Source organism: Sciurus carolinensis, chromosome X (assembly GCF_902686445.1).
Source record: "Sciurus carolinensis chromosome X, mSciCar1.2, whole genome shotgun sequence".
NCBI classification, from domain to species: domain Eukaryota; kingdom Metazoa; phylum Chordata; class Mammalia; order Rodentia; family Sciuridae; genus Sciurus; species Sciurus carolinensis.
The window spans coordinates 58,377,491-58,449,579 of record NC_062232.1 but is presented as its reverse complement, the minus strand read 5'-3'; the positions used below and the strand labels follow the sequence as shown (position 1 = coordinate 58,449,579).

Sequence of the window (72,089 nt, the reverse complement as noted above, 5' to 3'; positions counted from 1 at the left end):
CAGATGGCTGGCTTGATCTCCAGGTGGAACAGCTTGCTGGCCATGATGAGGGCCAACAGCCTGTGCTGGACCTTGGTGACCACGCTGCCATTGCCGGCTCCCAGCTCTGAGAGCCTCTCGAAGTCATCGTCCTTGAGCTTGCCAGCTTTGGCCTTTTGGGTAAAGGCCTCCAGTCGCGTCTTCTGCTGCTTGTCCAGCTCCAGCTCCTCCAGTTTCTTCTGCAGGTTCACCAGGTTTGCCTTGGAGGCGCCCTCACTGGTGGGGGACAGGCCCTTGGCGATGGCGGGGTTGATGGGTGAGCTCTGGCAGCTCCAGCTTCCTCCCGGCCAGAGGCGGTGGCGCCTCAGCCAGGGGCCCATACGGGGCAGGCCGCGGGCGGGCGGCGCCAATGCGAGTGGGGGGCAGTGGCCACGGCCTAGGCCGGTGCCGGGCGGCGGGGCAGGCGGAGGGGACCCGGGCATGGGGCACCTAGAGTGACGGGGCTGAGGCGAGGGGGCCGCCGCCACCAAGCACTTTTCCATTTGAAACAAAGCTCTTCAGTGACTTTCATTTATCAATTCTGGAAGATATTTTATAAAACTAAGTCTGAACATTGAACACATAAATAATATAACCTGAACATTTCTAGTTAAATATCTGTTCAATTACATTTTTGCTTTCCCCATATTTGTTATTCAGTGGTCTGAAATACCTTTTAAAAACAGATGAAAATGTTTTCAATTTTCTGATGTCACTTTCAAAACAAGATTAATACTAGATGTCTGTACTTGGGCCTCCTTAGGATTCTCAATTCTTTTTTTTTTTTTTTTTTGTGGTGCTGGGGATTTGAACCCAAGGCCTTTTGCTTGCGAGGCAAGCACTCTACCAACTGAGCTACATCCCCAGCTCAAGGATTCTCAATTCTTCAGTGTCCTATGTTCCAGCCCTGCCACAGCAGTGCATAACACCCATAATTCTTACTTGACAGACAAATACTAGTAAGAATAGAAAAAAGCCAAGAACATGTATGAGGGCCCTGCAGGGCAGGAATTCATATCCTGGGACCACCTCATGGCCCTCCACCATGGTCTATGTTCAATTACTCCCATATCTATAAACAATGTGTGGCAAACTTCAGTGCAAGATAATTTATGACATCTCTCTCCCACCTTTTCACTTCCTTAAGCCCTTTTCTGCTCCTCAGTCCTAAACCCTCTCTATGTTCCAGCTGTTGCCAAGCAACCAAATATTCAGACTCTGCTGTTAAGGCATTCTTCTACTGTGTCATTAGGATGAGACAATTATTTTTATCTAGAAAAAACGCATTTTAGGCCAAATTAATTCTAATCTTCATTTGTTGAAAATTAGATTTAAGAAATTTCATGAGAATGGAGTCAACAGAATCATTTACAATCATCAATAATTTATACAGAGAAAGATTATGAATGTGAATTTGTAATACTCCAACACTTATGTATTCCAAAAGGTTCCATTCCTCTGCCACAAAAGCTAAGAAAATGAATTATCCACCCTACTGTAATCTCATAAGACAAACCAAGCCTGCTGTGAAAGTGGACATGACAATGGCAAGACTGGAAAGAAATGCAGTTCTATTTTTCTTTAAAGTTCCACTTTATTTCTCTTCATTTCTGGCACACAAATTATGGCCCGATTATACATTATTTGCTCTTTAAGATGATATGACATTAGGTGATTAATACACGTTTTGAGTGGGTCAACCATGGGTGATAATGAATTAAAGCCTAACACTGCAAGAACCATGACAAACGTGGGCTACAATGATGTTTAAAAAATTTAACATTGAGTTCCTATCAAATCCAGAAGATAAAAGAACTACAAGAAAAGCTTAAACAAGAGGTGGAAGCACTGGTTAGCATAAGACATTTCTCTCAAGCAAGGTCAAAGACTCTGTTTAAAGAAGTAAAACAGTGAAAAGCAAGACTACAATACTTCTTTAAATACTGACACTAAATAATTTTACATGTTTATGGGGTACATATAATTCAATATAGGTATACAATGTATGATGACCAAATCAGGGTAATTAACATTTCTAGCTCCTCAAATATTTATCATCTTTGTGTTGGCAACTTTTGAACTCCTCTCTTCTAATTATTTTGAAATATATAACAAACTATTGTAAACTACAGTCACCTGAATATTCTATAGAGCACTATAATTTACTGCTCTAAGTCTAATTTATCAACCTCTATCTTCCCTCCCCTCTATCCTTCCTACCCTCGAGTGAGAACTTTTCTACTCTACTTCTAGATCAACGTTTTGAGCTTTGATGAATGAGTGATAATATACAATATTTGTCTTTCAGTACCTGGCTTATTTCACTTAAACAATTTTGCCCCATTATCCCAGATGTGGAATGCATATAAAACTTAAATATAGAACTACATTATTATATAATATATAATTAAAATAGGAAGGATAAATTAATTATAATATTAATATAAGTTTGAGATTTTGATTTCCAACCTATTTTAATGCACCAGTGTAAATTTCACTGAAATATTCGCAGAATTGAAAACTTGTGTCTTAGGGACAAATTCCATTTTGATCATGGTAAATTATCCTTTTAATTTGCTGCTGCATTCAATTTACTAGTATTTGTTGAAGATTGTTGAATTCATGCTTATTAGAAATATTGGTCTATAATTTCTTTTTTCTTTTTCTTGTGTATCCTTGTCTGGATTTGGTATCAGGGTGCCACAGACTTTGTAAAATGAGTTTATAAGTTTTCCCTTGAATTTTTTTTGAAAGACTGAGAAGAATTATTATAAGTGCTTTTTATTTTGATTATTTTTGGTACTGGGGAATGAACCCAGAAGTACTCTACCATTGAGCTACATACCCTTTTATTTTTTATTTTGACACAGGGTCTCATTAAATTACCTGGATTGGCTTTGAACTTGTGATCCTCCTGCTTCAGCCTCCTGAGTCACTGGGATTATACAGGCATGTGCCACAACTTCAGTCTGGTATTAGTGCTTCTTTAAATGTCCGGTAAAATTCAGTTAGAAAGTCATCAAGTTTTATACTTTTCTTTGATAAGAGGTTTTTTAAAACTGCTTCAGTCTCCTCACTCATTATACATGTGTTCAGATTTTCTATTTCTTCATGATTGAGTCTTGGTAGGTTTTATGTTTTCCAGGAATTTATCCACTTTTTCTAGGTTATCCAATTAGTTGGCACATATTTGTTTATAGTAGTGACTTATGACCCTTTGTATTTCTGTGGTATCAGTTGTAATGTCTTCCCTTCATTTGATTGTATTTGAGTTATCTTTTCAGTTAATCTGTTTATCAATTTATTTTTTTTTCCAAATCAACTCTAACTTACATTGATCTTTTATATTGTTTTTTCTAGTCTATTTTGTTTATTTCTGCTTATTATTTCCTTCCTACTAACTTTGGGCTTAGTTTCTTCTTTGGTTTCTAATTTTTTCAGGTATAACATTAGGTTATTTATTTGAGTTTTTTTCTGATGTAGGTCTTTATTACTATAAACTTCTCTTTAAACTGCTCTTGCTGTATTCTATAAATTTTGGTATTTTGTGTTGCCATTTCATTTGTCCCTAAAGATATTTTTACTTTCCTCTTTTAACTTCTTCCCTGACACACTGGTTGTGTAGGAGCATGTTGTTTCATTTCCATATATTTCTAGTTTTATTACCACTGTGGTTGGAAAAGGTATTTGACATGATTTTAAATCTTCTTAAATTTATTAAGACCTGTTTTATGTCCTAACATATGATGTATCCTGGAGAATGTCCTATGTGCTTGAGAAGAATATGTATTCTACCATTACTGGGTGGAATATTCACATATATATGTATGTATATTGCAAATATATATATATATTCTATTATTGTATTGCACTCTATCTTTCCCTTCAGATCTATTAATACTTTATGTATGTAGAAACTGATGTGGATGCATATATATTAACAATTATTATAGCCTCAAAAGGATATAAATTGACCCCTTTATCACTACATAATGACCTTTTCTGTATCTTTTTACACTTTCTTTTTTCTTTATTATTACTTATTTATTTATTTTTGGTACTGGGGATTGAACTCAGGAGCATTTTACCACTGAGCTAAAACCCCAGCTTTTTTATTTATTTTATTTTAAAATGTTCTTGTTAGTGGGGTTGCAGTTGTAGCTCAGTGGTGAAGTACTTGCCTAGCATGTGTGAGGCACTAGGTTCAATCCTCAGCAACACATAAAAATAAATAAATGAAATAAAGGTACCGTGTCCATCTACAACTAAAAAATTTTTTAGGAAAAAAGTTTTTATTAGTGCATTATAGCTATATATAATATTGGGGTTAACTCTGACATAATTATACATGTTTGGAATATAATTTGCTCCACTTTAGTCCCCAGTACTTCCCCTTTCCCTGTTCTCCATCGTTCCCATTCTCCTTCCTCTACTCTACTGGTACATTTATTTGCAGTTTTCTTTAATTACCACTTTATAATCAGATTTACCTTATGTGAAATTCACTGGGGTATATTCATATATGTACATAGCATAACTTGGTCAATCTCATTCTGCCTTTTCTCCCTTTTTCTGTCACTCCTCTCTTCCCTCAATCCTCTTCTACTCCATTGATCTCCCCTCTATTTTCATGGGATTCCCCTTCCCTTTTTTTTTTTCTTATTTTGATCTAACTTCCACATGACAAACTCAACCCCTAACTTTCTAAGTCTGGCTTATATCACTTAGTATAGTGTTATCCAGTTCCATCCATTTACCAGCAAATGCCATAATTTTTTCTTATGTCTGAGGAAAACTCCAAAGAAGGTATACTTATACATTGATGGTAGGACTGCAAATTAGTACAACCACGCTACAAAGCAGTATTGGAGATTCCTCAAAAGACTAGGAATAGAATCACCATATGACCCAGCTATCCTACTCCCTGGTATTTATCCTAAAGAACTAATATCAGCATACTATTTTTTTTTTAAATTTTGAGATAGAGCCTAAATTTGCTAAGGCTGGCCTCAAACTTGCCATCCTCTGATGTCAGCCTCCCAAGTTGCTGGGATTACAGTTGCGTAACAATTATGCCTGGCTCTTTTTACACCTGATGTGAGTATAACTACCCTGATTGCAAATTGTTCCAATTTGCATGGAATCTTTTTCCATTCCTTCACTTTCAGTTCTTGTGTGTCCTTAAAGGTGAAATGAGTCTCCTGTAGGAAGTCTATGTTGAGACTCTCTTTTTTCTCAACCCATTCAGTCACTCTGTCTTTTAATTGGAGAACTTAATTCATTTACACTCAAGGTAATTGTCAATAAGGACTTACAACTATTATTGCACTGATTGTTTTCCTGTTTTATGCATCCTTTGCTACTTCATTCCTCTCCTTTTTGTTTTCCTTTGTGATTAGGTAATCTTCTGTACAATGCATTTTGAAAGTTTACTTTTTATCTATTGTGTACCTACTATAGATTTTGGTTTGTGGTTAATATGAGTTTTACAAAAAGTATCTTATTGTTATAACAGACTGTTAAAAGTCAAGAACAGGACTGGAGATATAGCTCAGTTGATAGAGTGCTTGCCTTGTATGCACAAGACCCTGGGTTCAATCCCCAGCACCAAAAAAAAAAAAGTCAAAAACAGTTTTGATCACATACAAATACTACACTTTTACTCTTTCTTCATCCATTTTTTATGTTTGAAGTCATAATTTACATATTTTCATATTATGTTTATCTTAACAAATTACTATACCTATCATTATTTTTAAGAGCTTTGTGTTTGAACCTTTATACTAAAGATCTAAATGATATACCCATCACCAATATTAGAGTTTTCTGAATTTGACTATGTACACACTTTGACCCATGAGTCCTATACTTCTATGTTTCATGTTTTCAATTAGTTGCCTTGTTTTAGTTTTGAGACCTTTTGTATTTCTAACTATACAGCATTTAACATTAATTAAAGGAAATTTCAGAAAAAAATTCATGATCTTGCATCAGGATAGTCTTTTATGATAGGATAGTCTTTAATAAAAAGAAACAATTGGAAATAGTTATAATATTAACTATTGGAAATAGTCTTACAAATAGTAATGAAGCCAGAATTGGGGACAGGCAGTTAGTAGAGAAATAGGGGATCAGGTCAAATCGAGGAAATGAAGGCCATGAAAGCCATCTGCCTCCGGACCAGAAGTTGGAGACTGCCCTGGAAGAATGGAATGTCAAGGATCTCCGGAGCTCATTGATTACCAAATTTACCTGCCCTTATCAAGGACTGCAAGCAAGGAGCTGCTAATTAATGTCCCTAATGTCCCGGGCCCTTGCCTGGCTGAATCACTTTGGCCCACCCCCTGTCCCATCTTACTTTTTACATCTCACCTGAAAAACCGGGCCTAGTCGCCTTTGGCAGGAAGGAGAGATAAGGGGGGAGAGAACTGGAGAACAAAAGAGACCTTAATGTATAAAAGATATAGGGTGCGCTCACTTCTTGGGACTTTAGAACATCAGCCATGGCCCCCTTCTCCCACCCCGGAGAAGCCTGTATTATTACCTTTAAATAAAACCTGCTTAATGTGCTTGCCCTGGCGTGCTTCTCTAGTGTTCAAACTTCAACATTAGAAGGAGCAGAACTCGTCACTGGTAAATGGCGATAATCAGGAAAAGTCACAAAATAATCTCATAAAATTATATAACAAAGAGTGAAAAGTATTCTGTTTCCTGCAATGTCAGAGTAGCTTGTATAGGTATGACTCTCTCACAGATAAAATTATAAACTCTGTATAAACTATATATTTAAAACAACTCCAAGAGAACTGGAGAGCTATCAAAGCAAGCAGAAACTAGAAGGGAGTCAATAACAAAGTGACCAGGAAGAAATTTAAATTTGAACAGATGTTTTGCTGTTTGCTTTGGGGTACTCTCCAGTCCTTGGAGCAGGTAAACTATGATTCAAGTAGAAAACTGCAATAATAGAACTTGAGGAAACCATAGTAGTTAAAAGTGGGAAATGGAGAAATTCCAGAAAATAAGCCACTGCAAAACCAAATGCTTAGATCTTAAAAAGTCTCACAAGGACCAGACAGCCAACTCTGAATTGTAACATTATGCCCTATCTCTTAGTCTTCTGGCAGAAGATGGGCCTGATGTTAGCTATAACCTGACTCTAAATTGTGGCCTCTACCTTCAGTCATAAATATAAGATAAACTTAGCAATTTTATTTTTAAAGCATGAACATAATGGGTTGTATTCACTTTGCTATAAAAAAGTAAGTTTTCTTTCTGTCTGCAATCTCTCAATTGAATTGCCAGGGACACGAGCACATTCTGGTTTAATGCTTATTTAAAAATAAATTATTCTTTCTGTTCTACCTTTTGTGGAGGATTCTAGGATGGGAGTAAGTTTTGTTTTAAATTATATTTTCCCAAGAATTTTGTGATGAGAATGGAATTACCTGGCAGTTACTTCACTGGGCATTCTAGCCGAAGCTTGTTGGCCACACACAGAGAAGAGAATCTGAATTATAAAAATTCTCCCTTCTAGTTCTCTGCTCTTTTGGAACGGCTAGCTTAATGAATCACCCTCTGCAAATTTAAAATTTTACTTTTGAAAAAATATAGTAATGTAAGCTCTAAAATACCATCAAGTCACCACTAGTTTTGAGAAAGAAAAAAAAATATGGGAAACCAGAAATGTTACTTGCAGATCTTTCTGTTAAAGAGTTAAAACACCTCTCTTGTGGTTGGGATGAGAAAATATGAGAATTCATTATTATAGCAGCCAAAGGACAGTTTTTGCTTTGGATAACTTAACATATCTTAAGAAGTTCTGGAAGGATCTTATTTCAAGCAAATGAATGACTGGTATTTAGGGATAACTTATTTCAAGAGAAGTTTAAGATCACTTGGATAGCCAGAAAGACAAGAAAATAGAAAGGAAAAAATGAAATTTTCCTTTCACAGAATCCTTCTCTTCCTTTTTCTTTTTTCCCTCCTGACCTGCCTGCCTCTCATTTTCCCCATTCTATCTCTTTCCAGCTGACAACTGGAAAGAGGAAGATGATATTTTAAAGGATGCTTTTCCTTCATTCATGGATTTCTTTAAAAGAGAGATGGGACACAACTTCTTTCACTACTAGGGAATTTAATGTTCTTTGATGACAGATTTGTATGCTTTATGCCTAGCCAGGACCACTTCATGTCTCCTCCAAGATTCTACCTCCAAGAGTCTTTTCTCATTCAATCACCATGTCACTAAAAATAGCAGACATAAAAAAGAGATGGCCACAAAATAATGAAGAACTTGGTCAAAGACTGTCTTGGGGAAAACTAGAAAAATACAAAAAAAAAAAAAAGAAAGAAATTTAAAACTGCTACTTTAGTTGCTCATTTAACTCTCACTAAAAGGGAATAATCTCTCCCCTTCTCATTTATGAAAGAAGTAAGAAGAGAAAATTATTGTAAAAACAAAACAAAAACAAACAGGGACATTGGAAGAAAGAATACAGGAAACATCTCAGAAGATGCAGAGGTGTTCAGTGGCAAGACAAAAAGCAGAGCATAGAAGGACAGAGGCTCTCAGCTAGGAAAAATTTTGCAAATGGCTCAAAACTGATAAGGAAAACTTATAGATGTGAACCGTATGTGTGAATAAGTTTTCCTAAGGCTACCTGTGCTTTTTTTTATATGACTCTATTGTTACTTTGGAATTTTCTTATAAATGTCTTGCTTTCTTTATAGAAAAGATTAGTAGAGACGGGGCGATCCAAGATGGCGGCCTAGAGGGAGACTGCACCCCAGTCGCTCCAGAACCCTGGAGTTAAGAAGGGGAGGCATTGAGAGACTCGGACTGAAATAGAGCCACGGGTGAGTCTGCCCACTGGGTAAAGCTCGGTCCGGGTGGCAGGCCCAGATAGAGGTGGCTTATCGGAGCCGGGCAGGGCAGCTAGAGTCATCCACAGGCAGCCCTGCGCACTCCGGCGGTGGGCCCCGCCCACACAGCCAGCTTCCCCAGGTTCTTGGAACGGAACTGGCCCGCTAGTGAGAGCCTTTCTGACCAGAACAAGCTCCGAGTCCCGGAGCCCCTGCAGCGCAGCGTACCTCCGGCAACGAACCAGCGGAGAGCCGCGGTCCGCAAACAGCCTCTGGGATCAGGGCAGGGCAGCCAGAGACCTCTTCAGGCGGCTCTGCCCACTCCGGCTGCAGGCTCTCTTCACGGGGCGATCCAAGATGGCGGCCTAGAGGGAGACTGCACCCCCAGTCGCGCCAGAACCCTGGAGTTAAGAAGGGGAGGCATTGAGAGACTCGGACTGAAATAGAGCCACAGGTGAGTCTGCCCACTGGGTAAAACTCGGCCCGGGTGGCAGGCCCAGATAGAGGTGGCTTATTGGAGCCGGGAAGGGCAGCTAGAGTCTTCCCAAGGTAGCCTTCCACACTCCGGCAGTGGGCTCCTCCCACACGGCCAGCTGCACGGCGCAGGCCCCAGTGAGAGCATTTCCGCACAGAGCCAGTTCCAAACCGTGGAACCAGTAGGGGGCTAGGGGCAGTTTTCTTCGGATACGCTGCCTTTATCAGATTCCTCCAAGACATCAGGCTACTGAAGGCTGGACGTGATACACTGGAAATCTACCGGAACACTATAAGCCAGTACGGAAAACTGCAATATCTCAGGGTCCCACTGACAACTGACCAATATGAGAAACAAGGGAAGAAATGTCCCAAACAAACCTGATACTACATCAATAAAACCCAATGACAGCACAGCAGAAGAAATGTCAGAAAGGGAGTTCAGAATGTACGTAATTAAAACGATCAGGAAGCTAATGAGGAGATGAAGAGCAAATGCAGGCATTGAAGGAGGAGATGAAAGAGCAAATGCAGGCATTAAATGATCGCACCAATCAACAGTTAAAAGACCAAATACGGGAAGCAAGAGATCATTTCAATAAAGAGTTAGAGATACTGAAAAAAAAAACAAACTGAAATACTTGAAATGAAGGAAACAATAAACCAAGTTAAAAACCCCATAGAAAGCATAACTAATAGGATAGAACACCTGGAAGACAGAACCTCAGACATTGAAGACAAATTATTTAATCTTGAAAGCAAAGTTGGCCAAACAGAAAAGATGGTAAGAAATCATGAACAGAATCTACAAGAATTATGGGATATCATGAAAAGGCCAAATTTAAGAATTATTGGGATTGAGGAAGGCTTAGAGAAACAAACCAAAGGAATGAACAATCTGTTCAATGAAATAATAACAGAAAATTTCCCAAATCTGAAGAATGAAATGGAAAACCAAGTACAAGAGGCTTATAGAACTCCAAACATACAAAATTACAACAGACCCACACCAAGGCACATTATTATGAAAATACCTAACATACAAATAAAGACAGAATTTTAAAGGCCGTGAGAGAAAAGAATCAAATTACATTCAGAGGGAAGCAATAAGAATATCAGCAGATTTTTCAATCCAGACCCTAAAAAGCTAGAAGGGCCTGGAACAACATATACCAAGCCCTGAAAGAAAACGGATGCCAACCAAGAATCTTACACCCAGCAAAACTTACCTTCAAAATTGACGATGAAATAAGATCCTTCCATGATAAACAAAAGCTAAAGGAATTTACAAAAAGAAGCCAGCATTACAGAACATTCTCAGCAAAATATTCCATGAGGAGAGATGAAAACAACGATGCAAATCAGCAACAGGAGGCGCTAGCCTAAAGGAATAGCCAAATAAAGGAGAAACAAAATCATGTCAAAAATAAATATGAGTCAAATGACTGGGAATACAAATCATATCACAATAATAACCTGAATGTTAATGGCCTGAATTCCATCAATCAAAAGACACAGACTGGCAGATTGGATTAAAAAGAAAAATCCAACAATATGCTGCCTGCAAGAGACTCACCTCATAGAAAGAGACACCCATAGACTAAAGGTGAAAGGATGGGGAAAAACATACCAGCACCCGGACACAGCAAAAAAATGGCTGGAGTATCCATCCTCATCTCAGATAATGTGGGACTTCAAACCAAAACTAATCAGAAGGGATAAAGAAGGACATTCATGCTGCTTAAGGGAAGCATAATCAGCAAGACATAAAAATCATAATATCTATGCCCCGAACATTGGCTCATCCACGTACGTCAAACAAATCTTCTCAATTACAGAATCAAATAGACCACAACACATAATACTAGGCGATTTAACACACCTCTCTCACCACTGGATAGATCGTCCAAACAAAAATTGAATAAAGAAACTATAGATCTCAACAACACAATCCGCAATTTAGACTTAACGGACATATAAGAATATACCATCCAACAAAGAACGAATACACTTTCTTCTCAGCAGCACATGGATCCTTCTCTAAAATAGACCATATTTTATGCCACAAAGCTACTGTTGCAAATACAAGAAGATAGAGATACTACCTTGTACTCTATCAATCATAATGGATTGAAATTAGAAATAAATGACAGAATAAAAAACAGAAACTTCTCCAATACCTGGAGACTAAATAATACACTATTATATGTGAAATGATAACAAAGACATCAGGAGGGAAAAAAAAAATTCTTAGAAGTAAACGAGAACAAAGACACATCATATCAAAATCTCTGGGACCTATGAAAGCAGTACTTAGAGGAAGATTTATTTCATGGGGTGCATTCAAAAAAAGAAGTAGAAATCAACAAATAAACGACTTAACACTACAGCTCAAAGCACTAGAAAAAGAAGAGCAGACCAATACCAAAAGTAGTAGAAGACAGGAAATAGTTAAAATCAGAGCCGAAATCAACGAAATCGAAACAAAAGAAACAATTGGAAAAATTAACAAAATAAATAGTTGGTTCTTTGAAAAAAATAAATAAAATTGATAAACCCTTAGCCACACTAACAAAGAGAAAGAGGGAGAAAACTCAAATTACTAAAATTCGGAATGAACAAGGAAACATCACAACAGACACGAGTGAAATACAAAACATAATTAGAAGCTATTTCGAAAATCTATACTCCAACAAACAGAAAACCTCGAAGACATCAACAAATTTCTAGAGACATATGAACTACCTAAACTGAACGAGGAGGACATACACAACTTAATAAACCAATTTCAAGCAATGAAATAGAAGAGGTCATCAAAAGCCTACCAACAAAGAAAAGTCCAGGACCAGATGGGTTCTCAGCCGAGTTCTACAAAACCTTTAAAGAAGAGCTCATTCCAATACTTCTCAAAGTATTCCATGAAATAGAAAGAGGAGGGAACCCTACAAAACTCGTTCTATGAAGCCAATATCACCCTGATACCTAAACCAGACAGAGACACATCGAGGAAAGAAAATTTCAGACCAATATCCTTAATGAACATCGATGCAAAAATTCTCAACAAAATTTTAGCAAATCGCATACAAATATATATTAAAAAGATAGTGCACCACGATCAAGTGGGTTTTATCCCAGGGATGCAAGGTTGGGTCAACATTCGGAAATCAATAAATGTCATTCACCATATCAACAGACTTAAAGTTAAGAATCACATGATTATTTCAATAGATGTAGAAAAAGCATTTGATAAAATACAGCATCCCTTCATGCTCAAAACACTAGAAAAAATTGGGGTAGTGGGAACATTCTAAACATTATAAAGGCAATCTACGCTAAGCCCATGGCTAATATCATTCTAAATGGTGAAAAACTGAAAGCGTTCCCCCTAAAAACTGGAACAAGGCAGGGATGCCCTCTTTCACCGCTTCTATTCAACATCGTCCTTGAGACTCTAGCCAGAGCAATCAGACAAACCAAAGAAATTAAAGGGATACGAATAGGAAAAGAAGAACTCAAACTATCCCTGTTCGCTGATGACATGATTATATATTTAGAGGAACCTGGAAATTCCACCAGAAAACTTTTAGAACTATAAGTGAATTCAGTAAAGTAGCAGGTTACAAGATCAATGCTCATAAATCCAATGCATTTTTAACATAAGTGATGAATCTTCAGAAAGAGAAATTAGGAAAACTACCCCATTCACAATAGCATCGAAAAAAATAAATACTTGGGAATCAATCTCACAAAAGAGGTGAAAGAACTCTACAATGAGAACTACAGAACACTAAAGGAAATTCAAGAAAACCTTAGAAGATGGAAAGATCTCCCATGTTCCTGGATAGGCAGAATTAATATCGTCAAAATGGCTATACTACCTAAAGTGCTATACAGATTCAATGCAATTCCAATTAAAATCCCAATGATGTACCTTGCAGAAATAGAGCAAGCAATTATGAAATTCATCTGGAAGAATAAAAAACCTAGAATAACTAAAGCAATCCTCAGTAGCAAGAGCGAAGCAGGGGGTATTGCAATACCAGATCTTCAACTCTACTACAAAGCAATAGTAACAAAAACGGCATGGTATTGGTACCAAAATAGAAAGGTGGATCAATGGTACAGAATAGAGGACATGGACACAAACCCAAATAATACAATTTTCTCATACTAGACAAAGGTTCCAACAATATGCAATGGAGAAAGATAGCCTCTTCAACAATGGTGCTGGGAAAACTGGAAAACCATATGCAATAGAATGAAATTAAACCCCTATCTCTCACCCTACACAAAACTCAACTCAAAATGGATCAAGGACCTCGGAATCAGACCAGAGACCCTGCATCTTATAGAAGAAAAGTAGGTCCAATCTTCAACTTGTTGGCTCAGGATCAGATTTCCTTAACAGGACTCCCATAGCACAAGAAATAAAGCAAGAATCAACAACTGGGATAGATTCAAACTTAAAAGCTTTCTCTCAGCAAAGGAAACTATCAGAAATGTGAAGAGAGAGCCTACAGAGTGGGAGAATATCTTTGCCAACCATACCTCAGATAGAGCGCTAATTTCCAGAATCTATAAAGAACTCAAAAAACTCTACACGAAGAATACAAATATCCAATCAACAAATGGGCTAAGGAAATGACAGACACTTCACAGAAGAAGATCTACAAGTAATCAACAGATATATGAAAAAATGTTCAACATCCCTAGTAATAAGGGAAATGCAAATCAAAACTACCCTAAGATTTCATCTCACCCCAATTAGAATGGCGATTATCAAGAATACAAGCAACAATAGTGTTGGCGAGGATGTGGTGAAAAAGGAACACTCATACATTGCTGGTGGGGTTGCAAATTAGTGCAGCCACTCTGGAAAGCAGTGTGGAGATTCCTCAGAAAGCTTGGAATGGAAACACCATTTGACCCAGCTATCCCACTCCTTGGCCTATACCCAAAGGACTTAAAATCAGCATACTACAGAGATACAGCCACATCAATGTTCATTGCTGCTCAATTCACCATAGCCAGATTGTGGAACCAACCTAGATGCCCTTCAGTTGATGAATGGATAAAGAAACTGTGGCATATTTATACAATGGAATATTACTCCGCAATGAAGAATGATAAAATTATGGCATTTGTAGGCAAATGGTCCGAAATTGGAGATATCATGCTAAGTGAGATAAGCCACTCAAAAAAACTAAGGTCGAATGATCTCGCTGATAAGCGGATGAGGACATATAATGGGGGTGGGAGGGGCTAGCATTAGGTTTAAGGTTAGGTTTAGAGTTAGGCTAAGGACAGCGGCAAGAATGAAGGAAAGAAGGACTGTGTAGAGGGAAAAGGGGGTGGGAGGGGTGGGGAGGGGAAAATAAAATAAACATCATTACCCTATGTAAATGTAAAAAAAAATAAAAAATAAAAAAAAAGATTAGTATAGGTTGATAGTATTTCAGGTCAGCATTCTATTTCATTTTCCTCCATGGTTCCCATACACATAAGTCTTCTTACAGAGGAATGTATGTCTTACTTTTCCTGTAAACCTGTTGTTTAAGTAAAGGTTACACATTCTATACTCTAGAATATTGTGGAGCTCTCTAGGGAACAAGCACCTAATTTGCTTACTGTGTGCCTTTTGAAGGGAGTAGAAAAGAGAATATATCACATTACTTCATCTTTTCATCCCTCAACGGACACTTAGGCTGTCTCTATATCCAGGCTATTGTGAATAACATTACAATGAACACAGGAGTACAGACTTCTCTAATGAATTGATTTCGTTTCCTTTGAACACATATTCAGAAGTGACTTTTGTTTGCTGTTGTTGCTATTGAGTTCTGTGAATGATTTGTATGTTTTGGATACAGTAATTGTTGGTGAGGGTGGGGAGTAAAGGGAAACATTATGTACATTTGGTAGTAATGAAGTCTGGTATATCCATTGTGGAAAAAAGTATGGACAGTCCTCCCTTGTAACTGTTGTTAGGAATGTAAAGTATAGCTGTTATGAAAAACAGTATGGGATCACTCTCAAAATTAAAAACAGAACTACCATATGATCCAACAATTCCACTTCTGGGTATATATCCATAGGAATGAAATCAGTATTTTGAAAAAATCTGTACTCCCATGGTCATTGCAGAAAGGGAAATAAGCGCTCAAAGTGATTAATGGATAAAGAAATGTGATATATATATATACACAAGAATACTTTTCAATCATAAAGAGAATAAAACCCTGTCAATTGCAACAATGTGGATGGAACTAGAGATCATTATGTTAAGTGAAATAAGTCATGCACAAAAAGACAAGTATCACATGATTTCAGTCACAGGTAGAATCTTAAAAAGTTTATCTCAAAGAAATTGAAAGTAGAATGGTGCTTACCAGAAGCCATCAGTAGGGAATGGGGGAAATGTTGATCAATGCATACTAAGTTACTTTACAGTTAGATAGGGGCAAGAAGCATTGGTGTGCTATTACACAATGTGGTGACTAATAATTAATATACTGTATATTTCAAAAAACTAGAAGACTTTAGAAAGTTTTCAATGTAAAGAAATGATAAATGTTGAAGAGATATGTTTAACCTGATTTAAACTTTATGCAATGTACACATGTATCAAACATTACATGGTACCCCCATTTAGTACAACTTTTATGTTTTATGTATCAGTTAAAATAAACTTAAAAAGAATAAATTCAGTTATTTGCAAGAATACAGATAGAGCTAGTGATCATTATGTTAAGTAAAATAAGCCAGTCACAGAAACACAAGTATCACATGATCTCACTCATATGTGGAATCTAATCTCATAGAAGTTGAGAATAGAATGGGGTTACAAAAAGCTAGAGAGAGTGGGCAGTATGAGTGGGGAAAGTTGGTCAATGGGTACTAAGGTACGGTTAGACATAAGTAAGAAGTTCTGGTGTGCACTAGAGATAGTAATACAAGGTACATTTCAAAAGTTAGAAGGAAGTATTTTGAATGTTTTCACCATAAAGAAATGATAATATTTGATACAGATATGTTTAACCTGGCTTAAATATTATGCAGTATATATAGGTATTGACACATCACATGAAATCCCACTAATATGTATAACTTTTCTTTTATGTATCAGTTAAAATAAATTTAAAAGATAAGGACTAAACAAGAAAAGTATAGAGGGTGCTGAAGAAATTAAGAATTGAACTACCATTGAAACAGCAATCCCTATTCTGTGTACATACCAAAAGGAAATGAAACCATTACCTTGTAAAGTTATATGCACTACCATGTTCATTGCAGCATTGTCTACAATAGCTGAGCTATGGAAACAATTGAGATGTTCATTAACAAATGAATGGCTAAAGAAAATAGGAGACCCAGAGGTGGGCACAGTGTCACATGCCTACAATCCCAAAGAACTACTAAGGCTAAGGCAGGAGGATCACAAGTTTGAGGCAAGCCTGGTTAACTTAGTGAGATGCTGTCTCAAAACATAAAAAGGGCTGGGATATAGCTCAGTGGTAGAAGGCCCCTTGGTTCAATATACCATACTGTGCCAAAAAAAAAAAAAAGATCCTGGATGCTGCCATTTGTCACAGCATGGAGGAAACTGTGTTAAATGAAATAAGCCACACCAGAAAGAAAAATCCTGAAAGATCTTACTTATACGCAGATACACACACAAAGACTCTTAAAAATAAAAGGTCAAATACCTAGAAACAGAGTAACACAGTGGTTACCAGGGGAGGGATGGAGAGGAACTGGAGTGGTGTTAGTCAAGGGATACTAACTTGCGGCTTCGTAAGATGAGTAAATCTAGAGATCTAATATGCAGTAGGAGGACTACAGATTTTAAAAATTTGCTAAAAGATGTTAGTGCTTTTGCTACCACAAAGGAGGTAAATATGGAAAGTGAATATATATGTTGTCACTTACTTAGAATAACCATTTCACTCTGGATATGTATGTATTTCAAAGGTCATGTTGTACAAGTGAAATATATACAACAATAAAAAGAAACTGCAGAAAGCCAGTAACACCTACTTGCATTTGCTCACTCTTTTCATTTATCCTCTGTCCATCCTCTACTGGCATTGAATCACCCCAATAAAGTATTACCAATTTTTTTTACTTATTCTTAATTATTCTAACAGATAACCATTTTATAAATCACTATTCTCACAAAATTTATAAGGTAAAAGAATGAGAAATTATTCTGACTACAAAAATGTTAATATATATACAATACAAAAAGGTCTAAGTTGTGAAATTAAGGACAGACAGTGTGTAGAGGACAGAAGTTACAGTCCAGAGCTCTTGTATAAGATTGAAGAAAAGTTGTTATACTAAAATATCCTGTTAAAGGATGTTTTATGAAAGTCTTATATCACAATGAAAGTAACTTATAGATGATACACAAAGGAAAGAATAAAATACAGGGGCAATAGTTGAGTAGGAGGAATAACTTCTAATGTTCTACAGCACAATAGAATAACTACAGTTGACAACAATTGTTTCAAAATAACTACCAAAGAGGATTTTGAATATTTTTTTTTCGGTGCTGGCAATCAAACCCAGGGCCTTATGCTTATCAGGCAAGCACTCTACCAACTGAGCTATCTCCCAGCCCCCAGGATTTTGAATATTCCCAACACAAAGAAATGATAAATGTCTGAGGTGATAAATATGCCAATTACCTTGATCTGATCTCTGATCTTTACATGTTATATACATGTTTTGAAATGTCACTGTACCCATAAATAGTACAATTACTATGTGTTGATTAAAATAATATCCTCTTGCCAGGGCATGGTGGTGCACACCTGTAATCCTAGAAGCTTGGGAGGCTGAGGCAAGAGGATCAAGAGTTCCTAGCCAACCTTAGCAACTTAGGCCCTAAGCAACTCAGTGAGACCCTGTCTCTAAATAAAATACAAAAAAGGGCTGGGGATATGGTTCAGTGGTTGAAAGCCCCTGGGTTCAATTCCTAGTACCAAATAATAATAATAGTAATATCTTCTTGAAAAACGAAAAAAATCAAACATAACTATAAAACTAACACATCACAAAGGAAAACAGGAGAGGAAAAGAACAAAAACTAGAAGACAGAAAATAAAATGAACAAAAAGGCAATAGTAAATCCTTCCTAACAATAATTACTTTAAACATGAATGAATTAAACTCCCCAATAAAAAGATATAGAGTAAGTGGAAAAAAGAAAAAATAAGGTCCAGCTCTATGGGTTTCTAATATACTCATTTTAGATTTACGGATACACATAGTCTGAAAGTGAAGGGATGCAAAAAGATATGACATGCAACCAATAAGTAAAGAGAGCAGGGACAGCTATATTTATAGAGGGTTTAAATATATTTTAGAACTACTCTAAGATTTCACCCTGACTCCAGTCAGAATGGCAATTATCAAGACTACAACTATAATAAGTGTTGATGAAGCTGTGGGGGAAAGGTACACTCATACATTGCTGATGAACTGCAGATTGGCATAACCACTTTGGAAAGCGGTCTATGGAGATTACTAAAAAACTTGGAATGGAACTACCATTCGACCCAGCTCTCCCACTCCTCGGTTATACCCGAAGGACTAAAATCAGCAACTACGGGGGCTGGGGAGATAGCTCAGCTGGTAGAGTGCTTGCCTTGCAAGCACAAGGTCCTGAGTTCGATCCCAGTACCACCAAAAAAAAAAAAAAAAAAAAATCAGCATACTACAATAATGCAGCCACATCAATGTTTATTGCAGCTCAATTCACAATAGCTAAACTATGGGACAAACCTAGATGCCCTTCAACAGATGAATGGATAAAGAAAATGGAATATATTACTCACTTTTAAGGAAGAATGAAATTAGGGCATTTGCAGGTAAATGGATGGAACTAGAGAATATCATGCTAAGTCAAACAAGTCAATCCCCCAAAATCAAAGGCCAAATGTTTTCTCTGATAAGCAGATGCTGATCCACAGTGGGGGAGGGAGGATAGGAAAAATGCAGGAACTTTGGATTAAGCAGAGGGGAGTGAGGGGAGTTGGGGTGGTGGGGATGGGAAGGATGTAGAATGAGACAGACATTATTACCCTATATATATGTACAAAAAATTTTAAATAAAAAATTTAAAAATAAATAAATAAATTTTAAGAGACAAAGTGGATCATACATAATGATAAAATAGGTCTATTAATTAGGAAGATTTAACAGTTGTAAATATATGTGCAACCAACACGGATATACCAAAATACATAAGCAAACATTGTTTGAAATAATGACAGTAAAAATATATTCAATGATTACTGCTAATATATCAATTAAATGAATAACAGCAATGATATATGCGATGAGAGGGAGAAACTAGACACATTTTTAAATTATAAGGTGCTTTCATGACCCCTGAAGCCATGTAGTTTTTTTTTTTAAGTGAATTTGGATTATTTGTAAAAATGTATTGTGAACCTTAGGGTAATCACTATAAAAGGTAATAAAATAAGTACAACTGCTCTGCCTGGGAGAAAAATCTACTGGTTAGAAGAAAATATTTGCAAATGACATATCAGAAAAAGAAGAATTATCCAAATGTAAAATTAATTCATTAACTCAACAATAAAAACATGAACCAGATTAAAATCTAGTAAAATACTTGAACACCCTCACCAAAAAAAAAAAATACAGATAGCAAATACACATGTGAAAAGATGATCAAAATCTTTTGTCACTAGGAAATTGCAAATAAACAACAATAAGGTATCAGTATATCTATTTTCTAATAGGTCAAAATCCAAATGATGAGGAGGATGCAGACAGGTTTTTGTATACCAATATTCTAAAAGATGGAAACAACCCAAATACCCATCAATGGATAAATGGTAAACAAAATGTGATATATATTTATGTATATACACACATACATACAGATGATGGAACAATATTTAGTTTTAAGAAGGAATGACACTTGATACTTTACAACATAGATAAACCTTATAGACTTTATGATAAGTAAAATAATCCAGATGCAAGAAGGCAATATCATATGATTCAATCTGTATGGTATACCTAGAATTTTCAGGTTCACAGAGACAGAAAGCAGAATAGTCATTACTACTTGTTGAACGAAGGATAAAATTGGGAGTTACTGCTTAGATGGATTATGATAGTTGCCAAAGCAGTTTGAATGTATTTAGCAGCACTGAACTGTGTGGTTTGAAATGGTTAAAATGATAAGATTCAAGATACGTATATTTTGGTCTGGGAATATAGCTCAGTTGGTAGAGTGCCTGCCTCGCAAGCACAAGGCACGTATATTTCATAATAACAAAAGAAAGTACAGATAGCCCAAGCTCCAACAAGTAATGTTTTCTTTTTTCCCTTAAAAATATTTAAAATTATTACTTTGTTACAGAATCTAAACTAACAGGAATAAAATCAAAATTGACATAAAAGAAAGGCTGTGAGATTTGATACCCAGATAAACTGTTATAAGAAAATGTATGTGGATGGTTGTTGAATGTTGTACGAATTTTTATATTCCACTTATAAAACTTATGTTATATGGTATAATTAATATTTGCATGGTTAAACTCACAAAATAATTTGCATGGTTAAACTCACAAAATAATTTGCATGGTTAAACTTGCAGTAGTAATATGTCATGGTTGTTCTAATTTCAATATGAATGATAAAGATGCTATATATGCCAATAATAAATGTGTGACATTTGGGCAAGAGAATAAATTTTAAAGAGTGGCCGAAAATATACGATATTGCCAGTATACTTGGGACACATTCCATAGAATCATAATTTTATAACAGGTAGAGATTATTGGATTCCCTTTTATATGACAATAAATTAAAATATAGGTATGTTTATTGGGCACCAATAATAAATGCCATATATTCCATTGTTAAAAATTCTACTGCTCCCTCTCTCACCCTTCATTTGCAGTTTTTCAGTTCTTTATCCCTTCTCTTTTCTCTCAGTGTTAATGAAATTCCAGTGTTTACTTTTAAAATTGGGAGCTCTTATTTTTTTTTATTGTAAACAAATGGGATACATGTTGTTTCTCTGTTTGTACATGGCGTAAAGGCATACCATTTGTGTAATCATAAATTTACATAGGGTAATGTTGTTTGATTCATTCTGTTATTTTTTCCCTTCCCCCCCACCCCTCCCACCCCTCTTTTCCCTCTATACAGTCCTTCCTTCCTCCATTCTTGCCCCCCAGGAGCTCTTATATATAATAGGAGAAATCCCAGAAAGATTAAGAAGGATAAACAGTCTCTACTTCCACAAAGCTTCAAAAAAGTAGTGCCCACACTGGGTCATAAAGTTACTTTTGATAAAGTGGTGAGTAGAAAAGATTTACTGAAGTATCAACTTTTCATTCTGTCCACTGTGGATACTTGTGAAAATATAAAATCCTGTTTAATTTTATGTAATTATAAAATAGACATTGGTGTATTTTTCCAAATATTTTTTTCCAAAGACTTTATTTTTTTTTTGCAGCAATGAGGATTGAACCCAGAGCCTCGTGCACGTTAGGCAAGTACTCTACCACTGAGCCACATCCCCATAGGACTGTTACTTTTACAAAGAATTTCAAAAATAAGTGCACATCAGATTATTGCTATATTTCATAATACATAAATTATAACTTACAATTCTGTTTGAGTATTTAAATAACAAATTGTCTTATAATAATATTTAAGTGGCTTTATCTGATTTTGGACTTGTGTCAATACTAATGTGGCTTCTTGGTTAAGCCAAAAAAAAAATAGCTCTAGCATTTTCTTTTCCTTTTATGTGAAAACATAATTCTATTACTTAAAATCTTACTCTAACAGGAGCTTTTGATATTCACTGACTCACTGACATTAATAGGCAAGTTAACATAGAATTGAAGGTGGTCAAAGGATACAAATTTTAGTTAGGATTTTTCTTATTTATGTATTTATTTACTGGACTTCATGATGAGTACAGTTAATAACTATATGTTGTATATCTGAAAACTACTGTGATTTTTAAGTGCTCTCAACAAAAAAAATGAATATCCATTTGACAATATTACATTTTATACCATAAACAGGTATAATTTTTATTGCCAATTAAAATAATTTTTAAGAGAAAATGTCAATAAAAAGATTATTTCATTAAGTTGTTATGTTCTAATAATTTTCATTAGAAATAGATTAGTGAATATACTGCATATGTTAGGTCACATCTGTCAAACATCTACTTAGTCATTTTAATTAGTACATTAGAGCCAAATGGCTATATTGGAGCCAAGTCAATGGCTATATTGTTTCATCTACTGTAATCCACTGTCTTTTCAGACTAAAAAAAATCAGGGAAGTTGTATTTGGGATAGTAATGATACTGGTACCCAAATGGTGAGAACTTTTACCTTCAATTCTATTTGCAATGTACAATTTCTATTTTTAGTGGAGGACACAATTCTTTCACTGTTTAGATGGCCACAATAACCAAAATGATATTTAGTGAGATGAGTTTTTTTTAATGTATAATGAATTTATTTATTTTGGGAACTTTATATTTAATAATTTTATATCACAGTTGACCATAGATAATTAAAACCAAGAACTTGAAAATGGAGGATAAAGGAGAAACTATTGCAATTCTTAACAAGGGCTCTCCTTCAACCAAAGCTAATCAGGTTCAAATTTTTTCTTAATAATAAGAGTTTAAATAATGAAGTCTAAAAATATAATTATTTATCTGGCAAGTAGTCATTTTGACCAGTGAGGCAGAACCAACATAGTATTTTTCATTCATCAATAAAAAATATAATGAAATACTAATTATAAAATAGTTGAATATTAATAAAATATAATAAATAATCTATCAACTTGCAGTCTTTTTTAAAATAATTTTCACAATACCTTTATTCTATTTATTTATTTTATGTGGTGTTGAGGATTGAACCCAGGGCCTCACATGTGGTAGGCAAGTGCTCTACCACTGAGCTACAGCACCAGCTCTCAACTTGCAGTCTTTATTCCCATTTCTAGATTCACTTAAAGCAGGGTGGGACACATTTGCAGTGATTTTTTTTTCAGCTCTTTGACATGACCTAAGTATCTAAAGACTTTTTAAGGACTAGAATAAATATAAACCTATACTATGGGAAATCCTTACTAAAAATGCAATTCATCTCATATAAGGAAAATGTCAATATGAAGCAAGCAGGAGAAACTCAAAGAAGTCCATTGATCTTCAGGGTCTGGAGGCAAATGTTGACCTTAGAATAATCGGTAGTATGCTAATTTCAACCCCAGGAATTTCCAGAAGTACAATGAGTTCTGGAATCAACAGAATGAAAAATTCTGTCATATTTATGCCCAATTTATAAATACTGTGACTGAATCTTACTAGGGTTAGGCAGGCTAAGGATGGGTACTTGCATCTCTTCATTCCATGAATAACTACCTATGACTTTAGCTTGTTTCACCTAGAAAAAAACTGTACCAGTAATCAGGCAATAATGTTAACTGTTTCCTCCTTTATTAATTAGGACTTCACAGATTCAGAGAGGGCCTCATGGACTCTCTGATAGGACCTGTTTCTAGTCCCTATTCCACAGCCAACCAAAATACCAAAAGTTTGGAGTCATGCAAGGAGTCAAAAACTGTATATTTTACCCTTGCTAAATTTTTTATCTGAAGTATTCCAAGCTTAATAGATACATAGTTTTAAAAATTTGCAGAGCAAAAATAAGTTAACTAAAATTTAATGTTTTTTTTTTTTTTCAGCTGGGAATAGTGATGCATACCTGTAATCCCAGCAGCTAAGGCAGGAGGGATAGCAAGGTCAAAACCAGCCTTGGCAATTCAGTGATGCCCTAAGCAACTCAGGGGGACCTTGTCTCGAAATAAAAAATAAAAAAATATGGCTCACTGGTAAAATGCCCCTGGGTCAATCTTTATATGCATGTATAAATAAATGAATAAATAAATAAATAAAATTTAATGTTTTTATTCATATGATTATAAAATAATACACAAACATAATGCAAAGACTAATAATAACCTGGACCTGAATACTAATTTGAGCAAAAACCTGGGATTAAAAAAAATGAAGCTAGGGCTGGGGATATAGCTTAGTTGGTAGAGTGCTTGCCTGTCAAGCACAAGGCCCTGGGTTCAATCCCCAGCACCACAGGGAAAAAAAATGAAGTTAAAGTATGCTACAAGTCTCATCTTATATTGGGAAATACTTAAGAGATAATCATTTTATTCTGGAGATGGGTACAGGAATATAACTTTAAAGAAAACAGAATATAATAAATTCCAAACAAAACAGGAAAAAAGAAAAGCACAGAAACTGTAAGTTTATTCCAATAAATTCAAATCCAGAAGACAAGTGGAAAAGGAAAAATATTTAGAAAGCACAATAAATTAAAAATATTTAATGGGGCAATAGGACCATGATCAAACCTATCAGTAATAACAGAAATGTAATTGAGTTAAATTTCCCTTATTTTTCACCTACATGAATGATTGATTTATACATTAAACTCCTTGGAATGAATCTGTGTGTGTAAATGTGGAAACAAAGATAAACTTCCTCTGACAGGGCTAAAACACTGTCTGCCTATTTAGAAGAACAATTTCTAGAGCACAATAACTTAGAAATAATAAAATGATAGATAAATACATACCAGGCAAGTGCAAACAGAAAGTAGAGGTAGCAATATGAATATTTGAATGTTAGAAAAATAATTCCTTTTTTATGTGGTGCTGGGGATTGAACCCAGGGCCTTGCACATGCTAGGGAAGCACTCTACTATCACTGAATTACACCTTAGAAAAACCTCCTAGAAAAACAACTGGAAAAAACATACTCCTAAAGGTGTTCATTTTATATTGATATAGTTTATTTTTTAACTAGGTGCAGTATTACTCTGTAGATAAGAGCATAGACCCTAAAGCCAGACTTATGGAATCAAATCTTGGCATTGTCACAAGCCAGGTGTATATCCTTATTTTCAGGTAACTATTTTAACTTCTCTGTGCCTCAGTTTCTTCATCTATAAAATGGGGCTTAATGAAGTACTCATGTCACACGATTTTCTGAAAATGGAACAAGTTATCTCTAAAGCACCTAGAACAAGGTGTAACACATATTTAGCCCCATATAAGGGCTTATTAAAGTGTATTCATAAACAGTATGAGTCAAGTTGGGAGTGGTGATGGATGCCTGTAATCCCAGTGACTCAGGAGGCTAAGGCAGAAGGATTGCAAGTTCAAGGTCAGCTACAGTAATTTAGGGAGGCCCTAAGTAATTTAGTGAAACCCTGTCTCAAATTTTTAAAAAAGGGGGGCTGGGGATAAGTCTAAGGCTCAGGAGTAAAGTGACCGTGGGTTCAAACCCCAGCACCAAAAGAAAAAACAAACAAATAAACAAACAAAAACACAGTATAAGTCACAAGGAAGAAATATCAATATTGGATTTTTATGTGCCAAAAATTTATCAGTAATATACATGTACACAATTTCCTCAAATATATGTTGCTGTAAAGAATCATTTTATGTACAAATTCTGAGAAAACCCCAGGCCTCCACTCTGTGTTGTTAATTTTACCTGTTTATGTTCTTCTTCATGACATAGTTCCTCCACATTCCATCTTCAGCATAGTATTCAGACTTTATCCAGAAAAAACAAAAACCATGCTGCTCCCTTCTTCTTCCTAGACTGTGAAATATATTGCAGATTAAATGATTCACTGTCTCCAACAATTTATCACATAGAAATAAAGGACAAAACCCCCTCTCTGACCTCTATCAGTTAGAAACATAAGGTAAAATTGACAAAATAAGTACCATTATGAGAAACTTTAAAAAAACTTGAATTTGTTATGTGTATACCAAACAAATGAATAAACATATGGGGGTTCAGATTAATGTAATTCACACACCTAATTTAATGCATATACAGCAAATGTTCTATTCAACATTTTCTATATCTTTCAAACGTTTTCTGGACATTTATAGAACAGCTCATCTATTAGATGGCAGAGCAAAGCCTCATAAAATACCCAAAAACTGATGCAGGATAACAAAACAATAAATAATACAAATGACATAACAACACAGTGATTTTAAATCCCAGATGAACATTAAGTAAAACTTCTCAATTCATTTTTTTTTTCAGTGCTGGGGATTGAACCCATGGCCTTGTGCTTGAGAAGTAGAGGCAAGCATTCTACCAACTGAGCTATATCCTCAGCCCTCAATTCTTTATTCAAATAAATCAAAACCTATAATTGTAAAAAATAAGGCTGGGGATGTAGCTTAGAGGTAGGACACTTGCCTAGCATGTGTAAGGCCCTGGGTTCTATCCTCAGTACTGAAAAAAAAACTATAATTGTAAAATATAATAATGGTAAAAACACTACAAGGTTCTAAGTATCTTCTAAGACTGGTCACTTCTCTTTTACTGTTAATATCACAGACTAAAACACTATCATCTCTGTCTTCTGCAATAGCCTCGCTGCTTACCTATCTTGGTCCTTCTCCAGTTCATTTTCACCAAAGTGGCCTTCTTAGTGTTACACAAAAATGTCAGGCATTCTCCTGCCTCGGGGCCTTTGAGCTTCCTCTTCTATGGGATACTCTTCTGATGTCTGGATGATGAGCCACCCTATCACAGCCTGCAGTCTGTCTACATTGCCACCTTGGTGCTTCTGATTCTTCTTTTTTTGGTACTGGGGATTGAACTGAGGGGCACTTTACCACGAGCTATATTCCCAGCCCTTTTTATTTTTTTTATTTTGAGGCAAGGTCTTGTCAGGTTGCCTAGGCTGGCCTCGAATTTGCAATTATCCTGCCAGTCTTCCAAGTTTATGGAATTACAGGCATACACCACCATGCCCCAGAGCTTGATTCTTCTTGCCCTGCTTGTTCAGTATTATATTTTTCCATAGCAGCAAGCATTTAACTTACTACTTGTTCATATATGTAACCTACTAATCTTATTCATTCTGTCTCTTCATACTAAAATGCAGGCTCCATAAGGCAAGAAACTCTTGTTTAGTTCAGTGATCTAACCCAAGGGTCTTGCACATCATAGTTATTCAATGTTCTGAATGAGTGAAAAAAATTTTTTTAATGGTCATGCATAGTAATTGTTAGAGAAGATTTTTGTAGCCATGTTTGGGCCTTTTATGAGATACTCAGTAGTAATAATAACAATATAAATGGGGCAGAAATGGTCATGACAACAACAATAATTATATAAGGCCATTCCATGAAGTGGTAGAGAGCAATGCCTATAGAAAACAACTTTAAGGCCCTTTAGGAGAAATGTGAACCAACTTAGAACTCTAAGAAGACAGGTTTAGGGTAGGACGATTGTCAGAGTCCCAGAAACTTGACTGATGGGGATCTCAGAGTCAATGATTATTGTAATTTTTCATGTGTAATATTAGTTGTACTTCCCTGTTGTTATATTTCAGGCTAGATAATTTAAGGTTACATAATCAATGTCTACTAAACTTAGAAAAGAAAGGTGGAAAGAGAAAAATTCCAAAACATGCTATGGATTTTGTTATATCTATGGTTAGAAATTAATTTATCTTGAAAAACTGAGATCACATCATAATTACTCTCATAATAGAAACGATTACACCATCTTTCACATATAAAACAACACTTGATAGTAAGATAAAACTTCTAATCATTACTATTATTGACAACTGAACGTGTGCTCTGAAATGTTTCTTTCTTTCAATATTGGTAACTGCCTGTACTAGTGGCCCTAATCTAGCCATAGTTATAGCAATAATTTGATAAAAACTATTTATCTTTGGATAGTTAACTACTGCAAATCTCATTTAAAAACTATAATTAAATTCATATATTCAGGCACCCTAAAATGTCATTTAAAGTTCACTATACCAACACAATTTCACATATTCCAAAAAGGGGCAAACGATCAAATGGTAACATCATGGTATATGATTGCTTATGTTATTCTTTGAAAAAAGAATATACACATTTCTCTTCTTAAATTTAAAATAGTTAAATTTGTAGTTTGTCTTGTGTAGAAGGCTTGAAATTTGGACAAGCTTTTTCTCACATGAGAGTGAGAAACAGTAACAGGAATTTAGAAAATTTTACTTTGCTGAATGAGATATGTTAAAACAAAACTATAAAGTATATAGAATACCTTTTTTGTTTCCTAAAGTATTTGAGTAAAATATGTTTTACTTACACTTTTTCAGAGTTTGTGGGTATATCCATAATGAGTTAAGGATCAGGAAAGAGATCACAAGGTGGAAATATACTTGGGAGTTATTCCCAACCAACTTGGTAAAGTATATCCTCCAGGTCAAAACCGATGGCTCACTGCCTATTTCAGGAAATAAAGATTTATTTGAATATACCCATGGTTTTATATTGGTTATATATATATATATATATATTTTAGATGTTGATAGACCTTTATTTTACTCATTTATTTATATGTGGTGCTGAGAATCGAACCCACTGCCTCACACATGCTAGGCAAGCACTCTACCACTAAGCCACAACCCCAGCCCCCGAATATACCCATGTTTGACACATTAATTTACATGGCATCTATGAATGCTTTTGTACAGAGTCTGCTATAATATGCTTCAACATTAGGCAGATTTGAATAATTCGCACAAAGACCCCATGGCCCACAAAGCCTGAAGTATTTGCTATCTGTCCCTTACCAGAAAGTTTACTGACCCCTTTGCTAGATGACAAATGAGGCCTTAAGAATGGATATCTTTCTGAAAAAATTCATACAGAGAAAAAGGGAAGGTATAAAAGGGAAATAAAGGTCCCTAGAAAAGTATCCTATAGGAGAAAAAGAGTAGCTAGTAAGAAGACTGAATTGTGTTAATGAAATATCACAATGTGGCATCATCTTTTGTGAGCTGCTGGTGTCTTCCCAGTTAAAGCTGAAGCATATCACAGCAAAAAGTTACTATGATACAAATAAAACAATAAATGGATGAGCTGCAAGCTAATTGAGAGCTAAAGTCATGACATTTGTTTCTAGACTTTTCTTTTAGTCTTTAGAACATCTTTTTGTTCAATAGGATTGGAGATTTATTTAAAATCTGAACATTAATACTATCACAATAGAAGAGAATTACATTTCTGTCTATGGTGCTTATGTTGCTATATATCATTTATCTACAAAATGAAAAAAAAGAAAATAGCTGGGCACAGTGGTGCACAACTATAATCCCAGCAGCTCAGGAGGTTGAGACAGGAGGATTGTGAGTTCAAAGCCTGCCTTGGCAAAAGCGAGGTGCTAAGAAACTCAGTGAGACCCTGTCTCTAAATAAAATACAAAATAGGGCTGAGGATGTGGCTCAGTGGTCAAGTACCACTGAGTTCAATCCCTGGTACAAAGTGGGGGGGGGGTGGACAGCTTCAATGAATATTTTCTAAAGCATATATTTTGGGAGTGACATTGGCAATATGGCTGAATAGGACTTTCCAGTGCTTGTCCCCTCAGAAACTTGAACTATCCACATGCAAAAATGCCTTCACAAGAACTCAGGAATCCAGGCAAGAGCTTAGAAGCACCTGGATATAAACTGGAAATAAGAAAACATACATTGAAAATTGTAGGAAGGACAGTTTAACATTACCTGTGTATCACTCCTCTCTACACCCCAGGTAGCACAGTATAGAGATCCTCTGTATTGGAGGAGGATGAATTGAGCACCCAATTTGGCTGTGTGCCCCAGCACCAGGCCCATAACAATGAAATCCAAAAGCAGGTAGATTCCTGCAGCCCCAAATTTGGATGGGCGTCCATGGACCCCATGGCCTCCAGGTCTGCCCCACTACCAACCACAGACCCTGCAGATCCACATTCCAGACCCACCTGAGGTTCTAGTCCAGGTCTAGCATTCAGGCCTATAGCCCCAGACTCCCAACCAGGATCAATAGACCCAGACTCCAGGACTATACCAACACCAAATCAGATACCAAAGGCCCAGGGTGTAGACAAGTTCCTGTGCCAGGCAAACCCCCATGGCCCAAACTTCAGGCCCACCCCAATATCAGTCCAGTCCCTGCAGTCACAGACTCCAGACTAGCCTAGGTGTCTGGCATTTTCAAAACCAGGATTTTCTGCAAATACTAGTTCCCACTTCTACAGAATCCAAGCCAGCACCCAAGTCCCCATACTCCAGAGAACTCACAGTCCAGGTTGCTCCAGCAGACCCAAGGACCAAGTCAGCCCCAATAGTCCCTGATGTTCAGTTTGTTTCCATGGACTCAGGTTTCAGGACTGCCCTACAGACCCAGCTTCTTGACCCACCCCAGATCTAGGCTGGCTCCCACAGACTCAGGCTCCAAACCAGGCCCAACAGATCTAGGCCCCTGGTAAACACCCAAAGACTCAGCCTTGGAGCAAGTCCCTGCAATCAAGGCACCAGGCCAATACCCACAGACCAGGCTCTAGACTAGCCATCAAGGACCCAGGTCTCAGGCTATGCAGTATCAAGGCTGGTCCCAAGGTCCAGGTCCATCCCAGTAGTCCTGGTGCCAGGCTGGCTACCACAGACCCAGACTCTAGGACTACTCCAAACCTGCCACTGCAAATTCAAGATCCAGGCCTGCTCCAGCACCAGACTGACTTCAGTGGACTCAGGCTCTAGGCTTGCTCCTGTTGACCCAAGCAACAGGCCTAACAAAACCAACAAAAACTTAGTCTGCTTAAATTATCACCAAGCTCTGGAAATTTTAAACAATGTTAATGATAAAATACCCCTTTCCAGAAAAATCTTTTCTTGGTCCAAGTTCTAAATAATTTATGAAGTTATTGTTCAGTGTTATTCATATATATAAGCTTCAAATTAGCATATTTTCATTAATAAGAATTGTATTGTGCATAGAGGTAAATTTAGAGAACTCCCAGTTAACCAATAAAACCCAACACACAGGCTCAGTTAAAGGAGTTTTTTCAGAGAGTAAATCCAAAATGGATTAAAATCATTCAAGCTCACTTCAGGTGAGTTCATTTCTCCAATCCTTTAACACAAAGTATCCCTGTGTTTAAACTATAGTTTCAAAATAAACAACAAGAGTACTGTGAATGTTTCTGTTTTGGGGGAAGGGCTCAGCATGCCTCCTTTATTAATTTTTTATTGCTACTATAACAAGTTACCACATATTTAATGGCTTAAAACTTAAAAGTGGCTGCGGTTTTCCCTTCTGCAAATGCAATAATTAGTCTGTATCCTACTGGGAAAAAAAAACAGTCCTAAACTTCATTTGGAAGAATAAGAGACCTAGAACAGCCAAAGCAATCCTAAGAAAGAATAATGTTGAAGGCATCACAATACCTGATCTCAAATCATATTACAGAGCTAGAGTAACAAGAACAGCATGTTACTGGCATCAAAATAGACATGAAGACCCATGGAATAGAAGACAGACAAACCCACATACTTAGTCATCTGATACTTGACAAAGGTGTAAAAAATATGTGTTGCAGAAAAGATAGCCTTTTAAACAAACAGTGTTGCAAAAACTGGCTATCCACATACAGACAAAAGAAACTAAATCCCTACCTCTCAACCTGCACAAAAGTCAAATCAAAATGGATCAAAAAACTAGGAATTAAGACCAAAAACTTTGTAACTGCTAGAAGAAAAACATAGGGTCAACAACATTCCACCATATTGGTGATTTCCTCGACAAGACCTCTAAAGCTAAAGAAATAAAACCAAGAATCAATAAGTAGGATGGCATCAAATATAAAAGCTTCTGTAAGGAAATGATTAAGAATGTGAGACAGCCTACAGAATGGAAGAAAATCTTTGCCAGCTGCTCCTGACATGGGATTAACATCCAGAATATATAAAGAACTCATAAAATTTAACACCAAAAAAACAAATAACCCAATCAACAAACGGGTAAAATAACTAATCAGACATTTCTCAAAAGAAGAAACACAAATGGTCAACAAATATATGAAAAAAAGTTCAATATCTCTAGCTATCAGGGAAATGCAAACCAAAACTACACTAAGATTTCATCTTATTCCAGTCAGAATGGCAATGATCAAGAATGCAAACAATAATTAAAGCTGGTGAGGTTGTGTGGGGAAAGGCATACTTATACACTGTTGGTGGGACTGCAGACTAATAAACCACTCTGGAAAGCAGTATGGAACTTCCTCAAAAAACTAGGAATGAAACCACCATATGACCAGCTATCCCACTCCTCTGTATTTATCCAAAAGAACTAAAATCAGCATACTACAGGGATGCAGCCACATCGGTGTTTGTAGCACCACAATTCACAATAACCAAGCTATGGAACCAACCTAAGTGCCCTTCAACAGATGAATAGATAAAGAAAATGTGAAACATATACATAATGGCATTTCACTCAGCCATAAAGAAGAATGAAATAATTTCATTTGCCAGTAAATGGATGAAAATGGAGAAAATCATGCTAAATGAAATAAGCCAGACTCAGAAAGGGTTGAGTGTTCTCTCATACATGGAAGCCAGATCAAAATAAGGAAAAGAAGGCAATGAGGGGGATCAGATATTATAAAGATCTAGATAAGATCAGTGGAGTAGAAGAAAGAGATTGAGTTGAAGGGAGGAGGGAAGGAAATGAGGAATGGATTTAACAAAATCATGTTATGTATATATATAAATATACCACAGGGAATTCTACCTTTGTATATATGTAGAAAGCACCAATCAAAAATAACTAAATAAATGAGTGAGAGAAAGATCAGTATAAGAAAGAGACCAGGGGAGGGAGAGGGGGAGGGAAAAGGGGAGAACAGGGACTGAAATAGGGTAAATAAAATTCTATGCATGCATTATTCGTCAAATAAGCCCAACTACTATATATAACTATAATGCTCTAATAAAAAATTAGTCTGAGTCCTTCTCCTACCTCCAAAAGATTATACACAGAGATAAGTAAATGGAAAGATAACACATTCTGAATAAAACACAGATGCTTACATACTGTTAAGCCTGACTTCACATCTCCAAAATAATTCAGAACAAGGGCTTAAATCTCAGACTTCCTGGCCTCTAAGTACAATGCTCACTTACTAAAAACTCCTCTTCCTCCAGTTTCCAGTGACATGTTCCACACTTCCTTCTGAGCCCTCACCAGCAGCATCCTTAAAGTTCATATTTCTGACAGTCTGTTCAAGGCAGTTTGGGCTTTCTCCATCATGCTACTTAAAATTTTTCCAGCTCTGCCCACTGCCTGATTCCAAAGCCAACTCCCACATTTTAGGTATTTGTTACTATAGCACTGCACTTCCAGTACCAAAAAGTCTATAGTAGATTTCTAATGCTCTGTAAAAACAAAAATTACCAAATAATTAGTGGCATAAGAAAACACCTAATTTATTATCTCTTAGTCCCATGGGCTAGGAGTCAGTTACAACTTACCTGGGTCCTCTGCTCAGGGTCTCACACAGCCAAAAAGTGTCCATTCCATCTGAGGCTCAAGGTCTTTTACAAGCCCAGTGATTGGCAGAATTTGGTCTTTAAAAATGAGGAGTAAAATCCCAGTTTTCTTACTGGCTGTCAGTCAAGGAACATTCTCACCTCCTTCAGGGTCACCCTCAGGTCCTTGCCACATTGCCCCTTCCTCTCACAACATAGCTGTTTGCTTCTACTAGGCCAAAATACATCTGTAGCTACTCGTCTCTTTTAAGGGCTTCCTGATTAGGCCAGATCCACCCAGAAAAACCTCAGTTTTAATGAACCTGAAATCAAATGATCAGTAACTTACATCACAGGAATGAAATTCCTTCATACTCATAAGTCTTGCCCATATTGAACAGGCAGGAATTATACAGGACACATATGCAGGGTGTGGGAATGTTCAGTTCATCGTAAGAATTTTACACCATCAGAGCATCATTCCACCCCCTCCTTCCCCTCTAACCTGGGATGCTTCCTTGGATTCCTGGTGTCTCATAGTGCAGTTGAAGTGTTCTGTGTGTTTATTCTCCTTCCTCTCCCCAGTTTTCATCACCTACACCTGGACAGATGCTTTTTGCTTTAAAGTAGTCTGACTTTCACTTGCATGTTCCTTGTTCTCTATAAAACTGATTAGAGAGAAGTCATTAAGCCAGTTATCCTTCTGGGAAGCAACCTGGAACAAGGCCACCAAAGGTACAACTATCTGTGGCAATAATCTTTTATAATTCCTCTTTTATTTTTCCTGAGGTAATGAATATGGACATGCATTCATAGATACTTAAAAGTGTATGGACTAGATAAAATTAACACAGTAACAGAGGTTCTTAATAAGGTCTAGTATGATTTAACATTCTCTAACACCTTAAAAAGCATACATTTTTAGAAAATAAAAATTCTAACATGTTTTAAATACTTTTAAAAATTTGCCAGAGAATTCGCTACTGTAAACAATTGTTGCTGCTGACTGTGTGCATCTCTAGTTCAGCTCTTACCTATGGTACAACTCATTGATTACCATCAATTTTTATTTTTCTCCTACATTCACTAGGGAAAAAGACTTTTTTCCCCTTCCTTATCTGGTAAATCCTTTCTTGCATGATCACATTGTAGTTAAAACTTATAAATGCATTAACTGTATGCTATAAACATTCTAGCTTCCTCTGATTTCAGCAGTCAAGTTCAGTATGTCTATGAGGACAGAATGAACCTTCATATGCATGTGAACTGAAGCACACATTCTGAAAAGTCATTAGATAAGAAGCAAATATATATAGTCAGAGTCTATTTTTGGAATCTGACAAAACATCATTCAATGAATTTAACAAAATCATGTTACATAAATACATCACAGGGAATTCCACCTTTATGTATATACAGAAAGCACCAATTAAAAATAAACAAATGAGTAAAAGGAAAATCAGTAGAGTAAAGGAAGGAAAATAGTGGGAGAGAGAAGGGGAGGGAAAAGGAGGTAATGGAGACTAAAATGGAGTAAATCCAACTCAATCCATGTATGATTTTGTCAAAATGAATCCAACTACAATGTATAATTAAAATGATCTAATAAAAAAATTCAAAAATATGATTGTGTTAATGTATGTGCTACAGTCCACAGCATTATAAAAGAGAAACGACTCTATCAGACTTTACACTTAATTATTATTATTATTACTATCTGCTAGCTTTCAGGTAACAATCTGACTATCAAAAGTACAAAGTACAGAAACAGGTCCAGGCTTTTGCTCCTCTACTACAAACAGGATCACGTTCACGTCTGGAAGGTTTGGGCTGCTCCTATTCTCTCCATAGAGCACTTACCAATATTTTTCAGATTTAATAAAGGAAATCAGACAGCTATAGTCAATTCAAGGGCAAGAGTCAATTCTTATATAAGGATTTCTGATCTCAATACCTGGTACAACTTAACAGGTTGAGAGAACTTTATTACAGGAAACAATGAGAATAATTAAGAAATAGGCATAATTGTTTTATACAATACATGATGATGAGATTAGATACCTAAAAAATTTGAAGTATATAATTATTTTAGACACTTTTAGAAGTCACAGATAATCCTAAGAACCAAAAGCAATTTATTCACAAAATTTCTTACTTGATCAGCAGTGAGAGCCAAGAAACAATATATCAACAATTAACAAAAACCTCACCAATAGTCTTTAAGTCAGTTCATACAAGGGAACAACGAGAGTAGCTCTTGACTATTGGACTAGGAAGATGTCCTTCTGAGACTCCTTCAATTTCACAAGGACATACATTTAACCAAAGGGGTCTATGCAAGTAGCACTGTGATACTTATAGGCTCAGTTGAGTGGCAGCCTCTAGAGTGCTGTTCCCTGTCTACCTTACACAGATACTTCACCACTTTTGTTTATCATTCTGTCAGCTTCTTTCTCTTTTTCTCCTCCTTTGTCAGTGTTCCCTTTTTTTCCTCTGTTGACTCCTTCCTCTTTTTCTCCTCCACTCTCAGCTACTTTTTGGACTTTCTCTTCTCCTCCAACATCAACTCCTTTCTCTTTATTCTCTTCCCCATTGGTTCCTTTCTCTCCTTCTTTGTCCTGAACGCTGATGTAAACAGCTTTGTTATAGCCTTCCCGGTTCCGAGCAATTTCAATGGCAAAAAACTGGATCCTGGGGGCTGGAAGGTCAGTAGAATTGATTATTGTCCTAGTCTCAGGTAATTTCCTAAACCTACCGGAAATCTACAGACACAACTGAATTAACATACAAGTCATAGGCTTCAGAGATCTTGAATTCTAATATTATACTAAGGAAAATGAAAATACTTAACTATCTTAAAGTTACTTTAAAAAACAGCAATGTGATCTTTAAATATATAACAAATCAGCCAGGCATGGTGGCTCAGGCATGTAATCCCAGTAACTCAGGAAGCTGAGGAAGGAGGACCACGGTTATGAGGTCAACCTTGGCAAGGTCAAGGGCAGCTCCTACAACTTAGCAAGACCCTGTCTCATAGTTAAAAATAGAAAGCACTGGGGAAGTAGTTCAGTGGTAAAGCACCCCTGAGTTCAAGCCCAGCATCACCACTCCCCAAAAAAAGTAATAACAAATGAGATGACTTCCAACCTAACTATACATGTCACTAATTCAGTAAAATCAGACTCCTCATCCTCCTTACACAGAAACAATTCCAGGGGCAAGAAACTCACCAAAGATGGTGTTCTCCTCAGTGTAGCCCTGAGAACAATCCAGTCGCAGCAAAGTACCATAGTTGAAGTCTTCTACGATTCCATCAAACTTCAAGCAGAATGGCCTCCACTTCTACAAAGGTATAATACGATGCCTTAGCTGACAAATGCAAAAGGCTGATATGCTCAGGCCAGGAGAGGGGCTTACCCAGGAAGGAAGTTATCTTACCAAAATGGAAGAGACCAAGACTGAGGTCATTGCTAGTTTCACAGTGAAATGAGTATCAAGTTCTGTGCTATTATGTTTTTACACTAGTATCTCCCTACATGGACAATATTTTAACCTAAAAAAAATCTAAATCCTATATTTCAGAATTAAAATGTGATTTCTTAAACTGGTTCTCTGTTTTGTTTTAAAGTTATTGGCTAGCTCAGGCAAAATATTCATCCTCACTAAAACACACACGAGACAAAGAAGGCAGGAATTTGACTCAAGTCATAAAATTAGATTTTAAAAAAGAAGTCCATTAGTAGTAGTCATTTTCCAAAGATCAATAACAGCTTGCTAGGAGTTAAAAGTTCATTAGCCAAGGGCCCACTCTCAAGGAATATTTTTTCATAATTATTAAGAGTATTAGTGCTGACAGTACAAGACAATCATATAAGCAATGAGAAATATAAGTTTCCCAGTTATCTATGACTTATAATCACATGAAAATAAACACTGAGAATCAAAACACCTTCTGGGGGCTGGGGTTATGGCTCAGTGGTAGAGCACTTGCCTAGCATGTGTGAGGTACTGGGTTCGATTCTCAGCACTGCATATAAATAAATAAATAAACAAGTAAATAAATAAATAAATGAATTAAAATAAAGGTCCACGACAACTAAAAAAATATTAAAAAAAAAACTTCTGGTACCCTATCAGCCCTCCCCTCTCCAGGCCTTCTGGTCAAACTACCCACTTAAATAAATTTATTCCTTCTGCCCTGAAAGGACAAGGTTGGTGGAGATTTGAAATGTCCAAGCCAAAAAGAAAAACAAATGGATTCAATAAACAAAAAATTCATATGCCAAAAAAATTACTAATTTCATAATATACTTAGTTGATTATAACTACAAAAAAGTCCTGATCCCTTAGGTAATTTCCTTAAAACAAATTTTAAAAGAATAAAAACATACAATCAAAAATTACTGGTTAGGTTAACAGGACTGGGGTTGTGGCTCAATGATAGAGCACTCACCTAGTATGGGTGAGGCACTGGGTTTAAGCCTCAGCACCACATAAAAATAAATAAAATAAAGATATTGTACCCATTTACAACTAAAACAATTACCATTAGGGAGGAGAAGCAAAGGGGAAATACTAGGAAATGACAATGGCCAAATTATATTGACATACTGTGTGCATATACAAATATATAAATACAAATCCAACCATTATGTACAACCATTATGCACCACTAAAAAAATATGGAAAAAAATTACTGGTTAGATGCTAGGCAATATTTTAAAAAGATGATTTTTACCTCCTTAGCTGATTCTGACTTGAGTTCTTCTGGGTCCAACACATCTACCCTGAGTTTCTCAAAATTTTCCCGGAACTCAGAGTAGATTTGGTCATCCACTTTGGTGAGTTTCAGGAACTGTGGATCAACTGATGAAATGAGCTACCAGATAGTAAAACAACAAACAGAAGTTAGTCTCAAAATTTACTACCTTCTCTTCACATCTACTCCCACCAGGAAACTCATGGTTCTCAGAGCAGAAGATTTCAGTAGGAAGTATTAAAACCTAGGTCTTGCATGAAATTATGACAAAGTTTTAAAGGGTATTACGGTCCCTTCCACCCATGTGGCAACTGGACCATTTGGTCCTAGTTTTACTTGGCTATCTCTGTTGGTGGGTTGTTCATAAAACATTTATGAAGTGCCTACTATGTATGGACCAAATACCCTTTTGTCAGGTAGCAACAAAAAACTACACAGAGAAGCAGAACTTCTCATCATCAAAACAAATTCCTTCTATCCCCTTATCTCTGCAAGTAAGATACTTTTTTCAGCTAAGAAATAAAACTACCTCCAAAATATAACTGTTTATCTTGCTAAGCATACCAAGTACCATACACTACAATTACATAGTTAATTGTGCTTAATGATTGAAGGCAGACAACTCACCTTATAATAGACTTCAGCATGCTGCATTGCTCTCATGGCCCAAGCCATTTCAATATCAGGCTGCAAAGGAGTGAAGAATGCCAGGTCAGAATTCCCCCAATCCTGCTACTGGGTAACAAAGTAAGTCTATGGATGTCTCAAAAAAGCTACCAAAACTGGTAGTATAGACAAAGGATAAAAACTGTGTTAATGGATTTGGATGATCTAATAATTCTTTTGTCCTTATGACAACCTAAAGCAGCTACCTACACAATGCAAAAAACAATGAGCCACTGGCTATCTTTTCCCAGCTGCTAGTGAAAGTATAGATAAAACAGTAGATAATTCAGCTTCTCAAAACTGCATTAAATCACTGTAAAAGTTAAATAATATATCCACCTATATACTGCTGGGTTGTTGGGAGGACAAAGATAACAAATGTGAAACTATTCACTTTTGAGTGTATATAGCATGTCATAATCATCATTTGTGTTTATCAGTCAGTTTCCCACCCTTTAACACCTAGAAATGAATCAGTATCAGGAAGCAGGCCAGACTATAAATAAGTCTAACCAAGCACCATCACATCCATGTACCTTATGGATTTCCATGTCTTAAACCATGAAGTTTGCCTACCTGCCAATCCATGTCTTTTTGTCCATTTACACTTTGAGGATCCAGTTCCAAATTCCATTTCCTCAGTGAAGTCTTCTACTGCCTCCATCCTTGGAGGTCTTTCCTTTAGCTAAGCCCTTTAGATCTTATGGCCTGGCCCATTCATCTAGTACACATTATATTCTTATTTAGGTGTTATTATTATTCTCACTGTCCTTTTGTCTTGTTTCTCAAAATACATCATATGTTTTCTCACAAGGGTCTAATCCAGACACACCAGAAGCCAGAGCAACTTTGCTACACCATGGGATCACCAGGGGGCCTTTAAAAAAAAACTTGATTCTTGGCTCCCACCCCCAAGACATTCTGATTTAGTTAATATGAACTGTAATGTGAACATCGAGATGTTTAAAAGCTTACCAGGTGATTCTACAATGTAGCACAGTTAGTGAGCCACTTTCACAGACATTAGTTCTGTGTCTGCAAACCAAGATTAGAACAATCTGGAGGGTGTGGTTTGGGCAGATATGGGGAGGCTCTGGGTATACGATCAGGGAAGGGGCTTAAAATTTAGGGGTAGGACTTGCAGATATCCCAGGCTAGCTTGATGGGTGGAGCTGTAGTTAAATCATACTCACATCGTTGCCATAAGATTCTGCTGGGAGAGAAAGAGCATGTGCCACGGACACCAGCTCCCCGGAAACCTGAGAAGGGAAAAAAAGCGGGGTAGGGGAAGAGTTCAAGGCTCGACTGGGCTCGACTTCTCTACTCAGCCAACCCCAAAGCAGCATCTCACCGGTTCATCAATTCCGCTGGTAGCCTCCATGTTGCAGCGCAGAAAGCGTGCCTTCACCTTCCCGGAAGTGACTTTTGGGATGTTTCTTGCTCAGTTGGTTGCAAAGTGGAGGAGAGGGCGGGACCAGAATCGTTCTCATCCATCTGCGCCTGTGTGTGCTGTCTGTAACCCGGAGGTAGTCACTAGCCCCGCCTCTCCTGCCCCGCGCAGGCTAGGAGATGGCAAGCTGTTCGCGCAGTCTAGTTTACCGCAGAGCTCTGAGGTGAGGAAACTAATCAGTAATTTCGGTGGTGATCGTGGAAAAAGACTGAATTCAAATAGCGCAGCTTTCGTGTCCCCAGTGTGCCATGTGCCTAGCAAAAATTAGAATCCACACTCTCCATTCATGCTCGAGTACACACCCACGGAGTAAGTCACAGACAAGCTTGGTGCTGGGGGGTGGAATGCAGGGATGAAGAGTTTAGTCCCTGCTGTGGAAGAATTATGTATACTGAAGGAACACACCACGTAATAATAGTGTGGCATCATACGCTGTGGGAGCATGAATGGGGGGGGTACCTAAGCTCAGTCATGACAGCCTTTGGCCAAGTAGGTAGGGGAAAACACTCCAGGCTGAGGAAGAGGCATATGCAAAGGTATTGATAAATAAAACACGTGATATCTTGCTGGGAATTGCAAAAACAGTATAGCTAGAACAACAGTGCAGCCAGGGCCTTTGTGATGAAAATTGGAATTTTACAATTAATAGATTAATAGTCAATAAATAAGAATTTGGAAATTTTAAGCAACATGATGGACAAACTTAATTTAAGGAGATATACTTAACCCTGACCCCAACAATTATATAATAAACATTATTTTCAAGCATCCATGAATACTTAAAATAATTACATTATAATATGTGATAAAGTACATCCCAGAAAGTAATAAAAAGTCCAATTCATACAGATAGGTTACAAGCCACACTTGGTGTGAAGTCAGGATGTAAACAGGAAAGTAAACTTGACTAAACTTGAACTTTGTCACCAAAAGATGGGAGGGGAAAAAACTAGGGCTATGATCAGAAATCTTGTGAGAAAGTAGTCCATGAAAGCAAAAAATCTGATTAACAAAATGTAACAGGTAACAGGCAAAAGAGATGGCTTGTGCCATCTTGATGAAGCAGTTACATGTGAGCAGTGATCATATTCTAGGACTTTTTGTGATCAGAGGTAGTACAACAGTTATGTGGGGTGCTATTCTGGCCAACATGACCCTGTTGTTACAGGAGTTCACATGGTAACTCAAATATCCTTGAAACTTTTTTCCATATTGGAGTGTAATAGCCAACAGGGGTTGACATTATGACACAGATGCCACCAGAACCCCTCCCTTTCACATTCACTAGTTGCCATAAGTCCCTCTTAAATTGTGTCATGACCAGAATCCCACCTCCATTCTGCAATTAGCTATAGCTTCAGTACTCCCAAAGGTGCTGTAGGAAGCTAGTGCTACCAGGCAGTTGCTGCTCTTGTAACTGGTGAACATATTTGCTTCTTAGGAAGGAAAATTCAGGAAATGTCACACAATATCCATAATACCAACTGGTAATAGACTGGAATCCTAATACTAATTCTGTTTCCTCTTTTTAAACAGGGTCTCACCTTTATTACAAATACTGAATGGGAACAAAAATGCCTAACTTGTAGTTATTCTGAAGTCAGTTATTTAGTGTGTAATATAATCTAACCTAGGAGAGCTGCTCAATTTACAGAAACCAGGTGCTATTGTTTGAATGCTTTTATCACCTCCAAAATTTATGAAACTTAATCACCAGTGCAACTATAGTTGGATGGTGGCCTTTGGAAGTTGATGGAGCAGAGCCCTCACTAACAGGGTTATGTGCCCTTATAAAAGGGTGTGATTGGATGGTGTTCACTCCTTTTCACCCCTTTTGCCATGCAACAACACAATGTTCCTTTTCTGGAAGATGTAGCAAGAAAGGCTCCATTTCAGAAGCGGCGAGACTAAGCCCTCACCAGTTGGCACCTTTGTCTTGAACTTCCTACTCTCCAAACTGTGAAAAATAAATTTCAGTTGTTTATAAATTACCCAGTCTCAGGTGTTTTGTTACAGCAGCACAAATGGACTAAGATACTATGCTTTTATTTGCTCTTGATAAGGCAACTGTGTAGAGAAACTGTGGACTGCTCTCTGATGCCACCTGCAGCCCAAATGAAAGTCAGGGCCCAGCGTGAACCTTCAACACTGCCAGGGACCATATTTCAGACTTCTTAAACAGGCAAAAAATTGCTGACACATTTGAAAGCAGGAATGTCTTCTAAATGAACACAACCTGAAGAATATGGAATAGACCTCCTCAAGAGAATTCACAGATAAAATCTACTATATCTTGAAGAACAAGGAAGGAAAGTTGGCCTTGCAACCCTATACAGAGTAAGGAGGCATATAGGCCTGGGAGTGCCAACACTTCTGAATGTGTTTTAGGAGTTCGAAATTTCTAATCCTTTGAGAAACAAGTAAGAAAAACCAGTGAGTCAGAATAAAATGTGTTAATTTCTTAAAGGAAGGACTTTTATATTTTGCCTCTTTTAGAACTCATTTCTGCTGTTCTAGTATGCCAGGGTTTATGTCACATTGAGTAGCAGTATGCTAGGCAAAATGGGCCCCATAAAGTAGACCTGAGATTGATAATAGGGCTAGATGTTATTTTGTCATCCTACCTAAGACATTCTCTTTTTTTGACTTAAAACAGAATGTATATGTATACCTTTATTATACATTGAAAAACTCAAGCCACTGTATTAAAAGCCACATGATCTATAGGCCATAGTAATCACTAGTCAGTAGGTGACAATGTCACAACGATCAAAGACCTAGAAGTTGATGGGGAGTGTAATGGACACTGATATCAACATTGCTGTGTCTCTGTGTTGAATAATGAACTGCAGAAATTTATAGTCAATTCTTTGCTTTGGAGGGTAATAGTGGCTTTAAAACGATTGAATAGAAAGCCTTAAAATTGTGTTTAGATGTTCTGCAGCTGGTAATTAGACATACTAAGGTCAGAGCACATAAGACAGGTCTTTACATACAATTAATGCAAACATAATAAGGAATTATTTAAATTTCCGTTTTGTAATATTCCACTTAAATGTAGTAGACATATTCTCATCTGAGTGTTGACACTGTGATTTATTTTGCAAAGGGAATTTTGGGTATTACAAGTACTTCCCTTTTGGTATTCCACCTTTGATGTGGCACCATCTTTTTATCCTTAGTGGGGTTTGTATTCCATTTGTGTTTATATTTTCTTTCCTCTTTCTGTTCCTCATTTCCCTTTCTATTTTCTTTCTTTCTTCCTTTTGTGGTGCTGGGTATGGAACCAGGGCCTCACACATGCTAGGCAAGTGCTCTTAACACTGAGCTATATCCCCAGCTCCTCATTTCTTATATACACTATGTACCTCATTATATTTTTCATTCAATCCCCAATATTTGTTGATAAGTCTATTCAGAACTGTGACCATATGTGACTAAGCCTAGATATATACTGATGAATAATGCACAGTACCTTCTTACAAGGCACTCATCTAGTAAGATACATTGTTACAATAAAACCAACAATTATGAAAAAGACGCTAGTAATAAATAGAGGTACTTTGGATTAGGCATAGGAGAATGAAGGGAGTGGAGAGGGTATGGGAATAGGAAGAATAGTAAAATGAATTAGATATTATTACCCTATGTACATATATGATTATATGACCACTGTGATTCTACAGCATGTACAACCAGAAGAATGAGAAGTTATACTCCAGTCATATATGATGTGTCAAATTGCATTCTACTGTTATGTGTAACTAATTAGAACAAATTTTTTTTTTTTGCAGTGCTGGGGATTGAACCCAGAGCCTTGTGCTTGCAAGGCAAGCACTCTACCAACTGAGCTATCTCCCTGGCCCAGAACAAATTTTAAAACATTAAAAAACATTAAAGCAAAAAATTATTATAGAGATCCAAGGATCACATTGGTTGACATACATTAAAGGGGAGTTGTTATGGTTTGGATGCGATGTGTCCCCCAAAAGCTCATGTGTGAGACAATGCAAGAACATTCAGAGGTGAAATGACTGGGTTAAGAAAACCTTAATCCAATCAGTGAACAGATAGAGATTAATTGAATGGTAACTGAAGATATTTAGGGTGTGACTGGAGGAAGTGGGCATTGGGGGCATGCCTTTGGGGTGTATATTTTGTATTTGGTGAGTGGAGTCTGTCTGCTTTCTGATCATCATGTGAGCTGCTTCCCTCAGCCACACTCTTCTGCCATGGTGTTCTGTCTCACCTCAAGCCCCAAGGAATGGAGCTGGCTGTCTCTGGAATGAGATCTCTGAAACTGTAAGTCCCCAAATAAACTTTTCCTCCTCTAAAATCATTCTTGTCACACCTTTCAATCACAGCAGCAAAAAAGTCGACTAAAACAGGAGACATAGTATTTGTTGGATGAATGGATCCACAAAAATACATCCAGGGCATTGAGGGAAGAAAGAATGGTGTCTGCCTTAGTTCATTTTGTGATACTATAACAGAATACCTGAAAGTGGGAAATTTTTAATTTTTTGGATCTTTTTAGTTGCACATGACAATAGAATTCATTTTGACATAATTATAAAAGCATTGTACTAATTCAATTGACAGTACTTACCCAACCCCTCCCTTCCTCCAAACCTCTGTTCCTTTTCATCTACTTTACTGATCTTTCTGGTATTTACTTATAGACTTTTTAAAATGAGTGTCTGGTGGGTGAACATTGATGGTGAGAGTCACTGTGATACATTCATATACATACATAGGAATGTTAGGTCGGATTCATTCCACTGTCTTTCCCTACCCCATGCTTCCTCTCTTCCCTTCATTCCTCTTTGTCTACTCTACTGATCTTTCTTCTATTCTTTTTTTTATCCCCCTTCCTTATTTTGGGTTAGCATTCTCATATCAGAGAAAACATTCAACCTTTGACTTTTGGGGACTTGCTTGTTTTACTTAGCATGAGAGTCTCCAATTCCATCCATTTACTGGCAAAAGCCATGAAGCCATTCTTCCTTATGTCTGACTAATACTCCATTGTTCATATATACCACATTTTCTTTATATATTAATCTGTTGAAGGGCATCATAGCTAGTTTGGCTACATAGCTTACCTATTGTGAATTGTGCTGCTATAAACATTGATGTGACTGTGTTACTGTAGTATGCTGATTTTAAATTCTTTGGATATATAACCAAGGAGTAGGATAACTGGGTCAAATGGTGATTCCATTCCTAGTTTTCTGAGGAATCTCCATACTATTTTCCAGAGTGGTTGTACCAATTTTCAGTCATGCCAGGAAAGTATGGGTGTATCTTTTCCCCCACATCCTTGACAACATTTGTTGATACTTGTATTCTTGATGATTGTCATTCTGACTGGAATGAGATAAAATATCAGAATATTTTAAATTAACATTTCTCCAATTGCTAGAGGTGTTGAATATTGTTTGTATATTTGGTGACCATTCTATTTCTTTTTAATTTTTTTATTTGTTCATTTTAGATATATGTGACAGTAGAGTATAACCTTGATATAATATAAATACATGGAATATAACTTATTCTACTTAGGATCCCCTTCTAGTGATTGCACATTATGTGGAGTTTCACTGGTGGTGTATTCATATATGAACATAGGAAAGCTATATCTGATTCATTCCACTGTCTTTCCTATTCCGATCCCCCTCCCTTCCCTTCATTCCCCTTTGTCTAATCTCCTAAACTTCTCTTCTTCCCCTCCACCTCTCTTGTTGTGTACTACCATCCACATGTCAGAAATAACATTCAATCTTTGATTTTTGGGGGGGTTGGCTTATTTTACTTAGCATGATAGTCTCCAGATCCATCTATTTAATGGCAAAAGTCATAAAGTCATTCTTTTTTATATCTGAATAATATTCCATTGTGTATATAAACCATATTTTCTTTATCCATTCATCTGTTGAAGGGCACCTAGGTTTTTTCCATAGTTTAGTTTTTGTGAATTGTGCTGCTATAAACATTAATGTAGCTGCATCACTGTAATGTGCTGATTTTAAATCCTTTGGATATATACCAAGGAGTGGGATAACTGGATCAAATGGTAGTTCCATTCCTAGTTTTTTGAGGAATCTCCATACTACTTTCCAGAGAAGTTGCACCAATTTGCGGTCCCACCAAAAATGTATGAGTATACCCTTTCCCCCACATTCTTGCCAACATATTTTTTTGGCTTGTATTCTTGATTGTTGCCATTCTGACTGGAGTGAGATGAAATTTCAGTGCAGTTTTAATTTGCATTTCTTTAATTGCTAGAGATGTTGAACATTTTTTCATATATTTGTTGAAGTGCCTGTTCACTTCCTTTGCCCATTTATTATTGGGTTATTTGGGGTTTTTTGTTGTTAAGTTTTTTGAGCTCTTTATATATCCTGGAGATTAATGCTCTGAGGTGCAGGTGCAAAGATTTTATCCCATTCTGTAGGCTCTCTTTTCATGTTATTGTTTCCTTTGCCATGAAAAAGCTTTTTAATTTGATGCCATCCCATTTATTGAGTTTTTATTTTACATCTTGTGTTTTAGCAGTCTTGTTAAGGAAGTCAGTTCCTGAGCCAACATGTTGAAGTGCTGGCCCTACATTTTCTGCTAACAGGTGTAGGATTTATGGTCTAATTCCTAGATCTTTGATCCACTTTTGAGTTGAGTTTTGTGTAGGGTAAGAGACATGGGTGCAGTTTCACTCTACTACATATGGATTTCCAGTATTCCCAGCACCATTTGTTTAAAAGACAATCTTTTCTCCAATGTATGTTTTTGGTACTTTTGTGTAGTATGAGAGAGCTGTATTTATGTGGGTTTGTCTCTGTGTCTTCTATTTCATTGGTCTTCATGTCAATACCATGCTGTTTTTGTTACTATGGCTCTGTAGTATAATTTGAGGTCCAGCATTCCAATGTTTCCTGCTTAGCTTTTCTAAGAATTGCTTTGGCTTTTCTGGGTCTCTTATTTTTCCAAATGAATTTCATGACTGCTTTTTCTATTTCTATAAAGAACATCATTGGGATTTTGATGGAATTACATTGAATCTGTATAATTCAATGTAGTTTGGCCATTCTGTTTTTGTTTTTACTTTTTAGCATAATTATAAATGTGGGCAACACTTATTGAGTACTTATTAACTGGGCATTATACTGAGAGCTTTACAGGGGTATCTCATTTAATGGGCATGATATAAATGTTCAGGAAAAATGATACAAACTCTTATACTTTGAATCATATTTCAAATGCACAAGGAATTGTTGATATAGAGAAACCCTACAGTAAAATTTTTATAAAGAATCTAATTTGCTTCTATGCATGTACTATTTATTTGTATTTGTAGACCACTGATAGGCATAGCTCCACTAATGGCTCAGCTAATTGCCTTTCTTCCTAAGCCTTTCATTGTTTTTGCAGGGATGGGGTGAGGGTAGAGGGCTAAACAAGGAAGACAAACTGTGGGTCCTGTGAAATTTTTTTCTGTTCTGTTTACTTGTAATTTCAGGGGGGAAAAGTGGGTCAATGAACTCCTATGACTCTTGGAAGAGATAAGCATGTATCAATGATTTGGTGGGGGAAGTGTCTGCTGTTATGTGGTGAATTACATTTGTTGATTTCCATGTGTTGAACCAAACTTGCATCCCTGGGATGAAACTCACTTGGTCATGGTGCACTATCTTTTTAATGTGTTTTTGTATGCAGTTTGCCAATATGTTATTAAGAATTTTTGCATCTATTTTCATCAAGGATATTGGTATGAAGTTTCCTTTCCTTGATATGTCTTTGGTTTTGGAATCAGGATGATACTGGCTTCATAGAATAAGATTGACAGAGTACCCTCCTCTTCTATTTCATGGAATAATTTAAGGAGGATTGGTCTTAATTCTTCATTAAAGGTCTGGTAGAACTCAATTGAGCATCCATCTAGTTCTTGTCTTTTCTTTGTTGGAAGGCTTTTGATGGCTGCTTCAATTTTATTTCAATTAATTGGTTTAAGTTTTCTATATCCTCCTGATTCAATTTGTGTAGGTCATATGTCTCTAGGAATTTTTCCATATCTTCAAGATTTTCTAGCTTATTGGAGTATAAAATATTCCAATAGTTTCTGGTAATACTCTAGATTTCAGTAGTGTCTGTGGTAATATTTCCTTTTTTTCTCATATTTTGATAATTTGAGGTTTCCTTCTTTCTTTTGGTTAATTTCACTAATGGTTTATCAATTTTGTTATCCTTTTTAAAAATCACCTCTTGAAAACTTGGAATGGACCCAACATTTGACCCAGCTATCCCACTCCTTGGTTTATACCCAAAGGACTTAAAATGAGCATGCTACAGTGATGCAGCCACATCACTGTTCATAACAGCTCGATTCACAATAGCTAGATTGTGGAACCAAACTAGATGCCCTTCAATTGATGAATGGATAAAGACACTGTGGTATATATACCCAATGGAATATTACTCAGCCATAAAGAAGAATAAAATTATGGCACTTGCTGGTAAATGGATGAAGTTAGAGAATATCATGCTAAGTGAAATAGGCCAAACCCAAAAAACCAAAGACTGAATGTTTTCTCTGATAAGTGCATGACAATATAAAATGAGGGGGGTGATGGGGGGAAGAGAAGAATGAAGCAACTTTGGATGGTGCAGAGGAAAATGGAAAAGGAGTGGGTGGAGGATGGAAAGATAGTAGAATGAAACAGACAGTATTACCCTATGTGTATGTATGATTACATGAATGGTATGAATCTACATTGTGTACAACCATAGAAATGAAAAATTGTACCCCATTTGTGTACAATGAATCAAAATGCAGTCTGTAAAAATAAAAAAGTTTTTAATAAAAAAATGTAAAAAAAGATCAACTCTTCATTTTGTTGATCTTTTGTATTTTTTAATCTCAACTTTATTGATTCGATCTGTGATTTTAATTATTTCCTGTCTTACTGCTTTTGGTGTTGGTTTGTTCTTTTTCTAGGATGTTGAGATGTAATGTTATTTATTTGGGATCTTTCTATTCATTTAATGGGTGAGCTCAATGCTATGAACTTGCCTCTCAGAACTGCCTTCATAGTATCCCAGATATTTTGATATGTTGTATCATTATTTTCATTTACCTCTAAGCATTTTTTTATTTCTTCCAATTTCTTCTGCTATACATTCACCATCCAAATGTATATTATTAATCTCCAGGTGTTAGAGTGATTTCTGTTTTTTTATCTTATTGTTGATTTCTAATTTAATTCCATTATGATCTGGTAGAATGCAAGGTATTATCTCTATTTTTGTATTTACTAAGATTTTCTTTATGACCTCAAATATGGTCTGTTTTAGAAAATGTTCCATGTGCTGCTGAGAAAAAAATGAATTCAGTCATTGATGGATGAAATATTAAATAGTTCTCTGTTAGGTCCATATTATTAATTGTATTTTTTAGTTCTGTAGAATCTTTGGTTTTGATCACCTAACCAGTGATAAGAGATATGTGTTAAAGTTACGCAGAATCATTGTATTGCAGTCTATTTGATTCTTAATATTGAGAAGGGTTTGTCTGATATACATAGGAGCTCCATTGTTTGGGGCATAAATATTTACGATCATTACAGCTTGTTGATGTATGATGTCCTTAAGCAGTATGATGTGACCTTCTTTGTCTCATCTGATTTATCTTGGCTTTAAGTTCACTCTTTATGAGAATAGCAATGCCTGCTTGTTTACAAGTCCCATGTGTATGGCATGCTTTTTCCTATCCTTTCACCTTCAATCTTTGCATGTCTTTGCCTGTGAGGTGAGCGTCCTGCAGACAGCATATTGTTGGGTTTTGTAAAATCAAATCTATTTCTATCAACTTCAGGGCCTTCATCTATCTCAAAAAATCTTAAATTTGGCTTTTTCATGTTATCCCAGAATTCCTGAATATTCTGTTAATGGTCTCCTAAAATCTCTCCATGGTCAACTTTATTTTCAAGATAATATACTTTGTCTTCAAGACCTGAAAATAGATTAGATAAGATTAATAATCTAATCTATTAATGACGTTTTCCATTTAATTATTATTTTGGTTTATTAATTTTTCATTTTGAGGATTTCTGTTGATTCTTTTTCAGAATCTTGATCTCTTTATTGAATTTATCTTTCACTTGCTATATTTTCTCTATGATTTCCCTCCTTACGTTGTCTTTTTCCCATAGAACAGTTTAAGAACTTTCTAAATTCATTCTCTGATACTTCCTCTACTGTGGTGTCAATGAAGTCTGTTGTTGAAGCATTATGGGATGTTTTGTTCTCTTCTCTTTCATATTGTCTGTATGTCTACCCATCTGTCAATATAGTTCTGACTTCTACTTTTAAGTGAAGGACTACTTTGTGAGCTTCCTTTTTTTTAAGAGCTCTGGGTTGGGTGAATATCCTGATAATGATATTTTAATTCAGTGTTTGACCTTTTCTGATCCCAATATCAGCACTACTTTCAGAGATGCCACTGAGCCCTATTTACATAATCAATTCTGAGCCAACCCTCATTGTATTCAACCTTATAAGAACAAAAACTTGTTGCAATTGTTCTCTGCAGTTCCTCAAATTCAGATATAAATCTATAATAAAGTTCTGAAACAGCTCAACAAATAGTTGTTAAATTTAGTATACTTACTATAACCTTAAGTGAGGGCTAAAAGGGAAGAAGAAAGATGGTACAAATAGGAAAGGGGAAAAAGAGACAGAAAGAAAGAGAGAGAAAAGCTATAAAATGGTTATTTACACCAAGGTAGAAAGGAGAAATGGATGAAGGGTCTTATTTGAGGTAGTAACAGATAGTGCAAGAGGATGCATAGGGAGTAATACAAGCAGGTATAAACTAGAGCTAGGAAAACAAAGATAGGAAGATTGATTCCAATTAATGTTTTAAACCATTAGATGAAGTACATTCAAAAGAGTTGGAAGTACAATATTGGCTACTAAGTTAACAATTATTCAAGTTAAGGACTTATTTATATGATCAAATTTGACACTAGAATTGTTTATAGTAAAGCATGTCAAGGTGAAGAAAATTCTTTTTGAATCTTGGTTTTAATTTCACTGGGGTTTGTACATTTAGCAGTCTTTGGCTGTGGATCTCTCCCAAGTTGCAGAGGCATAGAAGCAAATTCCCTCATTGTTATGAACCTCCAACCAGGGGCTTCTGGTTTGTCTGTTCAGGGGTCTGCAGCTGACTGCTCAGAGGGTGTAGTGTTGTGGGTTGGCTGATTCTATTCTGTGCAGTAGTTCAGGATGTAGACTCTGAAGTACCCCTGTGTTTGCTGTGGGTCACCGTGTACTGTTCCCCTTACTGCATCCTTTTCATGGTAGGGAAAAATCCCAGTGGCTGCCTGTGAGTGCAGGAATTCTGGTTGTGGATTTTCTGCAAGTGATCTGTGGTGCAAAAGTATTCTCCCTGCTGACACTGCTCTCTGAGGTACTGGATTTTTTATTGATGGAGTTATATAATAAAAGAACATATGATCTCTTAGGACTGGGTATGAAACAGTAATGTTCAGTACTTTTGTTTCACATCTACTGGATGAGAGGTATGGGTTGAGCAAGGGGATAAACAGGCAAATGTTATCCCTGATACTTATGGATCCACCTGCAACCTCCTGGTACTATGATGACCTGGGGCTGTCACATTGGATGGGTATGGAAGCCAGTCTTGCTGGTCTTATTTCAGTGTGTCATAGACTTTACCCAAGGGAATTCTAAAAGCTCTACTCAGAAAAAATTATGCCAAGGGGCTATAGACATGACTTCAGGCTTTAGAGGCAGACACAGGAGGAAAAATGGACTAAGTCCTTGGCTTGCCTCTAAATATAGTCAACCTTCTCTCTTTCCTTCTTCTATATTTCCTCTCTCCTTTCCTTCTCTTTCTTCCTTCCTGTTTTGCTTTCCTGTAATTACAGAGCAAGTTTCAAAAAATAAAACAGATTTCAATGTTATTAACATTTTATAATTCAAGTTCCATCCCTAATTTTCTCAGTTAGAAAAGTGGGAGTTGTTACCTCAATTGTGTTTTTACCCCCATAGCTAATCAGAACAATTCTGTCATTTAGGACTCAGGTCAATTATTCACTCAGAACCCTCTGAAGCTCAAACATACCCATCTTTCAGATTTCCTTTGTTATTCCATTCCATTATTGAGTGAGGATATGGAACTCCATATTAGAATATGACATCAAGCCTGCCCCATGCTAACCCTGGTAACTTTGGTAGCTATTACATCTGGCTGGAGATACTGAGTATGTTGCTGCAGAACTCACTAGAAGCCCTGATCCACCAAAAAAGAGGTAGGACACCAGTGATAAACTTCTTCTGCTAACCTGTTTTTTATTCTGTTCTGATTTTGCCACATCTACAAGACAATTTAGGTCTCTGGACCCAGGATCACCAGGAAATTTTGCAGAGCACGTCTCCATGGTACTGATGGCACAAAAGTAAATGCTCTGAGTATAGACTTGTCAGTTTTACTGATCACCTGCTATAATAGGGAGTAGATTAGATTGTGCCAAATGTCTTGGCACTACTTCATCACTCATGGAAACAACCATTTCTATTTTTATTTATAGACTTCATTGGATTCATATTCAATCCTATGGGAACTGGGCCAGCAAACAAACCTGAATAACAAATATAGTCAATAGGGGCTGTGGTTGTAGCTCAGTGATAGAGCGCTTGCCTAGCACATGTGAAGCACTGGGTTTGATCCTCAGCACCACATTAAAAAATATAAATAAAATAAAGGTATTGTGTCCATCTACAACTAAAAATTTAAAAAAAGAAATATAGGGCTGGGGAGATAGCTCAGCTGGTAGAGTGCTTGCCTCACAAGCACAAGGCCCTCAGTTCGATCCCCAGTACCGCAAAAAAGAAAAAAAGAAAAAAAAGAAATATAGTCAATAGCTAGACACAGTGGTGCATGCCTGTAATCCTAGCAAATTGGAAGGCTGAGGCAAGAGGATCACAAGTTCAAGGACAGTTTGGTCAATTTAGTGAGACCCTAAGCAACTTAGTGAAACCCTGCCCCCAAATTTAAAAAATAAATAAAAAGGGAATCCTGTGTTTGGATGAGGTAGGGGTATGGAATTTGAAATAAGATATTTTAGGGGGCAGTCACATTGAACAATAACATTTATGAAAGACGTGAATGAGATGAGGGAGATGGACACACACACACATTTAGGGCAAGAATACCCCATGCAGAAACAAGAGAGAGCAATACTTCAGGAGCAACAAGGACATGACCACAGCCAGAGCAGAAGGAGGAAGGACAGTACTAGGAGACAGGGTGAGAGAGATAACTGGTACCCAAACCACATATGACCTTGTACAGGACTGTAAGGACTCTTGATTACCCTGACATGTAGTTTTTGAGCAGAGGCATTTGTACAATCTATGTACTTACAGAGGTACTCTGGCTGCTGAATTGATTACCAGTATGGGTGAGGGGGAGGGTGAAGCAAGGAGAGAGTCAGCAAAACACTCCAACACCCCAGGGGAAGACTGAGGGTGGCTGGGATCAGGGTGGTAGCAGAAGAGGTAGTGAGAAGGGGTCAGAACTCAAGATTCTGAATCCATTTTGACAAGAGAGCTCCCTGGATTTCCTGACAAATGGAAAACAAGGGGTAAGGGAAGAACTGAAGTGGAGGGTCACTCTGAACTCTATGGCAGGGAGGACTAGAGGCCTAAGAGATAATCTTCCCTGCTTGGAATACTGCAGGTGAAAAAGGTTTATGGGAGAAGATGGGAGCATTCAGTTTGGGACCTGTGAATGTGGGTTGAGTCTTCTGAAATTTTCTCAATGAACTAGAAAAGAAGATCATCATCTAGAAGTAAAGAGCATGAAAGCAGTTGTAGGGTGTCTCCCACGTCCAGCGTGGATGAGGGAAAGGGTTTCTGTCAGAGGGATGAGCCAGCTGTAGATTAATCACTAAGAAACTTAATAAAATAACTTAAGGAGACAATTAACTTTTTAAATCAAAGGGGGCATGACAGATTAAGCCATGCTAAGATTTGGCTTCTAACAAAAATGGAGGAGTCTACCTTCCCTTTATTTATAGTCGTACAGGTAAAGAGGGACCAGGAGGAGCTTCTTTTGTGAGGAATAGGATGGGGTGGAGTTAAGGAAGCCATTTGCTCTAGTGGGTTATCCCAGCAGGATTAGCAGATTCTCAGGCAGTGAGCACTCTGCATGGAAGTCACATACCCCAGGCTATCTGAAACAGTCTCTCATGACTACCAGTTCCTGGAAGTCAGATTTCTGTGTCTCATGGCTCAGCCAAGCCTGATTCTGCTAGTCATGGATGGCTCGCCACAAGGAGTGTTGGAAATTTAAAGTGGGAAAGTAAGTTGAAAAACAGAAAGTTGGTCAGACACAGTTGCACATGGCTATAAACCTCAGCAACTCCTGGGGCTGAGGCAGGAGGATCTCAAGTCTGAGATCAGATTCTGAAATTAGTGAGAACCTCAGAAACTGTGGAGACACCATGTCTCAAAATTTAAAAAAAAAAAAAAAATGAAAAAAGGGCTGGGTGTTAAAGTTCTGTTGTAGACCATGACCCTAGGTTCAATCCCCAGTACTGAATCAAGACAAAATAACACCAAACCAACCAACCAACAAACAAAAAACAGAAGGCTGGGCAAGTTCCAAGACAAAGGACAAATGAGTAGTTAGAGCATTTGCATTGAAAACCTGGCAGAAAGATATTTTAGTTTAGATAGAAAGAGACATTGATTGCTCCAAATTCAGGCAATGTTCATTCTTTATGACCCACTCATTTGTGCTGTTCTTCCAGCCTCTGAATACAGGTTTGCTTTTGCTGGAGAATATGGCATGCACAGATCTGGTAACCCTTACCCTTACCTCTTGGGTCATGTTACAAAGGCAACGATTGGGGGATAGGACACAATCCTCCCAGACTTGACTGAAGAAAACTAGGGGCAGGTTCACAAACAAGTTTCAAAGACCTTCCTGGCCTTCTTTGTCCAAACTTCCATATGGGTACATACAGATCCTATGAAGTGTTTTATTCTAGAAAAAAGGACCAAGGACCATGCACTAATAGAACAGAAATCTATTGCCAGAATAAGTATGTCAGACAATGGGAACATATATCTGTTCCCTAACCTGGAAGTTCTAAAAAAGAAAACCAAGAAAATCTACTGGAATCCATTGGTCTGGGAACCACATTGGGCTAGAGATGAAGTTGAAATGAAACCATAGCTTTATTCATTGAAAGTTAGCTTCCTCATATCTAGAATGGAAATAGTTGAAGTATCAGTGTTCCCATGTCACTGTGACAGTTAAATGAGGGAATATAGAGGAAGTCAGCAAGTGGTAAATCCAGAATGGATGTAGGCAATTATTGGCACATATCAAAAGATACCATGGCAGATATTTGTTTTCCTCTAACCACCTCTTTCCCTTGTCTCTACAGGGAATTATGTTACCACAATAATGTAGCTAAATTATATGCCAAGTAATGGATAATCATAAATCTCAATATTCAGAACAAAAAGGATGAATACTGTCTTGTATTTGGAGAAGAGGCAGTTACTGAGTATAGGAAAAGAATTGAAAATCTTAGTCAACTGGAACCCATCATCCAATACAAAGGAGCAAAGATTTGCCACTGCCCTGGACTTAATCAGCATTCCAATTTAAGGCAAATAGGGAGATGCCTATAAACAGGGCATGCAGAACTCTTTCCATGTTCTACCTTATAATATAGCAACCCACCAACTCACCTATTGCCCCCACCCTTTCTCACCTATTCAGGCCATTCACCCCGCCTTGTCTACTTACACTTCTTTTGCCTCACACCCAATTTTCTCAGATAATTTGGTCAAGGACCTCTGGATATTTGCTCAAACCATCCAACCCTGAATCTTATAGTGGCCACTCTTTCAGGAGGCATAGATTTGGGGTTTCTTTTCACTGTGCACTCCTTGCCTACAAAAGAACCAGATCTAGTGATGGGTGTACAGCTTTTCAACTCCCCTCCATCCTCCAGACTGAGAGGAGCCACAACCCAATATGTACTTATAATTTATTTTACTCAATTTATGATGCTGTTGTCATCATGGTTTCATATTCATGCTGAGCAACAGGATTGTTTAAAATATCAGTCATGGTCGATTGTGCCAATCCTTTGAAACTTCTAGAACTACACAGGACATACTGTACTGTGCGCCCAATCCAAATTCTTAACCAGTGCTTTCTGCCAATAGCACTGGAGATCTGTATATGACACACTCCTCTTCCCCTGACAGTAATGGAAAGACCAATAGTGATCTAATCTGGAAGGAGAAGACTTAGGGGAAACTTAGGAGAAAAGTACAGATGGGAAGGCAGGCCATAAAGATGAAAAGAATCAGGATTCCCCAACCTCTGTATTCTTTAGGATCCAGTGTACAGAGAGGCCTTTAATCTACAGCGCTTAAAATACTATCCTAGCAGTGTTTTGTTGTCCACATTCTAATACTAGCACTTCCTGGTTCCACTAGGCCCTACTACTATAAGTTTCTATTCTGATGCTAGTTTTTGAGAGTCTAGGAACAACTGAAGGTAATGAACTACCACACATCTATATGTTTTGTTAATGTATGTCTCTGTTGGTAAGGCAGGAGACAACAGAAAAGGAGGAAGAAAAATTTTCCCTTTTCAGGTCGCCAAAATCATGTAGGGTCATTCCTACAACACTAACTTCTGGGAGAAGCCAATTTGATCACCAGTATAAATGGAGATACACCCATGGTACTGTTCCATTTTATTTCCTTTCATCATCTTTCATTATCTGATACTAAACAGATAATTTGCTTATTGTCTGACTCCACCCACTTGAATGAATAGTCAGTTCCAGAGATGCGTCCTTAAGTGCTTCCAGTCTCCAGGTCCTGCTATGTAACAGGATGCTTCATGAAGGAATGGATTGTATGCATGGTGGATGACACCCTTAGGAGTTCGAGGCTAGCAAGCTTTCTTTCTCCCACCCAATCCCTGACCCATAGGGTTAAAAACAACAGTAGACACTTCCCGCCAAGCAGCTTCACCACACAGGCAATGCCACTGGAAGGGGAACCCCGTAGAGCGCTAACACTCATAATTAGATGGACTGAGCTTCTCCATTACAGCATTATACCTCCAGGTGACCCTCAGGGCACAGGAGTAAGATCTTCCCTATTCTCACTCTATTACTCCCTGTAAGGGATCCCACGAAAACCACGCTGGACACGGGAAATCGCATAAGGGAGTTTATTAAGTAAAGAGAGAAAATGAGAGGGAAAGAAAGAGAACGAGAAAGGGCGCGCGCTAGAGTGGAAAAGCAAGGATAGAGAAAGTGAGTAGGAGAGAGAGAAGCATGAGCAAAGATGGCGGGGTACCTACCATGAAGCAGTTGTATTCCACCGGGCTAACAGGGGACCAATAACAGAGAAGGACACTTGCAAGCTGACTGATGAGCCAATAGCTAGCTAGGATGTTCACAGATTGACAAGTGGTTGGGAGGTGGGGAAAATGGCTGCACCGGAAAGAGCAGCTTTGTATTACATTCCCCCATTTCTGTTTTTATAAGAAAATCTTTTGTTCTCCAGTTCTTTCTGAAGCCTTCTCTCCCCTTTGTGCCTAAGTGACTGGGGCTGGTTTTACAGGTGAGATGTAAAAAGTCCATTCTCCTTCCAGACTTCCAAAGGCAGATGGTTTTCATGGACTTCATTTCCTCAATTTGACTGATCCCCTATTTCTATGCTAATTGCCTGTCCCCAATTCTGGCTTCATTCACCCCTCTAATTTTAAGAACTCCTTCACTGCTGTAGGGAAAGGGGGTGATGACCGATCTGGCTTCTTCGAGCTGGAAGTGGGCAGCGTGGAGCAAGCAGTTTGGAGTTCCCTTTTTAGAAATCGGGTCAACTGAGGGGTCCATGGTAGAAGTCCAGTTGGGGAAGAGCAGGTTGTAAAGGCATCTGGGGATGGGTGCTTCTATGAAAGAAGAAAAAAAAGACATGAGTACTGAAATGAGATCGATAACAATATAAATGTTGCAGAATATGGAACATGCCAATGAATATCATAAAGATGACAGAAGTCAATAATTCCTCACCAGGGGGTGGAAGAACTGAGAAGTTGTTCCCATCACAAGGCCTAGCAAAGGCTGGAGAGGACAAGACCTTTATTTGGGAACTTTAATATTGTCCAGGTTATCAGGAATGTAAACACAACATTTAGTAGAGATCTCTATAATTCTCTTACTAGCAAACATAGATTAAGCCTACCTGTGTCTGTAGGCCTTAAACTGACTAAAACTTCTGACTCTGTCAGTCTCTCTTGATAGTTATCAGGCACATTTGCCTAAGAATCTCTCTTTTGTAGCTTTTAGTCTTTATTCTAGTGGGCTAACACAAGTGTACATCTTAAGTTACATTTAAGTATTATTTCTTTTAAATGCCCAAGCATGGCTATATTTTGGTTTTAACTGTTTGGCTAGGTGTTTAAGATCAAGCCGGTCAAAGTGACCTGTTCCTCTCTGTTAGAGAGTCAGCTGAGTTCCCATAGGGGTCACTCATAGAGAATTTAAGAGCAGCTTCTTAGCTCTATTAGTGCCATTGGTTAGGCAGGGTCTCCTCGATGAGGTGGCTTCCATTGAAAGCACCAGGGATGTCTACCTTTTTCCTTGACCCTCCTCTGCAGAAGGTGCACTGAGTGGCTTTTCCTTTAGTGACCTCATCATCTCCTTGCTCAGGAGGTTGTGTGACCCAGAGTTGCAAACCTCCTTAGAGAAGTCCTCTTGTTCCCTGGGTTCAGGCTGACTTTGAGGGCAAGACCCAAATATGGACTTTTCTTGACGTCTGTATTTAATCTCAATCTCTAAGTTTGATCTTAACCATCAAGCAAGTCAGTCTCACCAGTCATAAAGCAAAAGTACTGGGCTTTAATTTCAATGTCTATGACTTTACAGTTATTTACCCCCTTTTATCTAATTGGGGTGTACATTATCTGTCCTATAGGTGATAGCTTACTATTCCAAGTTAATTTACGGTATTTGCTCTTGAAGCAGTACTTCTGCAAAATATCGATCAGGCAACAATTAGAGTTTACAAGGAAAATACAAAATGGAATCACCAACAGTAAAGCATTGTTTGTGCAATAGCTATCTTGAATTTTGGCTGAGTTATTCATTATATCCCCTGTTTGAGATAACAATAATCTTTACAACAAACATCAAACTTTTGAACACAACTTTAAATGAGTTAAAGTCTGGCTTACTTTGGAGTCATTCTAATGTGCAACAGGGTTGTGAGGCAGAGCCTTATCTCAGGTAAGGCGGGGCTTTTAGCTCTGTTCTCTGATGGAAATGCAGATCTAAAGAATTATGTCAGCAATCTTTATATATGTGCAATGTTAGGTTCCAAAGTTACTGTAAGGTGGGCAGGAACCAGAGAAGGGAACTGATGAAACACTGGTTATCTAGCAAAAGAATTCCTTCCTGCCCAAGTGCTGTGTGCCTGAGATCAATGTACTGCCACAGCAGTTAGGCATCTTGTGTCCCTGCACAGGATCACTTCCAGGCACCAGGCATGCCACAGCCATGAGGTCATCAGAGACCCCAATCTCAGTCATTGTTGTCCCATTTTTGCTACTGTGCATTACACTCTTTCTTAAATGTCATTTTAAGAAGTTTACATATATTGACTGCTGAGTCTATATGAACATTAGTTAACACAATTTAACATTATATCTAAAACATGAATTAAAGAAAGGCTGAGAGAGCTTTTAAGTTTCCTTTTGTGGGCTGGGGAGATAGCTCAGTTGGTAGAGCGCTTGCCTTGCAAGCACAAGGCCCTGGGTTCAAATCCCCAGCACCACAAAAAAAAAAAAAAAAAAAAAAAAAAAAAAAAAAAAAAAAAGTTTCCTTTTGTGTGGCAAAGTGGTAAAATGCTTTTATGCTTAACCTTTAAACAAATCAGGCTCTCAATAACTTTTAGAAATACATTTAACAAATTTTACATATACCCTATTGATGACAGGTCCTATAATAGAACATTAAATGATAGGTTTACCATTACATACATGTTTAATTTAGGAATAGCAGCTTGATAAATTTTCTGCTTTAAAGGTATATACCTGGAAAATATGAACACATTTAATATACCAAGAATAATGTTTAAGTATGTTACCCCATGGAATAACTTTATAAATTAATCAGATGTCTCTAACAAACACGTTTGAGTAATCCCATACATGTCAACTCTAATTCACTCATCTTATTGTAAAAAAAAACAAGATATCAGACAAGTGTAAAAAAAAACAAGATGTCAGACAAGTGTAAACAGTATTTGCCGTCTCTTTCCTGTTGAAGAAAAGTCCTGGAAAAATTGACGTTAGACATTTTATAAACATCAACATTTTATTAGTTTGACCACCTAGAGACTTGTGAGTTAATTTTAAAGACATTTTACATCTATTAGTTTACCCAATTTAAGTTGAACCTTTTTAAATCACGTGAATTGAAAATATTTGGATCCATTTTTAAAATTTTAATTTTTATGCGCGCTTATATTTAACACAAAAGCAAAGGCCTTGTAATGCTTATCTCCATTGCAATGTAACAGATGTTCAAAAATAACTCTAAAGTTGGACAAAAAAAATTGATCAAAAATCATTAACCTAAGTATGTAGGGTCAAAATTGTGAGCTCAAAAATATAGCATTTAATAAAAACAAAAGTCCTAGAAGAAAAATGATAATGGCCATTAATTATAGCATGAGAAAATGAGAAAGAGAAGAGGTGAAAGGGAGAGAAAAAGTATTCTGAGTTGCAACCCAGGAGAAATTTAAAATGGATACTTTTTTCCTTGGGTTGAGACTGGTTTCCCACTGAGCATTCTGGTTTCCTCCGTTTACATTTCAATGTAAGCCTTGACTGAGATCTGGATCTGAAAGGGGCTAGCAGAAACTTGATGCCTAGGGCATTTTAACCCTTTTTCCTGGTTAGTAATCAATTCAGGTTTGGACACAGAAAATTGTGAAACAATTATCTCCCACTACTTGTGCAGAATGGGGCTGCTATATTATACTCCTTACTGGGATAAGCCACTGATGGTTGGGCTGGTTACTCCCTCCACACCGGCGTATGCAGGACCTCGTGGTAGGGGGACTAGGTGGGCTGGGCCGGGGAATGGAAGCAGAAACAGAACGGGGTAAAGGAGATAGAGAAGCAGGGGAAGATGGAGAAACAGGGGCCGGAGGTGCCTGAACCTGCAGGAAGAGCCAAGAAGCAAGAAAGAAGAGACTTGAAGATAAGGAATCCCTTTCCATCTGCCCACTGGCTCGTGGAAGCTGTGTGCCATTAAACAAACGAATTTTGATGGCTTTAAGCCGGGGATCGGGCGAAGGGTTCCCAGGGTTGAATCTGCCAGATTGGAGGACCCAGATCCCATGGTGGGGACTGATACAGCCGAGTCTGTGGCCAGGGCCTCCCGAGGCCAGAGTACTGGGCTGGAGATGAGGGGCAGCACATTGATTGTGTTGTCACACAAGCACCAATGTGTGTGCCGGCAAAAGCTGAGAAGGGTTTGAGGACCTGATATCAGGGTTTTCGAGTATGAGTGCGTGAGCGCGAGATGAGCCTCAACCCTGAGAGAATCTCCACCATAAAATCAGGAATCCACCCGGCAGATAAGACCGACTACAGGGGCCAACCATAACTATAAACGTTGTGACTGGGGGTACCCCCACACCTCAGCTGCCTCGAGAGCCCCAGACACTCGATTGTCGCTTCTCAGGTCAGCAGAGATGTGTTTAAGTGGTCTAGAGTGCGGACCTGTCTAAGGGAACTTACCAATCTGAAGTCTGGTGTTGCATGCAAAAAGCTGAGAGTCCGGGTGAATGGAAGGTGGGGCTGTGTCCGGGGTCACTGGGGCTCAGATGGGGTTCCACTCACTTAAGAGACAGTGGAAGAACTCATCCCGAGTCATGGCACCAGTGTAAGGGATCCCAGGAAAACCATGCCGGACACGGGAAATCACATAAGGGAGTTTATTAAGCAGAGTGTCTCCCTGCAGAGTAAGAGAGAAAATGAGAGGAAAAGAGAAAGGAAAGAGAAAGGGCGCGTGCTAGAGAGCGTGGAAAAGCGAGGTGGAGGAAGAAAGTGAGTAGGAGGAAAGAAAGCAAGAGAGAAGATGGCGGGGTAGCAACCGTGAAGCAGTTGAATTCCGCCGGGCTAACAGGGGACCAGTAACCGAGAAGGATACTTTGCAAGCTGACTGATGAATCAATAGTTAGCTAGGATGTTCACAGATTGACAAGTGGTTGGGAGGTGGGGAAAATGGCTGCACCGGAAAGGGCGGGGAGAGCAGCTTTGTATTACACTCCCAGTAAAATCTGCTACCGCGGGGAACAAAAAAAACTGCTCACGAAATAAGCTCGGGACCCGTTTGGAGGAGCACATAGAATGCCCAAAAACCCTGATAAAACATGTCCACACTGCCCCGCAGCCACAGTCCTCCCGCAGCCGGAACCGCTGCCCTTGAACAGCCGGAACTTCCTACCCCGTTGATATGGCTTCCAGTCGGACTTCAGGAGACCACTCCCTCAATGGCGAATGGACTTCCGGGCATCCCCACTGGCTATGTGGAGGGGCACCTGGTCAGACAAGGGTCGCTTGATCCTTCCCATTTATCTTGCCCCAGTACTTCATTGGGTTACTCATGGGTCTAAAGAGCGAAATTGGGTGGAAAGGGAACGTTATCACAGACTTTTTTCTTCTTTCAGTGAAACTTTGGCCATTAGGTGGCAGTAAGAGACCAAACGTGCGCGCTGCGTTTCTCCTACCCCGCCCTTTGTGTTTGAAAAAAAGTGCATTCCTTATTTGAAAGTTCCTTCTCCTACAAGCCCAAGTTTTCTAACTCTGGCTCTCAATTCCCATTTTGTTTTGTTTTGTTTTTTAACTTCAATCTCTGTACCAATCTGGTGGACATAACAGTGACAGTAAAATATATATTTGCTACTTCATTTCTCTGATAAATAAGCCTGCTTATAATTTCTCACATATGCAACTTTTTTTAAAACCTTAATGCCAAATCTCCCACAAAGACTTATTTTAATTGTTTCTTGTAAAGTTGTTCATTAAATGAATCCCATGATGCTGAGTGTGTGTTGAACACTCAAAATATGAATCAGAAGGCAAATTTCATCCCAACTCATAAGACAGGACTGATCACAAATACTTTAGTGTATATACTGCCTTTAACAAACAGCATAATCATTGAGCATTATTTGCATTCATAGTTGAAATTCTTCCCAATATCTCCACTTAAGAGAGTCAAAGCTCTAAGGGGCTTGCCTTAACACTCAGTTCACTGATGGTGTGGATTATTGGCAAATGGTCAAGACTTGTTGAAAACAAGTTGTGAAATAATGAGACAAAAACAGAACTTTATGTTCACAGGATTTTATTAGCATTTCTTAAAATGGAGAAGTATTGGGAAAGACCTTGAAATGGGAACATTGGTAAATACCTTGGTGTATGGCCATGTGGATAGGATACAATATCATGAGGTCTTCTGACAAAGAGTTCTTGACCACACTTTCCTCCAGGTTCTCTGGGTCCTTTTATATTAGACCCACCATTTAGACTGCCTATGGTATGAATCATGATAATAAGATTCGGGAGAATTCCCCTACGGAGAGCAGCATGTTCCCTGCTCTGAGTTACCCCATGATATACAGAACTATAGTATTCAAGCTGTACCTAACCCTGAGTTACTCCATTTTGTAAAGCAGTAGTTTGCCAGAAATTACTGCATTTTGAAATACAAGTATTATACAAAGTATAATGAGTGTACACCTTGTTTACACAAGTAAAAAATCACCATCTGTTCAGCACATTCATAGGGTAGAAATAAAAAAAAAATAACTTATTCATGCCAACTAATCAAGCTAAATCACACAATGTCAGGGTAACCAGCACTGGGGTAGAGCAGATTCCTGCTAGGAGGTGTGAGTGGCCTGGGAAAATAAAAGGTCTTGAAATAATCAGTAAGAAATAAGAACAAAGTCAGAAATTAAGATTTAAAAAGGGGAGCTCCTGATGATTCTTCCAAGCCCTGATAAGAACTGGAACTAGACAACTGAAAAAAGGCCCCAGTTCTTTATTTGCGGGGAAGTACATCAAAGCTATCAGGGATAAGTTTTCACCATGGCAGGTGTCTTGCAGTAAACAAATTGTTTGGTGCTTGGCAGGTTACACCCATCTGCAGGCAGCTATGTTTGACCCTAAGACTGTGAGCTAAGGCAGGGCACCAGCATAATCTGGACTTTCTCAAACTGGGGAATTTCACCCAGGAATTCTCAGAAAAGCAGCTTACCTGCCTTAATGACTCAAACAAACCTATAATTTATATACGGCTCTCACCACCTGGACATTCCAGATCATACAGAAACACCAGACAGAGGAGCTTATCAGCCTCACCAGATGCATTTCCTTCCCCTAAGACCCATAAAAGGAGGAATCTCCCAAGACTGGATGCCACAACACTCAACTCTGCCACCTGGTTACTTGTCAAAAGCCTCATCCAGGAAAATTACTACAGTCATGAATTTCCAGTTCTGTCCCTCCAAGCTTCAACATGGTGAGGTTTATCCTGCCCATGAAGAGGATGCACACCCCATTCCAAGCTGATAAGTCAAACCTGACACTTAAAGCTAACACTGTGAAACTGCCTTCTCTCAAGACTGTCTTAACATCTTTGTGGAACTGGTTCCTTAAATTCCTTGACTGACCACCTACAGTGACTTCTGACTCTTAGCGTTCATGTGTGCTCTCTGTCTCATGCTTTTGGGGACTGTAATGTAATGTATAAAGCTGCTCTCCCCACCCTTTCCCGAGCAGTCATTTTCCCCGCCTCCCAACCACTTGTCAATCTGTGAACATCCTAGCTGGCTATTGGTTCATCAGTCAGCTTGCAAGTATCCTTCTCCGTTATTGGTCCCCTGTTAGCCCAGCAGAATTCAACTGCTTCACGGTAGCTACCCTGCCATCTTTTCTCTTGCTTTCTCTCCCCCCACTCACTTTCTTTCTCCTCCTCGTTTTTCCACTCTCTCTAGCGCATGCCCTTTCTCTTTCCTTTCTCTTTTCCTCTCATTTTCTCTCTTACCCTGCAGGGAGACACTCTGCTTAATAAACTCCCTTATGTGATTTCCCGTGTCTGGTGTGGTTTTCGTGGAATTTCTTACAGGGACAAAGTTCAACAACCCTGAGCTACCTTAACCCTTTCTTCGTGTGTGTGTGTGTGTGAGCGCGTGGTTGTGTGAAGTATGATTGTTAGAAATACTGGAGTGGGGCTAGAATCAAACACATGCTCATAAGTAGCTCAGCAAAACAAACTTTACTTCTGCAGAAGGGTGTGCTACTGAACCTGTCAAGCAAGCACACTTGGGCAGGCATTCAGTCTGTTTTAATCCTTAACACAGAACTGCCCCTTGCTCTGATAGGAGGAGCTCAGGGTTACAATATATGTGATTGGCTAATTTAAAAATTGGTGCAGGGAAAGGGAATGGCTAGAGTTAAAATGGCAATGATTTGATCCTACATGCCAATTAAACTAAATACTACATTCTGAAAATGGACCACAGGACTCTCTATTTCTCACATGATGTGCAAACTGAGTGTTAAAGTAAGATTGGAATGAAATAAAAGAACTTGTGATTACCTAGCTTATAACTATCTGGGGATCCACAAGTATTTGGTGAATTTCAACCTGTGAAAGTGGTGTTGTAAGAACCCAGAAACTACTCCGGATGCAGGAACTCAAATAAGAGAGTTTATTAAGCAAACAGGCAGAGTGTCTCCCTGCAGGGTAAGAGAGAAAATGAGAGGAAAAGAGAGAGAGAGAGAGAGAGCACACGAGAGAGGGTGAAAGCCAGGAGGAGAGAGCATGAAAGTGAGGAGGAGAGAGAGAAAATGGCACAGGAGCTTCTCCTAAATATTGGAATTTTGCAGGCTAACAAGGGACCAATGACTGTGAAAGAGACTTGCAGGCTGACTAATGGACCAATAGCTAGCTAGGATGTTCACAGACCAACAAGCTAGATTGTAAGATGGGAGGGGGAGAAATGGCTGCAGCGTAAAGGGCGGGGGAGCAGCTTTATATTATAGGTGTAGCTTGTGAATTTATTGCTATTCTGTAAATTCTGACACTGTTGAAAGACACAAATGTGATCTGTGTTGATGGCATAACTTGCTTATGACACCCCCAATCTGATATTTCATCACTCCTGATATCTGATGAAGTTTCTCATCCTCCACACTTGATGTCTAAGTCTTAAGCCAGTCGTGAGCAAGAATCTTATTAGGACAGTTAAACAAGAAAGCACTATATCTTCCTTCCTTTCAAGAATACCACTATCTCTTCCTTTCCATAGCTTTCCTTCATTTTCCTCCTTTCTTGCCTTCTTTCCTTCCTTCCTGTTTGATTTGTTGTTGTTGTTATAATTGTTGTTGGTTTTGATTTTTGTAGACAGGGTGTTACTGTTGCCTGCCTATCCTTGAATACCACTATCCTTGATGCTTTCAGAAAGCAAATAAAAGAGAATACAAAAAGGCAAAAAAGGGAGACAGACCTAGATGAATCAGCAATGCTTTATTAAGTAATGGAGGGGAACATTTTCAAGGGGAAAATGGCAACTGGCTACAACAAGGGTCTGAGTTTTATAGGGTTTAGCAGAACTATTGGCATCAGATCTGCTATTTTGCTGCCACCATTATTCTCCCTCTCCCACACCACTTTACAACCCAGATCTTTAGCCCGCAAACTTCCTAGTCAGTCATTGGTCCAAATTATTAGCCCGCGAACCTCCTCACCAGTCATTGGTCCATTGTTATTAGTCCGTGAAATTCCACTACTTAAGAATAGCTCCCCGCCAGTCTCTCTCTCTCCTCCTGGCTTTCACTCTCTGTCTCTCTCCTCACTCTTACTCCCTCTCGCGCGCACACGCTCTCCTTCTCTCTCTCTCTCTCTCTCACCCTGTGCACAGACACTCTGCTTGTCCACTTAATAAAATCTCTTGCGTGAGTTCCTGTGTCCAGAGTGGTTTCTGGGTGCTTTCAAGAACCACATCATAGGAGGAGTTTGTCAGATATTTTTGGTGAACTTTTGGCAGGCAGGGTAGCGTTGGCAGATAAGGAAAATTGCAAAAGGTCAGTGTCCTCGGTTTCCTTTTTACCCCAAGTAGTTGTAACTTTCCATCTCCTTCACTTCCTTTTAATAATATTCCATGGGCTACACATTCACTGTGGTTGTTGCCTATAAATTCCCCTCTGACTTTCCCGTATAAAGTGTTGTGGGCAGTTTCTCTTCTCTATTGCAAAGCAGTTATACAATTGACTTCCATGGTATTGATGACAATCAATCAGGATCCGGGTCACATTTCTCCAGAATGTTGAAGGTTGACACCTGAGAAACACCAAGGCAAGCATAGAAAGCAAGTTTTATTTGAACAGAGATAGACTTCTCTGAAGAGAAGGGGCCACAGAGCTGGGTGTCCAAGGAAGTGGGGGGTGTCCTACCCCTTTTATACATTTTAAAATTCCTTTGTTCTTCTACTCTTTCCTCCCCCATCCTGCCTACCTGACCAAAAAGGTGGGCCAAAGATAGAGTGATCCAAGGGCTAAACCAAGCCCAGGGGTACAGGCAGGAAGGGAGCAGCCCAGGGGGCATTCATTCATTCATTAACAACTCCTTGTAGGGAGGAACAATTCCCTGGAGGCCAGTATCCTTGACAACAGGTGGAGAAGGGGGAAGGGCTCTGGAGGCATCAGCATTTTATTTCCTTTCCTTCACCCATCCCACTCAATCATTTATTACCTATATTGACTGTCTTCTTGCTCTCCCCCAGCCAAGTAATAGCATTTAAAAAATATTTTCATTTACAGATAAAAATTGTATGTATCTATAGTGTACAAGGTGGTGTTTTGGGTATATGTATACATTGAAGAATGATGGAATCATACTAATTGACATATGTGCCACCTCATGTACTTATATTTTATTATTGTGTATCTGTTTGTGGTACAGAAAGATTTCTCTGCTTGGGCAAGATTGAATCTGGCTTCTGAACCATCTCCCTAGGCACAACTGTCCACTTCCTTGAGAAATCAACTTTTAGCAAAGAACCATGCTTTGTCATTTTAGCAAGGCTCACTACCCACTCTGATATGGATCACTTTTTAAAAAATACATATTTTTAGTTGTAGAATGACACAACACCTTTATTTTATTCATTTGTGTGTGTGTGGTGCTGAGAATCGAACCCAGTGCCTCACACATGCTGGGCAAGTGCTCCACCACTAAGATACAACCCCAGTCCTTAGATCACTTTTGATATCTGATCTGGATCTTATTGAAGCCAGAATTGGGAACAGGCAGTGTAGAATAGAGAATCTGGACAAATTCAGGAATGGAGGCCATCGGAATCTGGGAACTTAGAGACCACCCCTAGGAGATTGGGATGTGTCTCCAGAGCCCTTTTGATCACCAGTGTTTCCTGCCTAACTGCCCCTCCCAAAATGCAGCAGGCAGGGAATTGCTAATTACTGCCCCATGGGCCCCCTCCTGCCTGAATCCTCCCTGTGGTCCTTCCCCCAGCCATTTGCTTCTCAACTTTTTTGCTATGTCACTGGCAACTCCTGGTCCTACTCATGTAGGCAGGAAGGAAAGAGATAAGGGTGTGGGGTGGGGGGAGAACAGAACTAAGGAGACCCTAATCTATAAGAGTTGCAGGGTGAGCTCACTTCTTGGGACTCTAGAACATTGGCCATGGCCCCTTTCTCCCTCCTGGGAGAAGTGTGTATTATTTATTACCTTTAAATAAAACCTGCTTAATATGCTTGCCTTGGCATGCTTCTCTAATGTTCAAACTTCAGCATTTGAGGACGCAGAACTCATCACCAGTAAACGGTGGTAGCATTATGTTTCACCATTCCCTAAGTAATGTCTAATCACTCTGGCCTGTCTACAGCAAGAACATTGTTAGATCAGTTAAATCAGAATTCCCCTTACTTTCGCTTTTCCTATTAGCAAGTTTTTCATCCCATGACCACTGCCCTGCTCCTTGGCTATAAATCTCCAGTGGCCATTTCCTTATTAAGAGTCAAATCTAAATTCTCAATATCCCAGTAAAATATAATTATGGTTATGCTGCAAGTTTTTAAAAGGCAATACATGAAAAGTGCTAGTGGTCAATCATGCATAGAGATTTGAGGTGAAATTCACCTTCATATTTTCTAACTTGTCACTACTTTAAAAACACAGCATCTTGAGAATCATTTAATGAACAAAACAAGAAACATTAAAAAAAAAAAAAAAAAAAAAAGCCATTACAGGAAACATGACACTATGGCTTCAAAAAATGCACATGAGAAAGTACAAGCAGGCTTGTAATCAAATACATTCACATTAAAAATATTTTTGTGTGTCACTCCTGTACACTTCAGATTGGCAAAGACATTGTAGTTTTAAAAAATGGGAGTTCCAAGGGCCTAAAAGAGCTATTTCTTAAAGAAGAAGGAATTTCTGAAGGAAAAGCATTTTTTTCCAAACTCAAAGGGCGGGGGAAGAGAGGAGGCGCGAACATCTATGGTCTCTTACTGCCACCGTATGGCCAAAGTTTCACTGGATGAAAGGACAGAGTCCAAGCCAACATTCCCTTTCCGCCTGATATCTGCTCTTTAGATAGAGAGTTGCCCGCTGAGGAACCAGCACAATCAAAATTGAAGGATAAACAGACAGCTCTCTGACCAGGGAGCCCTCCACGTAACTAGTGGAGGTGCGGGGGAGTCCATTTGCTATTGAGGGCGCCATCTCCTGAAGTCCAACCTGGAAGCTTCAGCAAAAGTCGCAGGAAGTTCCCTCTCGTCTTGCACTGTGATTCCGGGGACGACAGCAGCTGCTGCAATGTGTGGATGAGTTTATCCCGGCGGTGCGGATTTCGTCCGGCTCTTCCGAGTCCGCGATCTGACATTTCGTGAGCATTTTCTTCTGTTCTCTGCGGTAGCGGACTTTACTTCGAGGAATGAGAGCGAGGAGGGGGAAGACCACAGTCCTCGCACCTTCTAGGTGGCTCATTTCCAAGAGTAATGTAATGATCTAAAATGTTCGCTGAGCTTCGACCCTACTTTACGCGTAAGAGCAAACTTTAGCCTTGTGGTGGCAATATGACTCCACCCTTTGATGCAGCTCCGCTCTTCCCCCGCCCTTTGTGTTTCAAAAAAGTGCATTCCTAATTCAAAATGTCTGTACGGAAACACAGCTTTTCTGAGTTTGGCCTCCAATTCCCACTTTAACTTCAATCTGCTAATCTGATGGACAAAAGACTTGACAAAAAACAATATATTTTCAATGTTAACTCCTTTGATTAAAAGCCTGTTTATACTTTCTCGCATGTGCATTTTTTTCTTTCTTTTTGGTGGTGCTGGGAATCGAACCCAGGGCCTTGTGCAAGGCAAGCACTCTACCAGCTGAGCCATCTCCCCAGCCCCCCACGTGCCTCTTTTTAAAGCCATAATCCCAAGTCTCCCGAAAGGGTTTAACTGTTTCTTGTTTTGTTGTTCATTAAATGAATCTCATGATTTTGAGTTGAGAACTCAGAAAACATAAAATAAGGTATATTTCACCCCAACTCAGTATGCGGGAGGGACCACTAGTATTTTCCTGTATTGCCTTTTACAAAATTGGAGCATAACCATTAAATATCATTTGCATTCATAGTTGTAATTCTTGCTCAGATCTCCAGATGCCTACTGATTCACATTCCACTGAAAGTCACAGCCCTAAGGGTTTGCCTTAACCCTCAGTTCACTGCTAGTCTGGGATGCTGGCAAGAGGTTAAGGTTTGTTGAAAACAAGTTGTGAAATGGACAGTAAGACGAAACTTTATACTTGGAGAACTTTTTATTATGCTTTCTTAAAATGGAACTATAGGAAAATTCTATGTACTGGGATAATTGGTCAATAACTTGGTGTGTCAGTGAGAACAAGATTCAGTGTTATTATGTATAACTTTCACTGGGATAGGAGGCAGACTGTTAGAAGGTCCTGCCCAAGTATCACCTCTCAGTTCTGTGTTTACATACTACATTATTAGCTAGCAAACTAAGGGCAACTCTTGGTCATCTTGGCAGGGTCTGACAGGTCCTAATGTTAGGTAGCAGGAAGAAATAAGCAGTGGGAACATGGAGTTTAACGAGTTGGTTAATTCTATAAATAGAGTCTACCTGCTAACTCTCAGCATGTCTTTTTTTTTTTTTTTTTTTTTTGGTGGCGCTGAGGATTGAACCCAGGGCCTTGTGCTTGCAAGGCAAGCATTCTACCAACTAAGCTATATC

General features: G+C 38.0%; 1 protein-coding gene and 1 pseudogene across 1 annotated transcript; both read right to left on the bottom strand.

The window, feature by feature from the left end:
* LOC124971509 (dual specificity mitogen-activated protein kinase kinase 2-like) overlaps positions 1 to 1,065 on the bottom strand; it is a 3,140-nt pseudogene extending 2,075 nt beyond the window's left edge.
* A 34,699-nt stretch (positions 1,066 to 35,764) lies between these two features.
* Pbdc1 (polysaccharide biosynthesis domain containing 1) lies at positions 35,765 to 40,660 on the bottom strand. The gene is made up of 6 exons (XM_047535912.1): positions 40,574 to 40,660; positions 40,416 to 40,481; positions 39,184 to 39,243; positions 38,536 to 38,676; positions 37,028 to 37,139; positions 35,765 to 36,495 (listed from the first exon to the last, which is right to left on the bottom strand). Exons 1-6 carry the CDS (start codon positions 40,601 to 40,603, stop codon positions 36,203 to 36,205), a joined length of 702 nt encoding a protein of 233 aa, XP_047391868.1. The 5' UTR covers positions 40,604 to 40,660; the 3' UTR covers positions 35,765 to 36,202.
* Between the last annotated feature and the right edge of the window lie 31,429 nt (positions 40,661 to 72,089).

What these genes read in the sequence shown, in the direction of transcription:
- Pbdc1 (XM_047535912.1), bottom strand. Translation starts at nt 40,603, where the DNA reads ATGGAGGCTACCAGCGGAATTGATGAACCG. An exon ending in CCAGCGGAATTGATGAACCG is followed by an intron (nt 40,482 to 40,573) that starts GTGAGATGCTGC and finishes TTCCCTTCTCAG; the next exon opens with GTTTCCGGGGAGCTGGTGTC. An exon ending in CAGAATCTTATGGCAACGAT is followed by an intron (nt 39,244 to 40,415) that starts GTGAGTATGATT and finishes ACTCCTTTGCAG; the next exon opens with CCTGATATTGAAATGGCTTG.